The sequence below is a fragment of the Saccopteryx leptura genome, chromosome 2 (assembly GCF_036850995.1).
Source record: "Saccopteryx leptura isolate mSacLep1 chromosome 2, mSacLep1_pri_phased_curated, whole genome shotgun sequence".
Lineage (NCBI taxonomy): Eukaryota > Metazoa > Chordata > Mammalia > Chiroptera > Emballonuridae > Saccopteryx > Saccopteryx leptura.
In genome coordinates, this window is record NC_089504.1 from 83,108,245 (window position 1) to 83,180,333 (window position 72,089).

Consider the following 72,089-nt stretch of genomic DNA (forward strand, 5'->3'; position numbering starts at 1 on the left):
TCTGTGATGACCAGACTCTTAGTTTGATCCCTGTCACAGGCTGAGATTTGATTGGCCTTTGTTATTCAATATATTTTTAAAATTTTTCACTTACTGTTTTCACTTATAGTTACTTTACCCAGTCCTATAAAACCCCAAATTTTGGACCCGTTATTTTTTTCATTCTTGCTTGTAAACTGTTTTTTTGCCACCACATACTATTGGTGAACTGTTTTTCTTGTAAAGCTAGGAATTCATTGGGTATATTACCTGTATTTCAAGTCACCAAAAGTGACATTTTTACCAAATGCTCTACTTTTGTACTTTCAGGGAACAATTTTTATCAATAAAGAAGTTTAAGGTATTCTGCTATAAGAATCAATCTCCAAATCTGAGTGCTCCAAACAATAGTCATCTCTCTCTCTCTCTCTCACACACACACACACACACACACTCTCTCTCTCTCTCTCTCTCTCTCTTTCTCTCTCTCTCTCCATGTTCATTATGATCCAGTTGAGGAACTTTACTCATTTAGTGAAGGGTCATCATCTCAAATACTGTTGATCTCTATGCTAAGTAAAAGGGAAAATAAAAGCTATTCTTACACCATCAATTAAATTTTCAGCCCAGGAAGAATTTCCACTCATTGGTCAGAATGAAAAAGAAAAAAATCCCGTCACAGAGAGAATCTTACCATGTGCTCTAAAGAATGGAGAAAGAAATACTTGGGGAACATTTTAATGACATTCACACTCTTTTCTCTCATATCTTATATTCAATTTCTCAGGAAATACTATTAGATTTTGATTTTTAAAATATCCAGAATTTGACTATTTTTCACCATCTCTATCACTCCATCCTAGCCCTGCATCATTTTAATACTTCCCAACCTTCTCTTTGAAGCACTTTTGTATAATTTTCCTAGCTAAGGAAATTCCCTTTCATTTAATTGGATAAACATTGAGTGTTTCTTTAATGCAAGTTATTACATTAGCCACTGGGAGAAAAATTGAAGTTATCAAAAAGATAGAAGAAAGCAAGGTACAAAGATGAAGAAAAAAATGTCCCTTAACTTCTAAGATTTTATAATAATGAGTAAAAAGTGTAGGATTTGGAAGAAGAAACATAAAATCTAAAGGGACATTTAGAGTCATTTTTTTTCTGTGGGGAATGCAATGTCGACAATAAATTTCAAGGCCCCTAGCTGGTTTGGCTTAGCAGTAGAGCATCAGCCTGGCATGTAGAAGTCCCAGGTTCGATTCCCAGTCAGGGCACACAGGAGAAGCGACCATCTGCTTCTCCACACTTCTCCCTTCTCTCTTTCTCTCCCCCTCCTGCAGCCATGGCTCGAATGATTCGAGCAAAGTTGGCCCTGGTGCTGAAGATGGCTTTGTGGCTTCACCTTAGGCACTGAAATAACTCGGTTGCCAAACAACAGAACTGCAGCCACAGATGGGCAGAGCATTGTTCCAGTAGGGGGGTTGCCAGGTGGATCTTGGTCGGGGTGCATGCAGGAGTCTGTCTCTCTAATTGTTTCTCATAATAAAAAAATTGCAAAGTTTAAAGAAATATTTTTAATTATTTTGCCCAATTTTCATATTAAGTAGGTGAAAAACTCAAGGCTCAAAGCATAAAGTTGTTACAAAGTAGGAAGGTTTAGTTGTGGAGTATGGTGGGATGATGGTAGCCCTCCAGTGGGAAATGGGGCAAAGTAAGGTCAAGGAGTGACCTGGATTAGAAGAAATGAGACAGCTCATAGCTTCAGTATAGGAAATATCAGCAGAGAGGTAAGGAGTGAGAGCAAGCTGACTTCCGACTAGAGAGGATATTCCAGGAAGTCAAATGTGGTGGAAAGGGTCTGTCATTGACCAGTGCATTTATCTATTAGTTCTTATAGGCAAGTGGGTGCTGTTATGTCATAGTTGATCAGTCCATAGGAACACTGACTTTAAAAACTAGGCATGTTGCTATGTATTTTTGGTCTGTTTGGGGTATATCTAAGTCAAGATAAAAACTAGGCAGGAATTTAAAGCTAGAGCTAAATTCAGTATGATTCCACTGTTAGTAAGGCTTTTTGAGCCTAGTAATCTCAGTCATACTGGAAACCAAGTTTAGGATAGAAAGACCCCCAGTCTTCTCTGTTTCTGAGGATACCTAAGTAATGGATGCTTGAGTCATATTGGATTAAAGTATAATAGGGCCAAGAATGAAGCTGAAGCAAGGAATTGAAGTTTGAGAAGTCAGTGACTGACTCAATGATCTGTCTCAGATTATGTGAAGATTTAATGGGATCAAAGAAGAAAATAATTGATTTTTCTGCCTACAATTTATCTTGAGAATTTTCTACTATACAGTACTTTTAAAAGACTTTTTAAAAGAAATACAATCAAAGTAAAGGAGAAGGCAAATTAGCAATAATTAATTTACTTAACTCTTTCATGACAGTTTCAAATATCTTTTAAATATCAGGGAATTGAGACCCATGTGTTGCAATGTTTTGCTCCAAGGAGGTCACATCATACAGATGATTTGTTGAGGCATGACTGCAGCCTGACTTTCTTGTCTGCCAAGACAGTACCTCCACCTACTGTGCTACCTCTCCCAACTTTAATTAAACATACATATGTTCTTGTTGTGCTTTTGTTATTTCTATCTGAACTCATCATTCCCATATTTGGACCCTTTTTATTGCTCCCAAATGTCTTTAGAGTGGGATAGCTTTAAAAGATTGCATTATGGGCTTTAGACTCAAATATGTGTTTGATTTCAAGTCCAATTGGGCAAAGTATTTAGGATTTCTGATGCATTTTTCTCAAATAGAGATAATAACACTGGTAGGAACTGAGGAGCACCATAAAGAGGAAGGAGCCCCATTGCTTAAAGAGTAATGGTTCCAGGGCAACACTTCAATTTATTTTTTCTGATCTTCATTCATGGAGAAGCAGGAGTGAATAAATTTTCTCTCTTCTAATTGGAAAAAGAACACTTAATGTGCAAAGTCAGTTCTTTCTGCCTTTTTCTAAGTTTGATTTGGCATATTCTTTGCATGCAAAATTTGCATCTCCTTATGAGCTCAAAAGAAACTCCATAGTCTGTACTCCTGCAGGGAAGAGGTAGGGGGTAGGATGTCATGGAGGAAAGGGCAGTTCATCAGTTGCTGAGACCTGGTGGGTAGCATAAAACCAGAGGGAAGTAATAGAAAGACTGACCACATTGTCCTTGGTCCAAATCTGCACTATATTACCACCATGTACCCCCTTCTTCCATATCTGCTATTTTAATGGGTATTTGATTTCTATATCTCAAAAAATATATAGAATTTAAAGGACAACAGGCTGTCAAACCCAACCAACACAAGTGTTTGCTTTTAAGAAAATACAAATTTTCATGCAAAGTATCTGGTATAAAACTTAGTAAAGGACAGTTTCAATAAATAATATAATAAGTATGAAATAATATAATATAATCCTTTTTTATCACGTTTGCATGTAACTTCTTTATTAATATTAGTGCTGTTTAATGCTTGTTAGAAATTGTAAAGAAAAGCCCTGGCCAGTTGGCAGCCAAGGCACACAGGAGAAGTGCCCATCTGCTTCTTTCCCACCCTCCTCTCCTTTCTCTCTATCTCTCTCTTCCCCTCATGCAGCCAAGGCTCCATTGGAACAAAGTTGGCAAGGGTGCTGAGGATGGCTCCATGGCCTCCACCTCAGGCGCTAGAGTGGCTCCGATTGCAACAGAGCAACACCCCAGATGGGTGGAGCATCGCCCTCTAGTGGGCATGCTGGGTGAATCTCGGTAGAGGGCATGTAGAAGTCTGTCTCTCTGTCTCCCCACTTCTCACTTCAGAACAATGCAAAAAAAAAAAAAAAGCATAAAGAGTTACATCTATACCCTGATTAGTGTACCATTTAAGTGCTAATTTCTGTTTAGACATTGTCTCTAACATTTGCTTTAGACCAGTAGAGCTGGTCATAATTGCCTCAGAGTTAGTGTACTAGTTTGCACTAACTAGCTGGTGAGCAGGAGTAATATTAATTCAGTTATTCTAAAAGTAAACTCAACTATGATTCTTAAATATGGAATTGTGTTAAGTTCATGTTTTACAAATTAAAGAAACCAAGACATGATAACTTACAAAAGTAGAATTCTTTTTTCGCAGAGTCCTTTAACATCTCGTGGAAAACAAGGAGAAGTTAGAGAACCAGGCCTTAGGAAGGGAGATTTGGGAATAACAGCAGAAAAAAAAGGTAAACTGATTTTGTCATTGTGCAATTGGTCTCCTCTCCCAATTCGCTCTCCTTTCCCAGTCAGCCTAACACTGCAAATGCTCTTTTTTTGAGTTTTACTGTCATAATTGGAATTATTTATCCAGATGAGTCAATAAAGATTTTGTCACTAACAGCTTAACCTTGTGACTTAATATTTTAAGCAGACATTTGAAAACTTATTTCTCATAAATCCTTGAAAATAAAGAGATTATTTGAAAATAACCTAATAAGATAATTTTTGAGTAAATTGCTGTATTAATAGATTCTTCATGTTGCTCAATTTCTGTTGTATGAAGGTAGACAGTAAGAGCTATGTACTATAGCATATATACATATATATATATATAAATTTACCTTTGTTTCTACAAATATCAAAAAAGAAATTTTATTGTCTTATTTTTTGTAGCCCTCCTCAATCAAAAATTTTGACATTCTCAACTAGTATTGCTTTGTGTGTTTTTTTTTGTTTGTTTGGTTTTTTTTTTTTTTTTTACAGAGACAGAGAGAGAGAGTCAGAGAGAGGGATAGACAGGGACAGAAAGATAGGAATGGAGAGAGATGAGAAGCATAAATCATTAGTTTTTTGTTGCAACACCTTAGTTGTTCATTGATTGCTTCTTCATATGTGCCTTGACCGTGGACCTTCAGCAGACCGAGTAACTCCTTGCTCAAGCCAGCGATCTTGGATCTAAGCTGGTGAGCTTTGCTCAAACCACATGAGCCCGCGCTCAAGCTGGTGACATCGGGGTCTTGAACCTGGGTCCTTTGCATCCCAGTCTGATGCTCTATCCACTGCGCCATCACCTGGTCAGGCTATCATCATCATTGTTTAAAGTATTTCAAATGTGTTTTAACACACATGTCATTTAGACAAATATAAATCATTCAAAAATTTTCTGAAATTAATATGCTGCCAATTTATTCCTATGTTAATTTAATCAGTTATATTTATTACCATGTTCTTTTTTTAATCTATATAAATTCTGCTAAATTTTCCCTGACCTTCCGCGTGTGGGGTCTGCACCATAGCGCGTCCTGCGTCCCAAAGGGAATTCGGAGGCTCTCAGCTTCCTTTGGCCGGCCTGGGGCTTCGGGGCCGCCCCGCAGTTGCAGCTCTTGCGGGCCTCGGTGGCGGGACTTAAAACTAGAGCTCTTCCGCGCTTGGAGAGGCCTTTGGCAACGCACGCCCACTCTGACTTGACGGACAGGAGACTGAGCCCGTGCCCACACAGTGGCCACTGCCAATTCCCAATTCACCACTCCCCACAGACAGATGTCTCAGGGTGGCAGTTGCCTGTTTGTCTCCAGCCTGGGTTTGCCCAGCGGGTGGGCTTATTTTAGGGTGGCAGGGGAGGAGGGTGATGGAGAATAGCCCCACCCAAAGAAACCCGTGCGTGCTTTCAGGAGAGGAGCGGTCGCCTGGACCCCGTGGGAGGTCACCGAGGCTGTGGGGTGGATGAGGGCTGGGCGCGAGGATACAGAGCCATGGGAACTGTGACCCCGGCAAGGGAGGGCAGCTGCAGTAGCTGCCGGAAAGTGATGTGGGGCAGGTCAAGGACGGAGGGAAAACTAATCCACGGAGATAGGAGTCCGAATAGTGGCTACCTCTCTGGAGGTATATTTGAGTGGAAAAGGGTAGGAGGGAGCCTTGGGAGCTGCTGGAAATGTATAATTTGAGTTGGGTGGTCCTTACGCAGGGGTGTATATAAGTAACAGTCTTCAAACTGTACACTTAAGAGCAGTGCGTCTGGCTGTATATTACAGCTTAATTTTTTTTAAGCCAGCAGAAACCACTTTTGGTTGTTAGAGGTCACATTAGTGGTTCTTTTGGGAGGATTATGAACTGCAGGGGTCTTGAGGGAGCCTTCTGGGGGAGGGGGGTAGAAACATGCTGCGTCTTCTTGCGTGTGTCCGCACATAATAAAACTTAAGTCATACTCTAAAAAAAAAAAAAAGACCTGACCAGGCGGTGGCGCAGTGGATAGAGCGTCAGACTGGGATGCAGAGACCCTGTTTGGAGACCCCGAGGTCGCCAGCTTGAGTGCCGGCTCATCTGGGTTGAGGAAAAACCCACCAGCTTGAACCCAAGGTCGCTGGCTCCAGCAAGGGGTTACTCGATCTGCTGAAGGCCCATAGTCAAGGCACATATGAGAAAGCAATCAATGAACAACTAAGGTGTTGCAACGAACAATGAAAAACTAATGATTGATGTTTCTCATCTCTCTCCGTTCCTGTCTTTCTGTCCCTGTCTATCCCTCTCTCTGACTCACTCTCTGTCTCTGTAAATAAATAAATAAATAAATAAATAAATAAATAAATAAATTCTGCTAAATTTTAATATCAATCTTACCTCAGTAGCAAATTGGTAATAAAGAGCTCATGTATTTATAGGCTCAAATGTCATTGTATTTTTTCTATTCTTTAGTCTTCACTCCAGTCCCTTTTATCTCTTTGATTCTGTTATTTGAGCTGGCTATTGAATCTTGGGTGTTATTCACTATTCAGCTCTGAACATTAAAATTCAGTGTTTTGGTCATGAAAATGAACAATGTAGTTAGTCTGACATAAATTCAACTTTTAATATTTGTCAACAATGTCATATTAAGCAAGTTATCTAAATTTCAGTTGACATACTTATAAATATATGGTGTTAATACCCACCCAATCTCATTGTCATATAGATTTAAATGATATTACTTGTAAAGCACTTAGCATGGCATAAAGCAGGAGATAAGAGGTAGTCATTATTATTATTACAGTGGTCACATTTTATATACCTTCACCATAGCTTATTAAATTGGTATTTTTTAGGGTGATTTCCAAGGCTTTACTGGTCTTGTCTCAATTCTTATTGGTTAGAATTTCTTGCTATGTGTTCCCATGGAACTCTATACTTTTTATTTTATTTTAAAATGTTTATCATATGTCTTTACATTTATCATCTGTTTTATATTCTCAAATGAGTTTAAACTCCAAGAGGGAAAGCATCATGGTGGCTGTGATCTTCTCTACACTATCAACTATGTACAGCATAATGCCTGCAGCAGAGTGGGGAGTCAAAAAATATTGATTTAAATTACATTTCTGTCTCTTTCTCTACTCTGCACTTTGCACATCCCTGGCCTTACCTTATCTTGAGTAGTTTTAATAGCTATTCCTCCCTTCCAGCTACTGCTTTCTCTACTCTCTTTGTGTGCTGTAATTGCATTCCTTTGTTCTGAAATCTTTGGTTATTATTATAAATCCTTGAATAAGCAGGCCCACAGGAAATCCTGTAATTTGAGTGAGAAAGGACGGACTTTCTGCAGTGCCACTAGGAAGGGAGTCATCCCAAAGAAACAAACAAGTCAACACACAAAATATTTATCTTGAGTGCCCATTTTTCTGTCACTAAAATTTTTTCCAAGTAGCAAGGAAAGAGGAAAGACATTCAAGTCTACAGTGTGAGTCAGGAATGCTCTCTCAGCACTTTCACATATAACCCTTTACTGCCCACTGTATGAGTTACAGGAGCACATTATCATTTTAACTGCCTTTTAATGGTAATGATGATGTCCTGTAAATTAGAAAAAAAGAGTTTGGCTGTTAATTCCTAGGAGATTATAGGCCCAATAACTGCTGTTATTAGTTCCAGGATGATAGCTAATAATGTGGCATCACATGGGCTCCATTATATGTAATCTTTAGAGCTCTAAGAATCATTTAAATCCCTAAACCATCATGTTGAACTTGGACCAAGACAACTATGATGATAAGCACACTGGGTTCAGTCAACAGATATCTAAATTGGGAAGTAATTGCCTTTAGCAAAATATTCTTCTAAAAATAAGTCAGAAAGGGTGTCTAATGTTTAGGAAATGGTGGGATAATTAATACTACTCTTTTTTTTTTCTCTGTTAGTTCTTAGTAATTTTATATAAGTAGGATTCTGAAGGAGCTTCAGCATGCTATCTACTAAATAGTGACCTTAACATTAAATTTCAGAAACTTCACAATCACTCTTACATACAGTCCATACAGATTTCTGTTGTTCTGGTATCAAGCTTAGTTTATATAACGCATCAGTTGAACTCCAGTGATGTGCATCATGTCAACAAACCTTTTTTGATTATTCTAATTTGATACTTTTCCCTTCAATATGAGCTAAAAAACATTAGGTCATACGTGTATGAAATAAAAGCATTAATGCTTCAGAAGGGAAAACATCTGAAAATCAAACCAGATATTTTGTAGTAGCTTCTAGGGTATCTTGATCTATAAAACCGGCAGTGCAGTATACTGGAAACTATATGGTTTTGAAATTATTTAATTTCAAATTATTTAATTTCATCTACTTAGTAATATTCTAGATCTAAGGCCTTGGGCAAGTCAATCTCTCTGAGACTAATATGTATCTTGCCATATTGTTGATATGGCAACATAAGATAACTTATGCAAAGATCCTCAGAGCTTGGAAATTCAGAACAAGAAGGAAAGGTAAAGAGAAAAAGAACTGGTGTGTGAGTTAGGGCTGTGGGTAGGTAAGTTTTGCAGAGACAGTGGGAATTCTGATGCATAGTACAAACAGTATATGAAGAAATTAATCAGAGACAAAAAAGAAATTTCAAAGAAGCGTTGCTTTGAATCAACTCCACTTCATTGTACTAGTAAGATGAAAGTTAAACTTTTAAATTGGATTTTTTTTATTTCTAAACTCTGTTCCTTTGATTAAAACATGTCTTGAGACTGGACTGTTAAGATTGGTTTAAACTTACATGATCAGAAATGCTTCCGTTTTCACCTCCCCAAATAGATATTGGTTTCACAGGATTCTGAAGCAGAGGAAAATCCATGGTTTACAAGTTTAATTTTAAGGTCACTAATTAGATAACACTTTGAAGCTTCTTCAGAATCTTACTTATGAGTAAGTGGCTAAGAACTAACAGGGGAAAATTATGTTTAAGTTTTAAAAAAATTCCAGTTCAAGTTCTTACTTTTTCACTTTATCACTTTAAGTCTTAAAAATGTTATTTAAGGCCCTGGCTGGTTGGCTCTGCGGTAGAGCGTCAGCCTGGTGTGCGGGGGACCCGGGTTCGATTCCCGGCCAGGGCACATAGGAGAAGCGCCCATTTGCTTCTCCACCCCCTCCCCCTCCTTCCTCTCTGTCTCTCTCTTCCCCTCCCGCAGCCAGGGCTCCATTGGAGCAAAGATGGCCCGGGCGCTGGGGATGGCTCCTTGGCCTCTGCCCCAGGTGCTAGAGTGGCTCTGGTCATGGCAAAGCGACACCCCGGAGGGGCAGAGCATTGCCCCCTGGTGGGCAGAGCGTCACCCCTGGTGGGCGTGCCGGGTGGATCCCTGTCGGGCGCATGCGGGAGTCTGTCTGACTGTCTCTCCCCGTTTCCAGCTTCAGAAAAATAAAAAAAAAAAAAATGTTATTTAACCTCCTGATTTTATTATTATTCTATAAATTAGGGAAAATAATAGCTTACTCAGTTGTATAATGATTAATGAATTTATACATAAAACATGCAGCATAAAAATGTATTTTATATTATTTGTTAATATAGTGTTAAATTTAATCAGTTCAAAGGTTCTAGAAGAACAGACTAAGAGTATCGCTTTAAACTCTTTGTTGCCTTTGTACGTGGGAGTTGTTACCCTAGAGAATAATTTGACAGCAGCTCTTTCTTCCTTGAGTTTTGCCTCTTATTTTATATTACTATTTATTTTAAGTTTCTGTTCCCAGAATCCTTTTTACTTAGGGTCATATGTTATAAAGAATGTACCAGAAATGAAAGTAAGAACAAAGCTACACTTTGACAATTTTGTTTATATATAGGACAATATTTTTTCCTTTATTTATGCTAAAGGGCTTTACTTCATTTATTTTATATATACATATAATTGTGGGATACACTTTAAAAAGTAAGATGCACAAAGATACAGTATAGGCTATTTTCTTACTTGATCAGTTTATAGCAGCACAAGCTCGTTATTAACAGCACTGATAATATAAAGACATGTATTTAAAATGACCAATAATTTTAAGCTAGTTTGCCATATTAATTAAAAATAAAATAGGACTGAAGACTGCTAAAGACAGAAGTCTTCCAAGCAAAAATTTCAGTTAAGAATCTGCCAAACCAAAGGGGGTGAATAGATCCAGGCCGCGGCACAAACGGCCGAACCAGGCTGTGGAACGGAGATCCAAGCCGAGGAAAAACTGATCCTGTGGCAACCCGGGCAATACAAGCTAACACTCGCGCCAAACCCAAACAAAGAAAGACAAGCGGGGCAGCCATTTTACCCGATCTCCTGGTCGGTGCGCAGTTAGTGGGCGAGAGATTTCTTCCTAAGCCCCGGGAGTGGGTGCCCGTGTTACCCCACAGAGAGGCAGAGTCAGAGGCCTTTCTGTGGGCTGAAAGCAGAATCTCTGGGCAGCCCCAGTGCCCTGGGAAAGCCACGCACGGGAGGGAGTGAGAACTAATTCCAACGGTGGAAATTTTCCGTGCTGGTGGGGGTTTCACTCAGAGGGAAACGCGGCCGGCCTTATATCCTGGTCTGCGCGTGCAGATAGTGAATGAGAGATTCCTCCGAGTGCCTTGGCAGTGTGCGCCCGTGTTATCGCACAGAGGGGCAGAGTCAGGGGCCTTTGTGTGGGCCAAAGAGGAATCTCGGGCCGCCCCAGTGCCTTGCTAAAGCCGCGCATGGGGACGGAGCGAGACTCAATTCCAAAGCTGCAACTTTTCCATGCGGTTGGGGGTTTCACTCAGAGTGTGAGACTGCTGGCCGGATATCCTGGTCTGCGCATGCAGATAGTGAGTGAGAGTTTCCTCCAAGCGCCCCGGAAGTGGGCGCCCGCCTGTGTTACCGGACAGAGTGGCAGAGCCAGAGGTCTTTGAGTGGGCGTAAAGCCTGCCTGATTATGCTAGCAGCTCTGACTGACTGAGCCTTACCCAGAGCCCTGTGCTGAGTGGAAATAGAGTGGGGAGTTGCCAGCTCTTTGAGCCTCTTACTATCCAGGCAGAGGCAGCAGCAACCCCATAGCTGGATTATCAGGCTACTAATTGAGGAAGGAAAGAATAGGAGAAAGACTCCAGGAATACGGACTCTCTCACTGTCAGAGCCTATAAATGCTAATGAGCCTCGACTGCCAACGAGACTAAAGCACAATACATGACATTGCCATAGAGAATTATCAACTGCAAACCTCTACCTGAGCATGCCAAAGGGGCAGAACCCGGGGTACAGAGTCACCAACCAGGAAGAGGGAGAGAAAAGAAAAAGCAAGAAGATAACCTCTCAAAATCAAGAATAATCTGCAGACTTTATAACCTATCCCATTTTATTATATTTGTTCGTTTGTTTCTCTTATCTTCATTCTTGATACTTTTTTTCCTCCTCCAATTTGGCCGATTAACTCTCTGCCGGTCTTACTCTCTCCTCTCCTTGAACTACACTACCCATAAGTGTTACATCTCCCATTATCTTTTCTCTCCTCTTCCTTTCTCTCTATGAGGGTTGCACTCCAAAACCCTTAAGTCTCTCTCTCTCTCTCCTTTCTTTTTTCTTCTTTTAGTGGTTCCCTCTTTTTTTCTCTCTCTCTTTTTCTTTTCTCCCTCTATATTAGTTTCTTCCTTTCTCCTTTACATCTCCTCTCATTCAAACCTCAATAACAAACAAATTATCTTATCTGGGACTCAAACTTATGTTTGTGGCATTTTGGGGGGTTTTTACTTCACCTTTTTAACTCACTAGCAGTGCTCCCATCCCTGGCTCTCCATTTTATCTAGTTCTTGTTCCACTAAATACAATAGTAATTTTTTAATTTGTCCCCACATTTTCCTGTTTTCCTCTTATTCCTCTCATCATAATTCTTAGTCAACCAACACCTAAAAGCAAATCATTTTATTCTTGACCCAAATTTTTTCCTTATTTGCGGGTCCATATGCTCTTTTTTTTTCTTTTTTTTTTCTTTCTTTTTTTTGCCCCTTTATTACTTTTCCCCAATTCAGGCCCTCCATCACAGGCATTGTTTGTTATAATTCACAGTTTACCACAGATTTTCTCAAGAAAGAGGGGAGAGGAGAGGAGAGGAAAAAAGGAGGGGGGGGGGAATAATTTCCTTTATAAAAATTTTTATTTTATTTTATTTTTCTTTGTTTCATTATTAATTTTTTTAAAAAAAAACAACTCTTTTCGATTTTTTATTTTTTTATTATTTTTTTATTTTTTTTAACTTTTTATTCTTTATTAAATCTCATTAATACTATCAACAAAACCACCCTCAGATGCCATTAAGGAAGAGAAAATCGAATATCATGGATACAAAAGAAAGAGAGGTAACACAGCTAGATGAGGAAAAATCTATGGAGAAAAAATTTAATATATCGGAAACCTTGGAGCTAAATGACAGAGAATTCAAGATAGAAATCCTAAAAATCCTCCGAGATATACAAGAAAACATGGAAAGGCAATTTAGGGAGCTCAGAAAACAACTCAATGAACACAAAGAATATATGTCCAAGGAAATTGAAACTATAAAAACAAATCAAACAGAGATGAAAAACTCAATTCACGAGCTGAAAAATGAAGTAACAAGCCTAGCTAATAGAACATGTCAGATAGAAGAGAGGATTAGTGAAATAGAAGACAAGCAACTTGAGGCACAACAGAGAGAAGTAGAAAGAGACTCAAAAATTAAAAAAAAATGAGATAGCCCTACAAGAATTATCTGACTCCATCAAAAAGAATAACATAAGAAAAATAGGTATATCAGAGGGAGAAGAGAGAGAAAATGGAATGGAGAACATACTCAAACAAATAATAGAAAGCCTGTGGAAAGAACTAAGCCTCAAGTTCAAGAAGCAAACAGAACTCCGAGTTTTCTTAACCCCAACAAACCTACTCCAAGGCATATCATAATGAAATTGACACAAACCAACAGCAAAGAAAAAATTCTCAAGGCAGCCAGGGAAAAGAAGAATACAACATATAAAGGAAGGCCCATTAGATTATCATCAGATTTCTCAGCAGAAACTCTACAAGCTAGAAGAGAGTGGACCCCAATATTTAAAGTCCTGAAAGAGAGGAACTTTCAGCCACAAATACTATACCCATCAAAGCTATCCTTCAAATATGAAGGAGAAATAAAAACATTCACAGATACAGTAAAGATGAGGGAATTTATCATCAGAAAACCCCCACTCCAGGAATTACTAAAGGGGGTTCTCCAATCAGATACAAAGAACAAAAAGAACAGAGCCAGAAGTAAAAGCTCCAAGAAGAACACAATAAAACCAAGTGTAAACTGTGACAACAACAAAAGGAAAGAGGGGGAGTAGATGGAGATTAACAGTAGCAAAGGACGATGGAGTGCAAAAGTACTCACAAAATAGTTCACTACAATGAACAGGGTAGGGACCCTTTTCATTACTCAAAGGTAATCACCATTGAAAAAACCACCACAGAAGCACATGAGATAAAAAAGATAGCAACAGAGGAAAGATGTATGGAATACAACCAAATAAAAACAAAAGATAGAAAAACGAAAGAGAAGGATCAAACAAGACACAAAACTAACAGAAAGCAAGATATAAAATGGCAATAGGGAACTCACAAGTATCAATAATTACACTAAATGTAAACGGATTAAACTCACCAATAAAAAGGCACAGAGTAGCAGAATGGATTAAAAAAGAAAATCCAACTGTATGCTGCCTACAGGAAACTCATCTAAGTAACAAGGATAAAAACAAATTCAAAGTGAAAGGCTGGAAAACAATACTCCAAGCAAATAACATTAAAAAAAAGCAGGTGTAGCAATACTCATATCGGATAATGCTGACTACAAGACAGGAAAAGTACTCAGAGACAAAAATGGCCATTTCATAATGGCTAAGGGGACACTGAATCAAGAAGACATAACAATTCTTAATATATATGCACCAAACCAAGGAGCACCAAAATATATAAGACAGCTACTTATTGATCTTAAAACAAAAACTGACAAAAACACAATCATACTTGGAGACCGCAATACACCGCTGACGGCTCTAGATCGGTCATCCAAACAGAGAATCAACATAGACATAGTGGCCTTAAACAAAACACTAGAGCACCTGGATATGATAGACATCTACAGGACATTTCATCCCAAAGTGACTGAGTATACATTTTTCTCCAGTGTACATGGATCATTCTCAAGAATTGACCATATGTTGGGCCACAAAAACAACATCAGCAAATTCAGAAAAATTGAAGTTGTACCAAGCATATTTTCTGATCATAAAGCCTTGAAACTAGAATTCAACTGCAAAAAAGAGGAAGAAAATCCCACAAAAATGTGGAAACTAAACAACATACTTTTAAAAAATGAATGGGTCAAAGAAGAAATAAGTGCAGAGATTAAAAGATATATACAGACTAATGAAAATGACAATATGACATATCAGAATCTATGGGATGCAGCAAAAGCAGTGATAAGAGGGAAGTTCATATCACTTCAGGCATATATGAACAAACAAGAGAGAGCCTAAGTGAACCACTTAACTTCCCACCTTAAGGAACTAAAAAAAGAAGAACAAAGAAAACTCAAAACCAGCCGAAGAAAGGAGATAATAAAAATCAGAGCGGAAATAAATGAATTAGAGAACAGAAAAACTATAGAAAAAATTAATAGAACAAGGACCTGGTTCTTTGAAAGATCAACAAAATTGACAAACCCTTGGCAAGACTTACCAAGGAAAAAAGAGAAAGAACTCATATAAACAAAATCCAAAATGAAAGAGGAGAAATCACCACGGACACCGTAGATATACAAAGAATTATTGTAGAATACTTTGAAAAACTTTATGCCACTAAATTCAACAACCTTGAAGAAATGGATAAATTCCTAGAACAATACAACCTTCCTAGACTGAGTCAAGAAGAAGCAGAAAGCCTAAACAGATCTATCAGTAGAGAAGAAATAGAAAAAACCATTAAAAACCTCCCCAAAAATAAAAGTCCAGGCCCTGACAGCTATACCAGCAAATTTTATCAAACATTCAAAGAAGACTTGGTTCCTATTCTACTCAAAGTCTTCCAAAAAATTGAAGAAGAAGCAATACTTCCAAACACATTTTATGAGGCCAACATAACCCTCATACCAAAACCAGGCAAGGATGGCACAAAAAAAGAAAACTACAGACCAATATCTCTAATGAATACAGATGCTAAAATACTAAACAAAATACTAGCAAATCGAATACAACAACATATTAAAAAAATAATACATCATGATCAAGTGGGATTCATCCCAGAATCTCAAGGATGGTTCAACATACTTAAAACGGTTAACGTAATACACCATATCAATAAAACAAAGAACAAAAACCACATGATCTTATCAATAGACGCAGAAAAGGCTTTTGATAAAATACAACACAATTTTATGTTTAAGACTCTCAACAAAATGGGTATAGAAGGAAAATATCTCAACATGATAAAGGCCATATATGATAAACCATCAGCTAACATCATATTAAATGGCACTAAACTGAAGGCTTTCCCCCTTAAATCAGGAACAAGACAGGGTTGTCCACTCTCTCCACTCTTATTTAATGTGGTACTAGAGGTTCTAGCCAGAGCAATCAGACAAGACAAAGAAATAAAAGGCATCCATATTGGAAAAGAAGAAGTAAAGGTATCACTTTTTGCAGATGATATGATACTATACATCGAAAACCCCAAAGAATCCACAAAAAGACTACTAGAAACAATAAGCCAATACAGTAAGGTTGCAGGATACAAAAGTAACATACAGAAGTCAATAGGCTTTCTATATGCCAGCAATGAAACAACTGAGAAGGAACTCAAAAGAATAATCCCCTTCACGATTGCAACAAAAGAAATACAATACTTAGGAATAAACATAACAAAGAATGTAAAGGACTTATATAATGAAAACTATAAACCATTGTTAAGGGAAATCGAAAAAGATATAATGGGATGGAAGAATATACCTTGTTCTTGGCTAGGAAGAATAAATATAATCAAGATGGCTATATTACCCAAAGCAATATACAAATTTAATGCAATTCCCATCAAACTTCCAATGACGTTTTTTAAAGAAATAGAGCAAAAAATCATCAGATTTATATGGAACTATAAAAAACCCCGAATAGCCAAAGCAATCCTAAAGAAAAAGAATGAAGCTGGGGGCATTACAATACCTGACTTCAAACTATATTATAGGGTCACGACAATCAAAACAGCATGGTATTGGCAGAAAAATAGACACTCAGACCAATGGAACAGAATAGAAAGTCCAGAAATAAAACCACAAATATATAGTCAAATAATTTTTGATAAAGGGGCCAACAACACACAATGGAGAAAAAGCCTCTTCAATAAATGGTGCTGGGAAAACTGGAAAACCACATGCAAAAGAATGAAACTAGACTACAGTCTCTCCCCCTGTACAAAAATTAACTCAAAATGGATCAAAGATCTAAACATAAGACCTGAAACAATTAAGTACATAGAAGAAGACATAGGTACTCAACTCATGGACCTGGGTTTTAAAGAGCATTTTATGAATTTGACTCCACAGGCAAGAGAAGTGAAGGCAAAAATTAATGAATGGGACTACATCAGACTAAGAAGTTTTTGCTCAGCAAGAGAAACTGATAACAAAATAAACAGAAAGCCAACTAAATGGGAAATGATATATTCAAACAACAGCTCAGATAAGGGCCTAATATCCAAAATATACAAAGAACTCATAAAACTCAACAACAAACAAACAAACAATCCAATAAAAAAATGGGAAAAGGATATGAATAGACACTTCTCCCAGGAAGAAATACAAATGGCCAACAGATATATGAAAAGATGCTCATCTTCTTTAGCTATTAGAGAAATGCAAATCAAAACGGCAATGAGATACCACCTCACACCTGTTCGATTAACTATTATTAGCAAGACAGGTAATAGCAAATATTGGAGAGGCTGTGGAGAAAAAGGAACCCTCATACACTGTTGGTGGGAATGTAAAGTAGTACAACCATTATGGAGGAAAGTATGGTGGTTCCTCAAAAAACTGAAAATAGAACTACCTTATGAGCCAGCATTCCCTCTACTGGGTATGTATATCCCAAAAACTCAGAAACATTGATACGTAAAGACACAAGCAGCCCCAAGTTTATTGCAGCATTATTCACAGTGGCCAGGACATGGAAACAACCAAAAAGCCCATCAATAGATGACTGGATAAAAAAGATGTGGCACATATACACTATGGAATACTACTCAGCCATAAGAAATGATGACATCGGAACATTTACAGCAAAATGGTGGGATCTTGATAACATGATACGAAGCGAAATAAGTAAATCTGAAAAAACTGCATTATTCCATACGTAGGTGGGACATAAAAGTGAAACTAAGAGACATTGATAAGAGTGTGGTGGTTACGGAGGGGAGGGGGGAATGGGAGAGGGAAAGGGGGTGGGGAGGGGCACAAAGAAAACAAGATTGAAGGTGACAGAGGACAACCTGACTTTGGGTGGTGGGTATGCAACATAATTGAACGACAAGATAACCTGGACTTGTTATCTTTGAATATATGAATCCTGATTTATTGATGTCACCCCATTAAAAAAATAAAATTATTTAAAAAAAAAAAAGAATCTGCCAACCTCATAGCTTGACTTTGAACTGAGAACTGTGAACCCAGCTCTATCATTGTCCCCATTGGCCTTTTTTTGAGTAGATTTCTTATCTTTCTAAGCCTCAAGATCCTGTCTATCAACTGCATTTTATCATAAACTACTATAGATATCACTAATTAAGAGGGGGTTCATATTTACCATGTTTGTGGATAGTAGGAAGAGCAAAAAACAGAAGAGAGCCAGATTTATTAATCTGAAAGAGAAGAAAGTAATCAACTATGATTGATTATAGTCAGGGACCTAGAGATAAATTTTTTTTTAATTTAATTGAGAGAAGAGGAAATACAGAGATAGACTCCCATGAGCGTTCCACCGGTGATCCATCTGGCGACACCTGTCTGGGGCCATGCTTGCAACTGAGCTATTTTTAGCACCTGAGTGCCAGGAGCCAACATGTTCAAATGAATCTATCCATTGCTGCAGAAGAGGAAGAGAGAGAGAGTGAGAAGGGGAAAGTGAGGGGTGGAGAAGCAGATGGACATTTCTTCTGTGTGCACTCACTGGGAATCGAACTCGGCACTTCCACATACCAGGTTGATGCTCTACCACTGAGCCAACTGGCCAGGTCCCAGAGATGAATTTAAAGTATGGTAATTATATGGCATAGTCTTAAGAAAAATTCAGATGAATAAGGTTTTTAAAACAGTTTGAAGTATCTGAACACTTGACTTAATTGATTCATGGCTGCCTCTCTGGCCACAAATATGGTTTTGATTTTCAAGCAAGCATCCGATAAATTGTTTTTATAATGTTTTCTAACTTTCCAAGTACTATGATTATGAATAAAAAAAAGGAGCAAAACAAAGCATACATTAATTGACTTACCATATTTGGAAGGTCCATTTGATTATAACAATAAATGGATATGAACAAAATATATCAGTAAGAGTTAAATGGTTGCCAAAAAGTAAAATTAATAGAGGTCAAAGAGTTGCTAAGTTAGATTTGACTCTGACAGAAAAGCTGAACTAGTGATAGCCTCACAAAGTGAATGATTCCCAACTTTGCGTCCACCTGTTTATGTAATTTTCATCCCAAAACACCCTCACAGAAACATTCAGAATACTCCCAAGCCAAACTGACATATGGATGGGAAGTATGTCAAATAATCTTATATATTTATCATATATTATATATGCAATATGTAATTTAATATAATATATAACATAACATACAATATATCATATATCGATTTCATTTTTATCTCTAACTGCATCCATTATCTCCATCTGTTTATATCTATCTATACTTAACAAATTTCAAATAGATATGCATATCTAATTAAATATTTATTGTATATAATTGTGTATAAGAAATCATATATAGTATAATTTTCGTATTAATTTTTTATTCCTTTAAATGATAATTGGTGAGATCGCTAGCCAAGTATTCTAGTCTGTTCAGATTTTCTTTTTTGTATTTGTCTTCGAACTGTGCTATCTTCTAATCTTTTTATTTAAATATATTCTTGCTTTATATTAAAGTGATTTTTTTCATATTAAGATTAAAATACAGGTTATATTATAGTGAGTGCTGAACTTTGTTTACAGACTTTAGCCTGTGGTTTTTTTGTTTTTTTTTTTCAGGGAAGGTGTAATAAATATACTATGCTACCTTGTACTAAAGTTGATCAATAAATACTTTCTTTTGTTAATTATAGAGACATCATTATTTTGTGCATTTTGTTTCTGTTGCCTTTTTTTGATTTCCTCTTTTCTAAGTCTGGGCAATGCTGGAGCTTAAAGATAGTCATGTTTTCCAATATCTTCTTTTCTTTTCTTTCTTTTTTTTTTTTGTATTTTTCTGAAGCTGGAAACAGGGAGATACAGTCAGACAGACTCCCGCATGCGCCCGACCGGGATCCACCCGGCACGCCCACCAGGGGCGAGGCTCTGCCCACCAGGGGGCGATACTCTGCCCCTCCGGGGTGTTGCTCTGTTGTGACCAGAGCCACTCTAGCGCCTGGGGCAGAGGCCAAGGAGCCATCCCCAGTGCCCGGGAGGGGAAGAGAGAGACAGAGAGGAAGGAGGGGTGGGGGTGGAGAAGCAAATGGGCACTTCTCCTATGTGCCCTGGCCGAGAATCGAACCCGGGTCCCCCACATGCCAGGCTGACGCTCTACCGCTGAGCCAACCGGCCAGGGCTCAATATCTTCTTTTCTATATATCCAAAATACAATGATCAAAATCAGGAAGTTAGTGTTTATTTATTAATGCAACAGAATCTCCCATTCAAGTTTTACCTGTTGTCCCATTAATGTTCTTTATAGCAAAACAAAAATAAAGAAAAACCCTTGTGTTTAGTTGTGATATTTAGTTTCTTTAGATATGAACACATTCTGAGACTTTCCATAATTATCATGATTTTGTTGAGTTAGAAGATTAGAGGCCATTTCTGTGTAGAATATGGTAGATTTGAATTTTTTATGTATCTGCATGAATTAAATTGCGAACATGTGTCTTTTGAAGGAATAGTATAGAAATAATGCTATATTCTTGTCCTATTATGTAGAATACATTTTTTATTTGTTTCATTTTATGTTCATTTTGGATTAAGGAAAGACCTGAAAAGACTTTTTGCTGTATATTTATTTTTTTGCCCTTTGTAATTACTAGATACTTTAAGGTTACATAAAACTGTGGTCTTCATCAAAACTTCAATATATTTATGTATGCTTTTATATCACTTTGGATTTATAGAATATTATATCACCCAATTTCTTCTATTTGTAATTTTTATTTTTACTGACGCTCAAATTGTCCTAGATTTCAGTAGAAGCCTCTTCAATCTCAATTCTGTATCCTTTTGACTTGTCCTCAACATTCTTTGAATATTTCATTTCTTCTGGCACAAAAACAGTATCTCAGAGTCATTTTATATTTGCCCATACCTATCCAGGAATCAGGTATTTTTCCTAGCATCCATGATTCCTTATTGTGTGGAATTACTTAGAAAGAAACATATAGGAAGTAGGTCTGTTTCTTTTAGAAGGATATTTCTGTTAAGCTTTCAACAGTCAGAACTAGTTCTACAGACAGGACTAAAATCTACACTTTTAAATTTAATAGATCTAGGCATAAATATATTTATTTACCTCTGTATATGTCTAAATATTTTTACCTGTATTCTTTAAACCATATGTTAACTCCAATATCTGCAATTTAATTTCAAGAGCTAGGGTTTATTCTAGTTTTCTGTATTCTCTGACTGAGAATATTGGTTCCCATTATCCTCAGTATAATTAGTTCATGCATTCTTATTTGGGAATATCTTCAAATATTTATCCAAACTGTCATTACCTCTGCTTTTCTACTTCACATTGCATCTAGCTGCCCATTTTCCCTGCTTAGGCTCTGATATTCTGCACCAGATCTCAACTGAAACAATGCTCTTATAGTGTAAACCCTGAAAGGTTTTTTTTTTTTTTTCCTGTCAGTAATGCAAGTGACTGAAGGAATCCACATCAAGAGCCTTGTCCCAAATAAACACATTGCCAGGCACAATGACTTGATAAAGAGCCAGTCCTCCTATCCCAACAAAGCTCTTTTGCTTTAGAGCTTTTAGTTAATTTTGATAACTGACAGTTTGGGCTGATAGATTTTCTTATTTTCTCTTTTTGTTCTTTAAATTTTTACTCTTATGTTTAAATCCACCAACTAAAATGTGAGCTCCCCAAAAACTTAGGCTCCCACCTTTGCCCCGGGTAAAGTAAAACCCCAGCATTGTGCCTTTCATTTCTCTCTCTCTCTCTCTCTCTCTCTCTCTCTCTCTCTCTCTCTCGTGTGATCCAAAGTGTGCTGAGTAATTTTCAGCTCTCATGAGTAATAATCCTCAATTTTTTCAATGCTTCCTGATTGTTATTGCTGAAGAGTGTCTTGCAATCATAATAGCCAGAAGAAACATCCAGGCATGACATTGGTTATTGATAGACTGCTAAGTGCATAAAACAATGCTCTGCACCTCCTCTGCACCTCATTCAGGCTTTAATCAGCAGGCCGTTTTCACCACTGTCCTTTGAGTTAGATATTGTCCCCATTCTGCTTGACCTCTGACACTTCACCTTAAGATGCTCTCCTGCATGGATACCCTCTTTTCTTCTCTTGGTCCTGGGGCACTTTCTTGCACAGATTCAATAGCCATGCCTTTTGGGATCTAACACATCACACCAGTGTATTGTATCTTCCCTCCTACTGTACGAATGCCTACCTGGCTTTTGGAATACATTGTTTAGGAAGAGGAGGGAAGGGAGAGAAGAGAATGAAAGGGAAAGTGAAACAAGAAGAGAAAGAGATATAGTCATTCTTAATTAAATTTGTAAAAGAATAATGTGAAAATTGGTGATAGTCCTTGATTTCCAAATATTTGGAGTTTTGTTTTTAATTGTATTGTTTGTCATGGAGTTAATTGAGGGAATTGTCACCATGGGTAAAGTTAAGTCAGGCAATAGAAATTAAGGTCTGTTATCCAAATGTTTATTGACATAGGTAGGACTCTTACCCTATGCTAAAAGAAGTCAAATTTAATCATTTATTAGATACCTGGCTGGTTGGCACTGGCGGGTGGAAGTCCTGGTGGAAGTTCGATTTCCAGTCAGGGCACACAGAAGAAGTGACCATCTTCTTCTCCACATGTCCCCCTCCCCTTTATCTCTCTTCCCCTCCTGCAGCCATGGCTCAAATGATTTGAGCAAGTTGACCTGGGCACTGAGGATGCCTCCATGGCATCACTACAGGCAATAAAATAACTCAGTTGCCAAGAAACAAGTATTAGCCCTAGATGGGCAGAGCATCCCTGGGTAGGGGGCTTGCCTGGTAGATTTTGGTTGGGGTGCATGCAGGTGTCTGTCTCTCTGCCTCCCCACCTCTCACTTAAAAAAATTTATTAAGTAGCTTATTTTCAGAAAACAGTTTTTCCTAGTCACAATAAGTAGCATTACTTCACTCAATATTCTGGGAACAAAGCTAGATTTAATACCTCAATCTGTATACACAGATGGTGCTGGATAAGGTTCTGGTCTCCTTGGAACTGAGTTTATGAAGGCCCTGGCTAAGGTGGAATCTGTAGTGACCTTTTACCTACAGCCAATAGTTGAAACTAGGGCAATTTTTTACACAGCCCAAATTTTCCTGATAGTCCTAGGAAAAACAACACTAGTACTAAACGAGTTATTAAAGTCTGACCACAGGTATCCAGCAGGAGATTACACTTTGGTTTGCACACAGCCAGATTATCTTCCCCCAAAATTTGAATCTGAGATGCAGATACTCTACTCATTTTTTTAGGGCACTTGAACAAGCTGGGGCTGACACAATCAGTGTTGGTTCACAAAAAAATATAGATAAGAAAAAGCTGGTCTATAGAGAAAAAAAATAGAGCAGAGACATTTAGAAAAAAGAAACCAGGAAAAAGAATGAGCATGCAGCTCCAGAGAGTTGCTATTTTTATTTCAGCTCATTTTCAATTCCTAGTTCTCACTTTTTTTCCTGGGCTTCATTGAGATTTTCTTTTAATGTTCCAACAACACCTCCTTTTCCCCACTTCGGCTTAGCTGGTGTGACTATGTTTCTCCTTTATGCAACCAGGTGATTTCTGATCAAGAAAATTCTGTTAGGCATGAGCAAAACCTGAGCCATGCATGAAGGAAGACCACATTCACGGGGGTCAACAGTAACATTACTTGTAGCAATCCCTTTTTGTCTCTTTTATGCATAAAAAATTACTCCAAGAGAATTGGAAGAAGGCTAGAGGGCTGCTGATGCTGTGGGAGGAGTAATCACTTCTCTACCATGCTTGAAGCTCTATCTAATATTTTATCTGTTGTGCTAAAGATAAATGTTCTAATAATAAAGTCTATCTTTATTGGTAGTTTTTTAAATATTATTTAGTTTCTCTTTTATTTACTTTACATTAATTAAAATGCTTTAATGAAAACGTCCTATGAAATTCTCATGAAACAACAATTTAATAAAGTTAACAGTTTATAGAACTTTTGGTGTGGACAAGGCCCACCGGGGGTGAGGCCGATGAAGATGCAGAGACCCTACTCCGGAGACCAGGTTCAGTGACACAGATCTGCTTTAATCAGGAAGCAAGCTAGCTTACATACACAGGTTCAGCCTATAGGATGTTACAGCATGTCCTTCATAGTCAATGGCTGAAAAGATCAGGGAGCTGTGTGGTTGGCACTGAGTCACTTCCTTATAGCGGGCAAGCTCCCTTCCTGGGTGTGCCCAGGAGGGTTCCAGGAGCTGGAGTTTTCTCACAGCATTGCATCAGCCACAGCTGTAGGAATGCACTCTGCGCTTCACCCACAAATCCCCCTTCTCTTTTAATTAGGGCCAATTAGACTTAATGAATGACAGCTTGCTATTGTTGTCTCTACAGGCAGGATAATGCCAGGGTGGGGAAAAGCAGCCCAGACGTGTGGGTCCGCCCATGTCTGGGAGTCAGTGGTCACCATAGCACACACAAGCAATAACAGAGCACTAGGGCCTGGGGGCCCATCAGGGGCAATTCTCTGGGCCCACCCCGTCAAAGCCTCCACATCCCCCCAGGTGATGGGGTGTGCACGCCAGCCACAGGTCTTCTTCAGGAGTGCTGAGGACCTCCTCCCCTCAGGCATAGTTGGTGTGGAGAAGGTCAGGGCTGAGGCTTTGGATGAGTGAAGACTGAACCATATAGTGGGTGCCCAAGAAACTCTATCAAGCAGGTTGGGGGTTTCCTGGGGTCCAAATTGGCTGAAAAACATGAGAATAACCTTTCCCTTGCATTAGAAGAGGGTGTGATCCCTGCCACTGTGCCATGGCTGGGTCCTTCCAGTGTCATTTCAGAGAGAGGGGAGAGGGAGTGAGAGAGTGAGAGATACAGAAAAATGACAAGACAGACAGACAAATGAGGGGAGAAAAGAAAAAAAGACACATGGGAGCATATAGGCTGGCCCATGGGTCTGCAGCCAGAACATGTGTTGGAGTTAAAGCTGGGTTAGAAAATGGCATTTGAGAGGCTGGGGTGGAGTATTGAGCTCCATCAGGGAATGTGGAAGTAGCGACTTCTGCTTTTTCCGGTGGCAGAGCTGATGCACAATTAACATTCTGTTGGTTTCATTTCTGCTCACTCAGCTAGGAGTTTGTCAAACTCGGATGCTAAACTACTCTCCTCCTCAGTGGAGGGGAGTGAATAGGAAGGTAGGGGCTCCCCAGAGAGAGGGGAGCCTGTAATATTTTTGGTACTGCAGAGGGTCCTCAGGAGGAGCACTGGTGAGGCAGGCATGTATCACTAGCAGGACAGAAATGAGGCCAAGAGGGAAGGTTTGTCTTTCATGTACTTCGGCCAAATGGACATGTCAGAGAGCTCTGGCCCAAGTATCCGGGTCCCAAAGGGGCGCATCCTCAATCCAGGGATTGAAGCCAGAGAAAATCTCCCAGTGAGTACAGAGATCCTTTTCACAAACTTTAACTTGCCTACTCTGCAATAGGGCATAGAGGGCTTGAGCTTGCAGGGCTCAGGAGTAGGGGAGAAGGTTTCCCATTGCAGAGGGTCACTTACCCATCCCTTGGATGCTGGTTAGGTCCCTGTTCGAGGTGCCAGTTGTAGACAAGTCCCGCCAGGGTTGAGGATGATGGAGACTCAAAGACCTTACTCCAGGGACCAGGTTCAGTGACGCAGATCCAATTTATTCAGGAAGCAAGCTAGCTTATATTACCTATAGGATGTTATAGCATGTCCTTCATAGCCAATGGCTGAAAAGTTCAGGGAGCTGCGTGGTTGGCACTGAGTCACTTCCTTATAGCAGGCAAGCTCCCTTCCTGGGTGTGCCCAGGAGGGTTCCAGGAGCTGGAGTATTCTCACAGCATTGCATCAGCCACAGCTGTTAGAAATGTGCTCTGCGCTCCACTCACATTTTGGCTATACTTACTATGCATAGAAAAATATAAGAGGGTAAAAGCAAGGATGAAGTTGTGTATTTTTATATCTCTGTGTTTTCTATGCCTAACATCTAGAATTGCTACATCTTAAACTAGAACTGTCATTATTTATTGGGCAGTTTCTCAAATTCTATAAACATTTTCTCAGAAACAAGTGAAGCAATAATTCCTTGTCAGATGTAATGTTTTATCAGTTTCATTATATTTATAAATTAATTATATGAATTTCAATAATATTGGGTGTATACTTTTTGTTTGGTTACATACATTATTCCAGCTATTTAGCCAATAATGGTAAAGTACCAGACTGTGAATGAAATAAGACGAGAGTAATACTAACAGTGGTACAAAATCCATTATGCTGTGGTGCATAGAATTTTTCACTTTCACTTTAATAAATCATCATTTTGGCAACATTGGTGAATTTCTTGTTCAGGAAAAGACTAAACCAGTTTTTAAAAATCATTTCCCAATCTCATTTAATAGAAAGAGAAAAATAATTTTTTTCTGTGAAAGTGTATATATAACTTGGTCATATAAGTAGAAGGAAGAAATTCTTCCATAAAACAGTTTTAAAATAATAACCAAATAACAAACAAGCAAAAAAAATGTTTAATATAATTACATTTCAGAAAAAAATGTTAGATGTTTATTTATCCTCATTAATAAATATTTACTGAGTGCATGCTGTTTATAGAACAGTGTCCCACTCTCTAGGGTTATAAAGATGAAAGATATAATTTCACTGATTGTTAATTTTGTCTGGTTTCTGGAGGATACACAAAAATGAATAAGATAATGTTTTCAGAGAACATATTATAGTAGAAAAAACTTCATGTTTATACTGGAATGAGTAGTTACAACACACTTTAAAACAGAGTAATAGCACAGGATTCTCTGTGCTAATTGGCTAGCCACCACAATAGATCATGAATGCTCTTAGATTTCGAAGAGGGGAATGTTCACTTCACTACTATGTAGTTGGGGAAAAATTTACCATGGAAGAGAATCTCCAGCTAGGACTCAAAAAGATCTTACGCTCAGAGTTGAAGGAAGCAGTGTGTATGTTTTTAAGAATATTAGTCCCATAAGAATTTATGTTCTTTTTATCCATTACAAAACATAAATTGGATATATTGATATGATTGTATAGATTAGCCATATAAGGCAATCTTTAAAAGGATAAAAACGTCCTGAAGAACACTATCTTGGAGAAAAGGTATGAATAACAAAGATCACGGGTAGAAGAGGGCATGCTGCCTGGACCACTGTGCACATCTCAACTTAAGCATTATAATCTTTGACAAGCTTCTTTGATCCCAACATCTGATTTAGAAATTTCTGTTTTCAGACTCTGTCTTCACACTTCTGATAAGTGTGTGCTGCCATGTCCAATAAAACATCTACTTTTGAGCATCTGCTCAATGTCAGTATATGCTATGTGCTGGGAATACAAAGATGTGTAAGGCAGGCCAACCTTCATGAACATTTAAATTTACTAAATTGTAAGTACCTTGAGAACAAGACTAGGGATAATTTTACATTGTATTTCAGCATCTAGTACAGTGCCTGACACATAACAGGCACTTAAAATTTTGGTTGAATAAATATATGCATTAATAAATCAAATCTAAGAGTGCCAGAGCAACAGAATTTGAATTAAATTTCAATACTTACTGTTAGGTCACCAAAGAAGGGATGCACAAAGTGGGGCAGGGATAAAATATCAATCAGGATTTCTCAGGTGAAGTATCATAGGAACTTCCTTGGCCCCAAGTCACCTAAAGCTCAACCTGGCTAGTTAAGGCTATTTGTTATGGTCCTGGATTCGAACCTAACACTTACAAAGTATACAAGTTGGCAAGTAAGTTAAACTCTTTTTTTAATTTCAGTTCTAATAAGATATAGTTAACTGATAACATAGGCATGTTTACAGTGTGAGTGTGATCTGATACATGTAAATATTGTTAAATGATTGCAACAAGATTATTAGTTAATATATCTGTCAGCTCACCTAATCACAATTCAGGTAACTTTTTTGAACTTTGGTTTCTCTATCTGTAAAACTTTTATGAGATTGATATAGTAGGTTAGTCTTTGTATAAATATACTATATAATTCAATATTATAGATTAACATATTAAAATGATAATTACTACATTGATTTAATATATATAATACTTAGGGAAGTACCTGGAAGTAAGTACTCATCATAAATATTAAATAAAACTTAATCTTATTTTTGAAGCTCTATGATTTTTTGAATTTTCTTAATATATTCATGAAATATTTTGACATAATTGCTGTGAGATTTTTAAAAATCTCATTCTCCGATACCATAATTAGAATCTATTATATGCTTTACTTTATTTTTGAATCAGAAAGACAACTGAAATAATGAGATAAATCTCTGTGAGGTATACTATATGAAATACTCATGAAAAAATATTTTATTATTTTCAACATTTTGCTACACAGGTCAAGTCAAGCCTATTGTTATGAGTTCATATCTCTGAAAAAGACCTCATTCCCTAGAAAATAGACTCCTATACAGTGGAATCATGGTACTGCCAAAAATTGAAGAAATGTAAATATGTGGCAAATGGGGTAGTTTGATGTTCAGTCATGCCTAACCTGATGCTATGTTGGCACAATAAAGTATAATAAGACATCTGACATGTATATGTGCTGATGAGCTTTTGTTGTCTATAGACACATCTCAAGTAACTAAGAGTAGCTCATCAGCTATCAATACAGAAACATACATTATAACACACCCTAAAGTATAATAAGGCATCTGACATGTATATGTGCTGATGAGCTTTTGTTGGCTATAGACACATCTCAAGTAACTAAGAGTAACTCATCAGCTATCAATACAGAAACATACATTATAACACACCCTTCTTTTCTAGAAAGATTTGCAAGTTTCTATATATCCAGATTTTGAGTGGAAGACTCCAAGCCTATGATTTAGCAGTCTTAATTCTCACACTTTTTAATTTTTCACCTAGTCTCTTTTCCATATAGGTCCTTTAATAGCAACACATGTTATAGCTTAAATGAACTCATATAATAATACCAATGAATTTCATCTAGGCTTGGCATTATATACACTTCTCTTTTTCCCTCAGCCTTTACATCTTTCTTTCATTTAAAGTTTGAAAAAAATGTCATAAAAACAAGATAATGACATCTGAGTGAAGCATGGATGAAGTAAGAGTTGGCTAAAAGAATTTTTTTGTTTGTTTTATTTTGCTTTTATAAATTAAGATGTTTGAGGAGTTGCAGTGGGATTTGTAACCCTAGAAATTCCCAGGTGCTATTTGGGTTCAGCCACTCCTTTCTAGGTTCTATGATACTCATACTTGAAATGTAGATAATAGAATTATTCTTTCGTTATTAGGTAGAATAACATGAGCATATAGATAACCAATAGATTATTTTTTCTTATATTTTCAACTATTTAAGGGATTGCTGGTTAGACAGTTTATATTTTATGGAAAAAGAGACTTTGTGCTTTATAAATTCAAAGGAAGAAGGTGGAAATTGATGAGTTACCTCTGGAAATAGTTTCAGAGATAGTATGTGGATTATCAACTGTTAATATGTCCATCACTGACTTATCTGTGATATGGATTGTTCATATTTAGGTGGTGGGGATATGGAGATGGAAATGCTATGGAGCCCAGCACAGACTTTGCAGAGCAGTGGCAGTCCAGTGAAACCTTTGCTCCCTCTATTATTTTCTAATGAAAAGAGATAACTAAGAAGAGAGGGGACCTCATTTTGGAAGAAGAAGAGTTGGGACATAAGACTATTGCAGAGCAATACTGCTTCATCTTTTTATTACCCTCATCTTTCAAGAAAAAATATAGACCTGGCCTTATCTTTTAATGAAGTTTGAAGTCATATCTAAGATGAGGTGCCTGATATGCAATTCCCTGTCTGGAGCTCTCTATTAGGAGATATAAAACCATTTCAAAAATCAAAGAGCATGGAGGAAACATGCAGGAGAGATGGTGTAGAAGCAAAGCATATGAGAAGGAAAAAGAAATTCCTCATACTTTTCCCTCTCAATCACTACAGTTCCTCTGAGGGAGGGATCCCAGCAATCCTTGTATATCTCCCAATGGGACCATAGATAGCAAATGAATTTTCATTGAAGAACACTTCTGTGAGGATCAAATAGGCATTTTCATTGGAAAAGTGCAAACATGTGGCTACCAACTGGAGTGAAGATCAGATGACAGTAGCATTGGGTCTCTCTCATGGACCCCTGAAATTCTGAGAGCTGCATATGATTGGGTCTGATGTGTCTGGACATATTGGTTTCTACCCACCTATACTAATTCTGTAGACAAAACAGTGAGTTGAACTAGGTCACAAGCCAGCAAAGAAATTCATGGAGTAAATCTCCCCACCAAGAATGTGTTCTGAATATCACATTTTGCTTTCCTTTTCCTAATCAACACAAGCAAGTGCAAGAGAGGAGAAAGGGAGGTAATGAGAAGAAATAGATCTTTCTACTCTGACCCATTATCATTGCTGAGGTGATTCAGTATAGATGTTTGCAATTTCTTCCTGACAGGAGCTTAAAATGACTATAATAAATATTGAAATTATTGGGACTAACATTAGTAATTGCAAATTATAAGATAAATGTGTTGTTGGGGTGTGGATGATCTTTGAAAACAATATTTTGTATTAGAAAAAACAAAACTTTGTATGTTAATTCATGGCTGAGTTAGTACTTTGAATTTTATTTATTTATTTATTTTTTTACAGAGATAGAGAGAGAGTCAGAGAGAGGGATAGATAAAGACAGACAGGAACGGAGAGAGATGAGAAGCATCAATTATTAGTTTTTCATTGCGACACCTTAGTTGTTCCTTGATTGCTTTCTCATATGTGCCTTGACCATGGCACTACAGCAGACCAATTAACCCTTGCTCAAGCCAGCGACCTTGGGTCCAAGCTGGTGAGCTTTGCTCAAACCAGATGAGCCCGCCCTCAAGCTGGTGACCTCGGGAATTCGAACCTGGGTCCTTCGCATCCCAGTCCGATGCTCTATCCACTGTGTCACCACCTGGTCAGGCAATGTTTTGAATTTATATGTGACATTAAGTTTGTGTCTAAAACTCAAACAAATTTTTCTTTGTTTACATAGAACAAAGCAAACTACTTAGGCTGCAAGCCTAAATGGCTTTCATTCCCTGCCTCAATCCAAATCTAGATTTTACTATTTGCCAATCTCTAGGGAAGACAGGATACAGTGGATAAGAGAGAACCCATGTGAAATAGAGAGCTTGAATCCGCTGCTATTTACTGCTGTTTCATTTACTAGGAAACAGATCCGTTACTTAAGATCTGATTATTTTCTCCTCTTAAAAATGAATTAAAATGGAAATTAAATAAAGATGTGGTTCCCTTCCTTAAGAGCCTAAAAATAGAAATCATTTTGTATATGTTAATTGTGGTTATATCTGAATTATCAGATTATGGATAAATTTTTTTCTTCTAAATGACAAGATATTAACTATTTTAATATTTTCTAGCCATACTATCTTTATCACAACTTAGCAAACCTTTAGTTACAGCACAAACACAGTATAGAAAATAGGTAAATAAGTTGGCATGATTGTATTTGTATAAAACTTATTGACAACAGGCTAGATTTGTCCCACAGGCTATAATATTTTAATCCCTATTCTAAATAATTGTCCATATTTTTCCAAGTTTCTACAATAAACATACATCATTTCTATAAGCACACAAACAGCAAATTATAGAATAAAATAAGTATAAATTGTGTTATTCTGATTTATATTTATTTTCAAATTTCAGTACCATAGAGTGCTTCTTCCTATGCATTCCACGACAAACCATCAATGATTTGAATCACCCTTAGCAAAAGTCTTGGTAAATTTTTTGCCTTGGTAATTTGATGTGGCTCTTTAGATAAAGAGGAGACACCACCGTGAAAAGGATTACTTCTGATGAGTTTTATTTTTCTCTTTGCATTACTCAAAAGGAATATGTGAGCAGCATTTGAAAAAAAATATCCCAATTATATTGTGCTTAGAGCATCTGCATAGTTGGTCCTGGAGGCTTGGGCAAGGGAAGTCACAGCTGTGAAGCTTTGCTCCTGCTCCTAGCACAGATGCCAAAGCAGATGGAAGGGCAGGGATCATCTGCAGAAATGCTTCAGATCACCAATGCGAGTGGAGAGTGAAAGGCAGAGCGGACATTGCTGAAATGGCTAGATTGATAGACTATACACTCCCAGGAGCAGCAAAGGCAAGAAACTCTCCTGACTCTGTGCCTTAGACAGAAACATGATGGATGGTGTGCCTGCCGTCATCCTCAATCCCGTTACAGTTTGTGATCCCGTATTCCAACAGGCACTCATTTGGTGCCCTGCCTAGAAATTGTTCTGATGCTATTTGTGTCTCAAATGCTTAGAAAAACATTTCTATTAAGATCACATACCAAAATATCAAGCTATACTAAAAAGCAAGAAAAAAGGAGTAAATTTAATGTTGCTAATCTGAAAAGGAAGATATTAAATACGCTCTCTCTGGAGAAATAGGAACACTTTGAAAGTTGCTGTGCTAAATTTACTGCAGGACTATAAGTGTTAAAACATAAGCTGTGTAAATGGGCTGTGGGGTGGTAAAAGGTTGACAGGATGATTATACTTGAGGGGCCACTATTATGTATGTCCTTTGGACAGTAGTTTGGAAGAGCTTCAGAGACACTAATTAATTCTGCCCCACTGTGAAGGGGTGGCAACCAGTAGCCCAGTGGGGAGGCTGAGTTAGAGTGCTTTTTCTCAGGTCAGAGGACCAGGAAAAGACTTCAGGATATGTCTAAGTTGATCCTCTAGAGAAAAGCTTTTTAATCTTACTTAAGGTTACAAAGTCTTTGGCCTCATGCAAAACATTTCATCTTGTGCAATTTTCAGAGGTTCTTATCATTTGAATGAAGTAATAGAATGAATCAAACAGCTTTAAAAAGACCTTTTGAATCTCATTCTTTTTAAATGCTGATTATAATTGAGGAATATTAAATCTCAGGGCCTTCTAATCACTAATCTCTTTCTTGTACACAATTTAGATTCCTTTATTGTATTTATTACACTTCCACTCATAAGACTTGGATATTTTTCCTGAGATTCCTAAACAAGAATGCATTGATTCCTGAAAGAAAGAGTAAAAAAGCTAGTTTTCTGTGATGAATAGTGCCATCCACTATTCATCAAGCCAAACTGACTACACAGCACTTAAGAACAGGAAGCAGCATAGTTTTTCACTGGATGAGATTTTTGGTTAAAATTTTATTCTCTATATATTTTTCATTGTTTCAGGTACAATTTAGTTAACATGTGTGTACTTTTCTTGTAACACTATTGAAGATTGGTAATATTTATTGGGTATTTACTTATGTCTAGGTGGTTTGCTAAAACAATCTGATTTATTTTTCCTTGACCCTTAGAGTAAATAAGAGGATAAGGTAATAAAACTTATATAAGAGATTTTATATACTTGAGATAGAATATTATAGTATGTTGTGCAGTATTCTGGCAAAAACTTAGGTTGGATAAGTTGTGATACAATTATAATAATTCCCTTATTTGACATAGTGATAGGGTTTTATGAATTATCTGTGATCCCATCTTTTCATCTTACCTACTTATGACCTTGAGAAAGTGAAGTACTGGGTAGGGGCAGAGAAAGGAAAAAGGCAATGGGAGGAGAGAGTAAAAATAAAAACAGGGAGGGAAAAAAAGACTGAGTTTCAAATTAGTGACCTAAAAAGACTTTCAAAGAAATGAGCGATGTATATCTGGTAGCACATCATAATTTATAGGCAATGCTTGGCAGAACAATAGGACAAGGGATTTTATATCTTCAAAATGTGCTATAAATTAACTTTTACAAATGAATTGCCATTATACACCTTTGACTAATTAATATCTTGTCTTCAAACATTTGAAAAAGTTGAAAATATTTTATTTAGAATTGAACTATACTAACTGAAATTATGATTTTTTATATATTTTCCATAAGTAGATTAATGTTATAAAGTAGGTATACTCTGATGAATGAAATTTTATTGTGAAAACTGTTATGGTATTGATCTAGTCTCTCTATAAAATTGGCCTAGCTATTTAAGCATTTTATAACATAATCACTTTATTTATTACTTGGGGGAAAGGGGTAATAATATCTTCCTTTCTTGCATGGTGACATGGTTGGAATAAAAAAAACATGAAGCTTCAAGAAAATAATTTAGTTTTCAAAATATTATAGGAACGTGTAAAGTATAGTTTATTGCATCAATATCATAACCAAAATTTTAAAGACTAGAAAAGTGCTTATAACATTAAACAAATAAAATCAAACTACAACTATAATGATCATGATAATTGACTCCTAAGCATTCAACTGCTGTTCTTTTTTCCAAGAATTCAGCCTCCTCTTAAAATCTATCAAGGTTAATGACAGAGCATTTGATATAGATTAAGCCAATCATTGGCTTCCTTGTCAAGACTTTTCACAGAAGTTCTGTTACACAAACTAAGTTTCTCCTAGTATGATGTGGTGAAGAAATGTAAAGCTCAGAAATGCTTCAGTCATGTTGCCATCATAAAGGAAGTCAACCTGGGCAATGAAACAGACACACATAAGAAGAATGAAACCAAGAGAATCACACAGTCAGAAATATGATCAAACATGATTCAAGCTTATTTTTCCTTAGACCTTAAGAATTACATGAAATAATATTGCTTTGAAATAAGATCTATCTGAAAGTGAAAAGAGAAGAAAATGCAGCCTTTCTGAGGAGCAGTCATTTCAATCTGCAGCCTGAAATCCACAATGATTGAGAAGCTGTTGATTTAGTGTTTGGAGATATGGAAAAACTAAATTCTCTAACTGAAGTTAACGTTAACACTAGTTGTTGAAAGGAGATTGAAAATAAAGTGGAATGTAAGATTAGAGCTCTTATAAAATCTTTTTGAAGTAATTTTTAAAAATCTTCTTTGCTCAAGATAAGTAACAATTGCTGTCATTGTGAATATTAAGCTGCAATTCAATTTGGGGGTGAGAAGAAAATAAGCCTTGTATTTTTTTATTTAAAATTGCTTTTAGATGGACTTCTACTCTGATCATGCTGAAATAATGGGTACTAGTCTAGCCCTCCTGATGTTAAACATCTGTATAAAACTAGACAAACCATAAAATGCTTAAGTTTCAATCATTTTACAATAGGCAGTGGAGAACTATGATTCCTAAGAAAAGATAATCCTCATGATCCCCAAGATTTCACCCTGAGTGTTACCCTAAATCACATTGCAGGGAAGTAGAGACCACGTACATTATTATAGTGGTCTCACCAAACTGAGAAGTTAGAGATCTGAGTTTAGGGCTACTAAAGAAGCTCAATTTCATTTGGGCAACATCCTAGAGAGACCAGAATACAGAAAAACAGCTCCAGAAATTGTTATAGTAGTAGCATAACACTAAGTAGAGGAACACTAAGATTACATATACTATAAAAGTTGTGTAAACTGCAGCATTGAATTACTGGTGGAAATATTATCTGAACAGAAATTCCAGAAGTCCCATAATACTGGAAAATATAGGAGGTTTGACCAGACAGCACTGAGAGAGGTTAACATTCAGTTGAAACTTCTGAAAAACTATGCATTATGAATTGAACTACTCTAGCCTTTCATAGTTGAGACACACTAAAATCTCAACAAAGCTGCTAAAAAAATGAAAAAACAAATGTTGATTTAATGGTAGATTAATTTGTTCTCAAGAACAAAACTTAACACTTTTAAAAAGACAAAAATATCTATACTCTCAATCTATTATTCACAATGTCAATAGTACAATAAAATTACTAGATGTGTGTTATATGTGACTCAAAAGTGTTATTCATATCAATAAAATTAAATAAAATAAGATTATAGAAATGTTAATGTTAGCCTGACTGAGCAGTGGCTCAGTGGATAGAACAGGGGTCGGAACCTATGGATCTTTTGATGGTTGCATCTGGTTCTCAGACAAATCTTTAATTAAAAAATAATAATGTTAAAAATATAAAACATTCTCATGTATTACAATCCATTCATTTCCTACCGCTCATGTTCATGGTTGCAGGAGGCTGGAGCCAATCACAGCTGTCCTCTGGGACAACAACAAATTTTTATTGAATAATGCATAATATACATGGGTCATGAGGTCAGGAAGTAAACTTTCCTCCTTTTAATCAAGTAGTCAGCTAGCTAATTGCAGAAACCCTTTTGACGAAGAAGATGGCGAAAAGAAAAAAAAGATGAAGAGTATTGTACTTTTCAGCAGGAATGGACAGAGGAATTTGCCTTTGTGGAGAGAGCAGGTTCTTCAGTGTGTCTAAGATGCAATGATAAAATTGCATTGATGAAACGGTCAAATATAAAGCAGCATTTCGACACACACCATACTTCATTTGCATCGAAATATCCAGAGGGGGACAGCAGGAAAAAAGCATGTCAAGAGCTACTGTGCAGAGTGCAAGCTAGTCAGCAGCAACTCCGTGTTTCAACCCAACAAGGTGATTGGAATTTTGCGAGCTTTGCTGGTGCTTTAGCAATTGTGAGAAATGGAAAGCCATTCACAGATGGGGAGTATGCCAAAACATTTATGCTTGATGTTGCCAATGAACTTTTTGACGACTTTTCGGATAAAGACAGGATAGTCAAACAAATAAAAGACATACCTCTTTCAGCAAGAACAGTTCACGATCATACCATCATTATGGCAAATCAAATTGAAGCAACACAAGTGAAGGACATAAATGAAACACCATTCTTTTCTCTCGCTTTGGATGAGTCAACAGACATAAGCCATTTATCCCAGTTCAGCATGATTGCAAGGTATGCTGTTGGTGACACACTACATGAGGAAAGTCTTGCTGTTTTGCCTATGAAAGAGACAACAAGAGGGGAGAATTTATTCAAGTCTTTCACTGAGTTTGCTAAAGAAAAAAAATCTACCGATGGATAAACTTATTTCGGTGTGTACTGATGGTGCTCTGTGCATGGTGGGGAAAAACAGAGGATTTGTAGCACTTCTTCGTGAACTTGAAAAGATACCCATCCTAAGTTTTCACTGAATCCTACATCAGGAGGTGCTTTGTGCTCAGATGTGTGGCGAGCAGCTTGGTGAAGTGATGTCACTGGTCATTCTGGTGGTCAACTTTATTGTAGCCTGAGCTTTAAATGATTGCCAGTTGAAAACACTGCTGGATAAAGTTGGGAATAATTATCCTGGTCTGCTTCTGCACAGCAATGTGTGTTGGTTGTCAAGATGGAAGGTGCTCAGCCATTTCATGGCTTGTCTGAGTGAAATCTGAACTTTTCTTGAAATAAAAAATGTTGAGTATCCTGAGTTAGCTAACACTGAGTGGCTCCTGAAGTTCTACTATCTCATGGACATGACTGAACATCTGAACCAGCTCAATGTGAAAATGCAAGGTATTGGAAATACAGTCTTATCCCTTCAAGAAGTACTGTTTGCATTTGAAAACAAGCTGGAACTGTTCATCATGACATTGAAACAGGTCATTTACTACACTTTGAAAAACTGGGAGAGTTTAAAATGTATGCACAGCAAGTGAGTGCACTCATCTTTTTAAGTTCATCACCCATCCACAAGAGTGTGCAGTGGACAGAGTTGACCTAGTGTTACATCCCTAGTGTCTTCGTCAGAGATTTTGAGCTACAGCTGAAAATTTTGACCTGAAGGCCTCAGACATGTGAGTGAATAAGTTCAAGACACTGAATGAAGATTTGGAAAGACTTGCATGACAGCAAGCAGAGTTGGCGAGCAAACACAAGTGGGGAGAAATGAAAAAACTTCAACCCGCGGATCAGCTGATTGTCAAAACTTGGAACACGCTTCCCATCACATACCACACACTGCAGCATGTGAGTGTTGCTGTACTGACAATGTTTGGCTCTACATATGCATGTGAGTAGTCTTTCTCACATCTAAAGAACGTTAAGATCAACCTACAATCACATTTAATGGATGGAAATCTCAACGCCTGCATGAAGCTTAACCTCACCAAGTATCAACCAGACTACAAAGCCATGAGCAAAACCATGCAGCACCAGCAGTTGCATTAATGGTAAGAAGTACTTTATTCATCATTGGCTAGCAACAGCATAATAATTTTATTAAAAAGAATTCAGAAACTTATTGTACTTTAAAAGTGTTGGTCTTACATAAAATGCACACATTTACTTGTATTTAGTGTTAAACATATTGTATGGCTCTCACAGAATTACATTTTAAAATATGTGGCATTCACAGCTCTCTCAGCCAAAAAGGTTCTCAACTCCTTGAATACAACGTCAGATTGGGATGCGGAGGACCCAGGTTTGAAACCTCGAGGTTGCCAGACTGAGCACAGGCTTATCTGGCTTGAGCATGGGCTCATTAACTTGAGTATGGGTTACTGGCTTGAGCATGGGATTATAGGTGTGACCCCATGATCACTAGCTTGAGCCCAAAGGTCACTGGCTTGAAGCCCAAGGTTGCTGGCTTGAGCCCAAGGTCACTGACTTGAGCAAGGGGTCACTCGCTCTGCTGTAGCATCCTGGTCAAAGCACATATGAGAAAGCAATCATTGAACAACTAAGGTGCCACAACAAAGAACTGATGCTTCTCATCTCTCTCCCTTCCTTTCTGTTTGTCCCTATCTGTCCCTCTCTCTCTCTGACTCTCTCTGACTTTGTCAAAAAATTTTAAAAAATGTTAATGTTAGCCAAAATGTATTTTAAAACAGTTATCTTAAATGTTTTAAGGATATAAAGAAAAAATTGATATAATTAATACATAGATGGGTAATCTCAGAAAGAAAGAAAAACTGTAAAAAAGAATTAAATTAAAATTCTAGAATTAAAGAGTACAATATCTAAATTGAAGTATTAATGGATGAGTTTAATAACACATTGGATACTGCAGGAAAAAATCAATAAGCATGTAGCGAGAGGAATAGAAACTGATTCAGAACAGATAAACTCATACAAACAAAACCTTAGTGATTTGCAAAATGAATGAATGAATGAATAAATAAATCAGTTTAACATATACACAATTAAAATATAAAAAACAGAGGAGAACTTGGAGAAGGAAAGTTTTGAGAAAATACTGACTGAAAATTTTTCAAATTTTATGATAAATATTAATCCTTTAGAGGGAAACTCAAGGGATGTCATGTGAAATAAACATGAAGAAACCTATACCTAGACACACTGATGTCAAATTGTATAAACAAAACATTAAAATAAAATTTTGAAAACAAGTTTTGGAAAAAAGCATTGTATGCAGGTAAACACTGCTAAATAATTATGTTGATTTATCACAAAATCAATGCAAGGTACAAGACAACGGGAAAGCTTTTTTTTGTTTGTTTGTTTTTTGTTTTTTTAGTTATGTTTCCAATTGGATTTTTTTTTTAATTTTTAAATTTTATTTTGAAATTAACTTTAACAGAATAACACTGATCAATAAGAGTACATAGGTTTCAGGTAAACATTTCTATAAGGGCTATCTTTAAAATACTAAAATAAAAATAAAATTTGTCGGCCCTGGCCGGTTGGCTCAGCGGTAGAGCGTCGGCCTGGCGTGTGGGGGACCGGGGTTCGATTCCCGGCCAGGGCACATAGGAGAAGCGCCCATTTGCTTTTCTGCCCCCACCCCCTCCTTCCTCTCTGTCTCTCTCTTCCCCTCCCGCAGCCGAGGCTTCATTGGAGCAGAGATGGCCCGGGTGCTGGGGATGGCTCCTTGGCCTCTGCCCCAGGCGCTGGAGTGGCTCTGGTTGCCGCAGAACGAAGCCCCGGAGGGGCAGAGCATCGCCCCCTGGTGGGCAGAGCGTCGCGCCTGGTGGGCGTGCCGGGTGGATCCCGGTCGGGCGCATGTGGGAGTCTGTCTGACTGTCTCTCCCCGTTTCCAGCTTCAGAAAAATACAAAAATAAATAAATAAATTAAAAAATATAAATAAAATAAAATTTGTCAGCCTAGACAGTGGTTTTGAAGGAAGGCAAAGTGTCAGAAATGGTAACTCTGAAAGTAAATATTTCTAGTGTATTATTTTTTATTGCTTCTTAATTTTTAAAAGATAATTAGATATCTGAAATAAAAACAAAGTTGTGAAATTTATAGCACGTGTAGAAATACAATAATATTACCAAAAGTAGAAATGTAAGAGAAAAATATGATTTTAAATAATGTTTCTTCTGCCTTGAGTGTCTTGGGTCTGGTTCTTTTTCATTTTCATTATATTTAACAATTTTTGTATATTATTTCTTCAAATACTTTCTTCTGTAATCTCATGTACAGTACTATCCTTTTATGCCTTCAGCTATACATCTAGTAAACAGCTTGATAATTCCCCATGTTACTGGTGTTATGGCTTTTTTTCCCAGTATTTTAATTTTCCTGTGTTTAATTTAATTTAAATCAGTTCTTTGAATATGTTTTTTTTTTCAGGTTGCTGTTTTGTAAATCACACCTAGTATATTTTCTTTTTTGTCATATTTTTCATCTCTAGAAGCTCTATTTGTTCCCCTTTGATCTTCATTTTTTCTCATATTGCTCATATTTTTATCTACTTTCTTGAATATATTGACTTTATTTATAATACATGTTTAAATAACTATGTCAGTTAATTTTACCATATCTGACATTACTGGGAATATTTAAATTGATTTATTTCCTGAAATTCTGAGTCATACTTTTTCACATGCCTAGTGATTTTTATTGCATACTAAATAATATATACTATACATTATTAGGTGTTGAATGTTGAGGTATTCCATTAAATGTTCAGCATGTTTTAATGTATAGTTAATTATACAGAGTTAGTTTGATGCTCTTGAGCCTTGGTTTTAAGATTATTGGAACAAGTCCATAAGAACCATTATTCTAAGGTTAATTTGAGTTAATTTTAATGCCTTTATACTCTGAGGACTTCATGCAATGTCCCCTGTATTAGAAAGTCTTTCTACTTTGGCTGATGTGAACACAAAGTATTATCAGGCCTGTGTAACCTTGAGGAATCATTCTGTATATTCCTTCTTGTTGGTTGTTTCTCTGGTTCAATGTAGCTTCCTAACATGGTGGCACAGATCAGTGCTTCGCCAATGATTCATGGTTTCTCCTTTGCCTCAATCCGAGCTCCTTTTATCTTTACTTCTATATTGCTTTCAAGAGAATAATGCAAGAAAAGTAATAAAATATACAATTTAGAAATGAAAAAATAGAACTCTCCCCATTAAAAATGGTCTGATCATCTATGTAGAAACCCCTATTGATGCTGCCAAAAAACCTACTAAACCAATAAATAAGTTTAGCGTGTTTGTAAGGTACAACTTTCACAAACTATTACATATAAGGACAATACTCTCAGAAAAATATGTCACTGAGAGCTGGGCTGGAACCCACAAAGGAATTTTCAACTGCAGCCCAAACTGAGATACTCTAAGCTATAGTTCGATAACTTAAAAATATAGCTTTCAAAATATAGCAAGAGGTGGCTATACTGTAAAGAACTATTTTACATTCTTTTATTTTTTAGTGTACAATATATGCCACTGTAATTTTTGTATTATTAAAACTTTTTGAAATAAACAATAAAATATAGTCACACAGATGAGATTCACTGAAAAAAGGAACACCGAAATCAAATAGTATTTCAATTGAAGAATCCTTTGACACTGAGAATAGAAATCACATTTTTCAAGCATGAAAATGAAATTCAGGAACTTGAAAATTGCATTTCTATAGCAAACCTTTCCAAACAAACAAAGAAACAAAAAATAATAGAAGTAAATCCACTAGACAGAAGAATGTGAAAAAATAAAAAGACCTGAGAAATGTGTCACTTCCAACATCAGTCAATTGCATTTTTAAAGTTTAAAACTGATGCCCAGCTGACAGAGATTCTATTATTACATATGATACAACACCATTGATATTTTCTGGTTATTAAAAATAAATTCTTTGGGGGATGAACCTGTATAAACGTTTTAGGATGGTAGGTTTTTCAAATAAATTAGCACAGTATTCTTACTTTAAAATAGAACACTAATAATAACCTACATGATGTGAATGTTTTTGCATTTATGTGGATCAAGTTTGCAGTGACCCCTGGGAGCAAAGCTCATATGCCTTAGAAATAGCAGTTAGATACTACTGTGAGCACAGAAATTCACTACTGAACATTTATATTACATTGTCAATAGAGAAAGTACAGTGTTAAGAAATTAGATCTATAAGCCTATGAATTTGGGATTTATAGGTGCAAATTGAAAAAAAAAAAAGGCTACGGACTGCTACTGGGAGCTTTGTATTAGAAAATCACTGAAATTGCCTTATCCCATAAAGCACTAATACATTTCAGAATTTTTTTAGAAACCTTCCTCTGAGATAAACCAAGAATGTACTTTAAATAAAAGAAGCAAGACATAAATAAGAAGGTTAAAGGCAAAAGTTTGGGTCTCAAAATTAGCCTATAAAGTGGGGATCATGGCCATGCAGTTTAATATGTTATAATATTATTCATTATAAATTAATGTCCATGATCACATTAGCCTTATAAAACCATGTAATATTTATCAGAATATAAAGCTCCTTGACTTACTATTTATGACAAAATGGAGGATGATAAAGTAAATTTTGTAGAAGACAAGGCATATATAGTTATTTTAAAAACTTAAATCAAGAGGTCGGCGCTGGCCGGTAGGCTCAGTGGTAGAGTGTCAGCTTGGCCTATGGATATCCGGGGTTCAATTCTTGGTCAGGGCACACAAGTAAAGTGATTGTCTGCTTCTCAACCTTTCCCCTTCTCCTTTCTCTTTATCCTCTCTTCCCTTTCCACAGCCAAGGCTCCATTGGAGCACAATTGTCCTGGGAACTGAGGGTGGCTCCAAGGCCTCTGCCTCAGGTGCTAGAAAGCCTCTAGTTGCACTGGAGCAACGTGCTAGATGGGCAGAACATCGCCCCCTAGTGGGCATGCCTGGTGGATCTCGGTTGGGTGCATACCGGAGTCTGTCTCTCTGCCTCCTTGCTTCTCACTTCAGAAAAATAAAAAAATGAAAAAAATAAATCAAGAGGCCTATTTTATCAAACACTTGAATTTTGAAAACATAAAGCTTAAAGATAAATTATTAGTATAGTGAAAATTAATTGTTTTCTGAACTACTTGATAGTAAGTTGACAACTAGATACTCTGAACGCTACTGACTATTTTCTACAAACAAGGACATCTTCTACATAACCACAATATTGAAATAAAAATGTGATAATCAAAACTGATGCATTACTACTAACTAATCCCCAGACCACATTCAAATTTTGCCAGTTGTCCAAAAAGTGGTCTTTAGGACAATATAACTCAGTTTAGACTCTTGTGCTGCATCAATTTGTCATTTCATTTTTTGAGTCCTTCATTCTAAAAGAGTTTCTCAGTCTTCTTGATTTCATAACCTTGACACTTTTGAGCTTGACTGGTGTTTCCTCATGATTAGATACAAAATATGCCACTTTTGTAGGACTATCACAGAAGTTGACTCATTCTCATGCATTTTACCAGGTAGTGCAAAGCATTAATAAATATCTGGTAAGAAACAATTTTGAGGCCGAAATATTTTTCTTCAGACTTACAATTAATTAATTTATTTAATTACATTTACATAATTTATGGTTTTCCATCTTATTAAATAGGTTAATATCTGTGCTTATTGTTATTTTCAATTGCTTCTCATTATTCCTGATAATTTTATATTTCATAAAGTCACCATAAATACTGAATTGCAAATACTAAAGCATTAGTAGAGAAAATACAGGTTTAAGTTCCTGTAAGCCTCTGGTTATATTTTTCTTTTAAAATTTAAAGCAATCAGTAGTCAAAATTCTTTCATAATCTATGGCTGATTTTAATTTTAACTAAAATATTTAAATTAAATTTATTGGGATGTCATTGGTTAATAAAAAATTATAGGTGTCAAGTGTATATTTCTATGATACATGTTCTGTATAGTGCACTGTGAGCCTAACATACAAAATCAAACCATCTTCTGTTACCATATATTTTGTCCCCTCTCAGCTTCACTACTCCCCCACCCCCTTACCTCTGGTAACTACCATACTGTTGCTTATGACTATGAGTTTTAGTTATTATGGATGAGTAGTATTCATGATATATATGTACTACATCTTTTTCATCCAATCATCTATCGAAGGAAACTTTGATGGTTTACATATCTTGGCCACTGTGAATAGTGCTGTAATGAACATTGGAGTACATATATCTTTGTGAATAAATGTTTTCAAGTTTTTCAAGTAGAAGAGGGACTGCTAGGTCATATGGTAACTACATTCTTAATATTTTGAGAAAGTGCCATATTGTTTTTTTTTTTTAGTGGCTGTTGCAGTGTATGTCTTGTTACAATATTTTAATCAACTGATCAATAAAATAATCTTGTTTCTGTTTAAAGACAACTTATTTAATATATTTTGTTGATTTATTAACATTAAACTCATGCCCAACAGTACTATAACTCATGCCTAATCAAAACTTATACAATACACTATTTTCTTCTTATTTCGAAGCCTGTTTTAGCACCAAGTACACTAGACAGCACTTTAGCACTATACTTGAGGACCATTTTAAATAGTATATTTATCAAAAAAATGAACAAAATGTTAAAAAATTTGGCACTAAATAGATGGAAAATTATACCTTTTTACCGTCTAAAAGTTGAAACAAGGCAGAGTGGCATCATACTTGACCTGAGCTGGGAATATATGTGTTGGACAACTCAAATTTTGTTCTATTCTTTGTATTCTTGGAAATGACTGTGAGAGTTCATAAGTATTGATTTTGGGGTTACAAATAAATTTTAGTGAGTAGGCAGATTCACAAATATGGATTTGGAAATAACAAAAATTAACTATTTTTGGATACCTAAAAATTAACATTTAAGAGTGGGAGCATATTGAGTCTTTTTGATGTGCTTTTGTCATTCTTTGAGCACTTCTTTGATTTCTGGCAGAGCAAGTTATTACAGGTGCATCTTATTCTATACAGTCTTGAAATTTACTGTTTATCTAAGGATAATGATTTCTTTCAGTAGAAAATGGTGTTAGGAAACCAAGATTGCCTGACCAGGCAGTAGCGCAATGGATAGAGCATTGGACTGGGATGTGGAGGACCCAGGTTCGAGACCCTGAGATCTCCAGCTTGAGTGCGGGCTCATCTGGTTTGAGCAAAGTTCACCAGCTTGGACCCAAGGTTGCTGGCTCGAGCAAGGGGTTACTCAGTGAGCTGGAGGCCCGTGGTCAAGGCACATATGAGAAAGCAATCAATGAACAACTAAGGTGTCACAATGAAAAACTGATGATTGATGCTTCTCATCTCTTTTCGTTCCTGTCTGTCCCTATCTATCCCTCTCTCTGACTCTTTCTCTGTCTCTCTAAAAACAAAACAAAACAAAAAAACACCAAGATCTAGGAGCTAGTTGTGCTCATTGCCAATGCTTATTACTATTTCCATGTCTTCTTCTAGGACAGTTCTAAAGATTAGGTAGGTAATGTTTAAGTATAGTATAGGTAATACTGTTGAACCCAAGAAAATCAAGTCTAAGAATATTAAAGTTATATATGGTGATGACAGGAGTTAGAGTGGAAAATATGAGAGCCAGATGTCATGTCCTTAATAAATATAAGCAATTATGAAGAAAATTGACAGCAGATGGCATTTGACAGTAATAAGTTAATAAACCCTGATTTCATGAACCCCCTAAAAGAAGGGTACATTAGTTAAACTTTGGTTTTTATAAGACTCAGGAAACTAAAATTATAAGGTTTTGATTATTGTTACTTCAAAAATAAACAAATTTGAATTATTTTACATTTAAGTAAAATTTTACTTTAGAAATTTTACACATTTTACTTTAGAAATAAGCTTTCTAGGGAAAATAGGATAATCTATTGTGTCATCAGACTTCAAAGATCTTATTGTTCCTCCACTCCCAAGTCCACTTCAGGGCCTAAGATACTGATTCAGCTTCACTTCCTAGTAGTCAAGAAAGAGGAAAATGAAAGGCATACTTCTTCCATTAAGAAAACCTCCTGTAAGTATCGCATCCCCCTCTATTTACATTCCGAAAGGAAGAATTAATTTACATTGAAATTTAGTCTCTACTGCAGGTAGCCACATGTCAAAATAAAACATCAAGGTATCTATTTCTGTAGAGGGAAATCAAGTACTAAGATCATTGGCAGCATCTATCACAGAAAGATTTTCATGCAAGATGGAGGAAAATTAATAGCTTAAAAGGGAATGAGGACCCAGGAGCATATGGAACAACTTCTGGTTCCAAGTAAGGCAGAATGAATATTACTCATCCATCAGGAATTATCTTTTCTTTTGTTTTTTATTTGTATATATGTTTTGCTAGTTTTGTTTTACAGTTTGTTTGTGTCTATGATTTGTGGTCTTCATTAACATTTTGCTTGACTCTGTTTGTCTGCATCTTTACATCTCTTGAATTGAAAATTAGCTTGTAGACACACATCTTACTGGTTGCTATTTTTTTTTAGGAAAGCAGTATTAGAGTGTAGTAAAGAAACCAGATCCTGAAGAGAAACTGATCTGTTTTCAAATTCTAATTTTGACACTTGGAAGCTATATTACTTGGGCAAGTTACTTTGCTTCTCTAAAAAGTAGCTTTCTTATCTGTGATAATGCATATAAGGTTGTTAATATGCTGCTTGGAATATAATTTCATAAATCAATATTAGCTATTATTTCTGGTATCCAACACCAAAGTACACACAATAAATACCTTTTAATATTTATTCAATTTTATGAAAATTTTCTGTTATTTTTTTTGCAGGAAACAGAGCCTGCAAAAGGAAAAACTCTGTTATTTTTTTACTAGAAATGTTATTTAAAAATTAACTTCACAGCTCAGGAACCCAGATTCACTATCAGCAGATTTTACATCTTCTTTATTGCTAAGCTGCTGACCTCCAAGTGCTTGATTACTAGTAGATTCTTTTTCTTTTTCAGTTAAGTTATTTCACACTGTGTGAAGCAGTGGGCAGGAATGTAATGCATAATTTCAAAGAATTTATGATGAGAAAAGGAAACATCATGTTCACATCATGGACCAGTGGTCAGACAGTTATTTACACACATGTCCCAATGCACACAGTCATCTTCTCATCCGGTAGATATCCCACTCCAAGTTATATAGTAAACATAATCAGCGTGCATGAAATTCTCATGGATAACTACATTCGTCAGCAGTTGATGTGAGGTGGAACATGGTTGCATTTTACTTTACAATTTTCTTTGGGAAAGTTTGAATTGCCAAACAATCTCAAGCAAATGAAAATGGTTCAGGTCTCCCATTCATAGCAGAATGGGTCAAATTACACACAGGGTAGGTCAGATCACAAAATGCTTGTCTTTACCCATTTCCTTTTCTCATTCACACTTTCTATATTTGGGACTATTTGTTGCTGTCTATTTGCCTATTTGACTGCTCCAGAAAAACCAGTAAAATCTGAGGGGATTTATAAGGAAATGTGTAATTGTCAAGTGCAAAAACAAGAGCAAACACTACAAGCAGGCAAACAGTAGCATAAATTCTAAAAGTATACAGAAACAAGATAAAAATGCTAGATCCCCAAAATATTAACTGTAAATAAATGATAATCATATCTCCAGGGTAACTGGTATCAAGAAAAGACTTGAAGTGTTTGCTCATAAAATAGCAATTGAATAAATTAAATTCCAGAATCTAGATCACATATGCCTGAAACTATTTTTTCTCTCAAAATAAACTACCTCACTTTGTTATGTTTTTAGTTTTAAATGCAAGTTTATTGAGAACATATTATGCATTGGAAAATTGCAAATCTACTACTGAGATTAAATTGCAGTAAATCTCAGTTATTGTTTCTCACATAAGTTATATCCTATGGTTGTTGAGAAGATTAAAAGGGATAATTTATGTAATCCACAGTGCTTGGAGACTGGCATACGGTAGGTCCACAGAAAATGTTATTAGCTTCTCTAGGATTTACCCATGCAACTATTATTACAATTACTACATGTACTTCTTTTAGTTAAGATGGAAAGATATTTTTTTAAGAAGTGAAAGAAACAATTTTGCACCTGAAGCATATGTAATTTTATGTCACCCTGACAAATTAAATTAAAAAAAGTGATGAAGGTTAACATCACCAGTGATACATATTAACATTAACCTTTTTGGTATGATGCACTAAAAAGAACATATCAACTCTAGTCTGTGGTATCCTTCCTAATAATGTATATTCTCAGTTTAATCATGAGAAAGCATCAGATAAAAACCACAAAGTAATTGAACAAGTAGTCTTTAAAAGTGTCATGGTTGCCTGACCTGGCAGTGGCTCAGTGGATAGACACAGAGGACCCTGGTTCAAAACCCCAAGGCTGCCAAATTGAGAATGGGCTCACCTGGTTTGAGCACAGCTCACCAGCTTTAGCCCATATTCTGGCTTGAGCAAGGAGTCACTCAGTCTGCTGTAGCCCCCTGGTCAAGGCACATATGAAAAAGCAATCAATGAACAACTAAGGTGCTGCAAAGAAGAATTGATGCTTCTCATCTTTCCCTTTTGGTCTGTCTGTCACTATCTGTCTCTCTCGCTATCTCTGTCACACACACACACACACACACACACACACACACACACACACACACACACACACAAGTGTCATGGCTGTGAAAAACAAGGCAAAACTTAGATTATCACAGATTGGAAGAGACTAAGAGGACATGATGACAATATATAAGGTGGAATCCTAGGCCATGAAAAGGGTATTAGTGGGAAAACTGGCAAAATTTGATGATGGTCCATGCAGTAATTAATAATATTATCCTGATGTGACTTTCTTGATTTCAGTAACTTACTTTGGTATAAAAGATGGTAACACTACAAGAAGCTGGATGAAAGGTAAATAAAATATTTTTGTATTATTTGTACAACTTTTATGCAAGTCTAAAATTATTTCAAAATAAAAAGATTGAAAATAAAAAAAATAAATAAGTCCTGGCTGGTTTGGCTCAGTGGTAGAGTGTCAGGCCGGCATGTGAAAGTCCTGGGTTTGATTCCCAGTTAGGGCACACAGAAAAAGCATTCATCTGCTTCTCCACCTTTCCCCCTCTCCTTTCTCTCTATCTCTCTCTTCCCCTCCACAGACAATGCTCAATGGGAGCAAAGTTGGTCTGGACGCTGAGGATGGCTCCATGGCCTCTGCCTCAGGTGCTAAAATAGCTCCAGTTGCAGCAGGGCAATGCCCCAGATGGCCAAGCATTGCCCCCTGCTGGGCATGCCAGGTGGATCCCAGTTAGGTGCATGCAGGAGTCTATCTGTCTATGGCCCTCCACTTCTCAGGAAAAATATTAAATAAATAAATAAATAGATAGATAAATAAAATTTAAAAAATGAAACTCATATTCTGGAAGGTGAAGACAATGAGACAAGGATGTTACAGACCCTGAAACAGATGGGCTAGAAATGATGCCAAAGAGACACTTGTAGTTATTACATAGTTGTGTTAGTTTCTTCTGTTTGTGAAGGACCTGTGAAAGGTTAGAGAAAAGAAGGCCACAAGGCATTCAACTTTCAGGTGAAAAAGTGTAACAGAGAATGATAAAAATGAAACCAACAGAGTAGGTAGTGTGAAGCCAAACTTTGGTCACCTGTCAATTATATTTGACAGTAGATCATTCCTCTTTTCCTGCTCATACATAAACAGAATCTGGAGATAATTTTGTTGTACCATGCTACCCTTGAACAATTTTTCATAGAGGCACCACAATTAAACCTGTGATAGGGGCAACCTTTCTTTGGTGATGTAAAGAGCTTTCCCTTTGTTGGTTTTTTCTTAGTATGACTGATTTCCTCAAGAAAAAGAAATTTGTTTTAAAAGGGTATTTAAAATACAACCTTTTAAAGGTTTTATGAGCAGGTAGTTGGCTACTCATTTTCTCCTCTAAAACCACTAAATAAGAAAGTCATAATTTATGACAATATGGATGAACCTTGAGAATATTATACTAAGTAAAATAAGTAAATCAGAAAAAGCTAAGAACTATATGATATCACACATAGGTGGGATATGAAACTGAAACTCAGGAACATTGATAAAAGTGAAGTGAATCCATAGGGAAGGCGTTGTGGGAGAGGAGAGGAAAAAAAAGAAAAGGCCATAAAATTTTTATCTCAAGAAATTTCTCAGGTTCTTTTTCTAATTACTAAATTTATTATTGTTGAATAGCACTATTTTTACTTTGAAGCTATTCATTTTATTTCCCTACTCAGCCCCCCCCCCCTTTTTTTTTACCCAATCAGGAATGTTACTAAGCTTAAGGCAAAGCTAAGATTAGATTTTATATTGACATGTAGTGGTACTGACATACTAAAAAGTTTATAGACTTAGTGACCAGAAGATCATCAAGTTTCTAATCAAAACCTCCAACTGAGAACAAGTTTTTTGTTATAACATAGCATTGTAAAGCTAATTTCCAAAAAGTTGTCATTACAAAAAATCATGGAATTGATTTTAGTCTAAATTTTACAATCTAAAATTGCTAATATCATTTGGTGTTTTCAACTTTTTTTTTCTAAGAGATTTATGTTGGATTGCTGGCTCTAAATGAATGCATTGACCTAATAATTTATAGCTAGTGGAAAGAATGATTATATAAAAGACTTAATTTTTACTAAGCATAAGTTAATGGAGAATAAAAATTGCAAAGAGAGGCACCAGATTGTTCATAGGAACTTCAGGTAGAACAAATGAGATTTTATTAGGTTTATAGATAGAATTTGTATGTGTGTATCAAGGGATAACAGGGGTGTTGATTTGAGTAGCTTATTAAATAGGCATGTTTAGCTCAGCAACATTTCTCATCACTTGGCTTTTCATTCTGCTAGGAAATGGGTACCATTTGCACTTATGAACTGTGTATAATTATGGTCATTCAGGTTTCAGTATGTAATGAATCTTCTATCACAGTCTGCTTACCTGATCTTTTTTTACTTTTTGTTCCTGTAAGTGAAGAGAGGCAGAAGAGAACTCTACTTCGACCCTGGCTTAGAATAGAACACACATGTTGTTGAGCAAATAAGTTTGTAAAATTTGTGTTATTTGATTTTGCTCACTTTTATTGTTAAAAATGGCTGCTGCCCAGATATGTGATCTGTGAAACTGCTAATTACCTTCCTGCTTGGGAAGGGGCTTTGTTATGCTAATGTGTGCTGGAGGAGGGGTTGTATGCCAAAAAGTTTTAAAAAGAGAAGAAGAAGGAGAAAGGAAGAGACCATGTTTTTGCAGAGTGAAAGCAGCCAAGATGGCAGGGTGCTGAAGGAGAAGCCAGTTTTTTTGCAGCTTGTGTAGAGAGTAGAAGGGAGAAGGTATACAGATGGGGAAGAGAGATGAGGACTCTTGTGAGCTCTGCTGAGACGAGTGGGGGGCCTTTGATTCTACGGAAAACCAGAAAAGATTCTCCTGGTTGTGGTACCGGAGAACATGGAGTGGGTTTTGGTGCCCCGTGTGTTTTTTTTTTGTTTTTTTTTTTTTTTTCATTTTTCTGAAGCTGGAAACAGGGAGAGACAGTCAGACAGACTCCCGCATGCGCCCGACCGGGATCCACCCAGCACGCCCACCATGGGGCGATGCTCTGCCCACCAGGGGGCGATGCTCTGCCCCTCCGGGGCGTCGCCATGTTGCGACCAGAGCTACTCTAGCACCTGAGGCAGCGGCCACAGAGCCATCCCCAGCGCCCGGGCCATCTTTGCTCCAATGGAGCCTTGGCTGCGGGAGGGGAAGAGAGAGACAGAGAGGAAAGCGCGGCGGAGGGGTGGAGAAGCAAATGGGCGCTTCTCCTGTGTGCCCTGGCCGGGAATCGAACCCGGGTCCTCCGCACGCTAGGCCGACGCTCTACCGCTGAGCCAACCGGCCAGGGCCCGTGTGTTTGTTTTTACTTGCCGGCCGGTTGCGACACTAGATTAAAGGCATGGCCCACCAGTTTTTGACTCCGCTGTTTCTTTACCATCTATATGACTCTAATGGGAACCCGAACCTGCACGTGCCTGGCTGTGATGGACGCGGCTACTGACATGTCTATACAAATATTTAGTAGGTGCATTTATAAAAATTCTTACTTTCATTTTTCCTAATATTATGTTTTTGGTGATTAAGAGAGTAAACTGCATGCTATCCAGGATAAATGGACAAAGATCATTTTACTTCTTCCAAATTATTTCTGTACTGATTGTTGAAAAATGCAAAACCAGAAACAAATCTGTATTTAACTTTACACAGCTGGGACTCCTTCACAAAATGGAAAATAGGTTATGTATGTCTGATTATGCTGCATTTTCCTTTTAGGTTTCTTTCTCTACTTTTACCCCCAGTAACTTTGACTATAGTCTCATATCTGTATTTACTTCCAGTTACCCCAATATTGGTAGTTAATATTGAATGGAACCCTAGATCTCAATGTGTTCAATCCTTTATTCTTTACAGCTGATATCACTGAGTTTCTAAAATGTTAAGGAAACTAACCCAGCCTAGTGATCCAATTATAACATTTTATCTTGTCTTGACTAGTAATCTAATACTTTTCATAGTCTTCAGTATGTTCTTTCTCTTTCTTAAGGCTGTTCTAATCTATGCCATTATAGTAAAGATTTTAGGAATTAATGATATTTTGCCTATTAGAGTCATTTAAATGAAAAAAAAACCCTTTTACATAGACAGCTTAATTCAAAGGAATAAATCTCTCTTAGTGGATTTGCAGAAACCATGATAGCATAAGAGGTAAAACTTTTGTGTATGGGATTTTTTTGTAAGGGTGATTTCCTGATCCAAATCCTGATATTTCTTCCTAAGTGATTGTAACTTGCCATATGTTATATTCCCTGATGCTCCTTCTTTTTTATTACTCACATGGGGAGGTGGAGCCACTTACTCTGATAGATAAATTTGGAGAGAATAAAATAGGCATGCTAAGATTAGTTCCATTCTTTTTATCTTGGGAAATAGCTGCCTAAAGGGGAAAAGATTTTACTTAACAAATGTATATATATATGTCTCGATCCCATATTATATGTAACTGGAAAAGGAAATCTGCCTAATTCCTACATTATTATCATATAGTGGTTCTCACACTAAACTTTGTCCATGAAATTAAATGTTTATATAATACAATTTATGTCTTCGTTTCAACCACTGCTGTTTGTCACTTTGATAAGTGAAGAATCATACCTCATCATGGCATCTAGGTCTCTTTTTTGTTACTCACAAATATAAATATTAATTAAAATGTACTATCTGGGCCCTGGCCAGTTGATTCAGTGGTAGAGTGTTGGCCCAGCATGTGCAAGTCCTGGTTCAATTCCTGGGCAAGGCACACAGGAGAAGTGACCATATGCTTCTCCCTTCTCACTTCAGAAGAATACAGAAAAAAAATGTATTACCTGTGTTTTTTCTTATGTAAATTGCTTTGTTATACCCTTTTCCAATTTTCCTCTTTAGGCTATCTTTTGAAATATTTGAAAGAGTGTTTGATGATAATAGGAACACAATCTTTATTTATTTATTTTTTTATTTTTCTGAAGTGAGAAGTGGGGAGGTAAAGAGACAGACTCCTTCATGCACCATTTTACTGTATTTTGAAAATTGTCAATATAGAAACTTTTTTTCACAGATATAATGAAGTTTTCAGGAAGAAAGATCTGTTCTTTATAAAAATGTTATTGGTAATTTATAAAATATTTATTCAAAGTTTTCTTAGAAGAGTACTTTTCTGGCTAAGACTTATTCAACTACTAGTGAATCAACCTCCCACATATTTTCCCTATTTGTTACAATTATTATATTCCATCCACCAAAGCCTAAAGGAAAAAGTTTGAAGGAGCTGTAACCTGACTGAAATACAAACACTCATAGACTTCTGGCCTCTCTTAATGATACAGAGGGACTCTGATTGTGGCTTCAGAATCCTTGGCATTTTATAATAAATTTTTTTTTATTTAAAAAGATTTCAGCAATTTGGAGACATACATATTATAGGAAATTTTACTTTTTAGGCACTGTAGCAATTTTTAGAGAAAGAAAAAAATGTTTAACTGAATGAAAGCCTTAGTAACAATGTTGTGGTAGGAGCCAAAATGTTTTCAGTTGACATGCAGAGAAAAAGAAATTTGTTGAAAAACACTTGGAACTCTGTTTGCAAGAGTGAATGGCTAGTGGAAATTTTGTTCTGTCTCTGGACTAATGAATGAAAGCATTCTGGTAGGTCACTGTGGCTGTATGTATGGGTTTTGTATCAGCATTTAATGCCAGAGCTGTCCTCTTCATTGAGGAATAACAAGTTCTTATGGACACCATTACAGCATATTTTATAAGAAAACTACCTTCCTCCTGGGATATATATTGTATACCCTATACTCTGCATTTTGGCTCACTACAACAATTTCTTTCAGAAACTTCTCAAGTTCAGTGAAGCTGACCATAGAAATTTCTTTGAGGTAATTCCTTTATTTTTCTTAAAAATTTTGTTTGTTTGTTTAAGCACAGTTGATATTTAATCTTATATCAATTATATTTGATTCAGGTGTACAACATAGTGATTTGATATCCCCATACCTTACAAGATCATTGCACTAATTCCAGCAATAATCCATCACCATGTAAACTTATCATAATATTATTGACTACATTCTCCTTCCCCTTTTCACCAATACTTCAACCTCTCTCTTCTGGTAGCCATCCCTTTGGTCTCTGATTTTATGAGTCTGTTTTTGTTTTGTTTGTTTAGTTTTGTTCTTAGATTCTACATAAATAAAACTATCCTGTATTTGTCTTTCTCTGACTTATTTCCCTTAGAACAATACCATCTAGATTCACTCATGTTGTTGCAAATGGCAAAATTCTATTTCTAGTTGCTGCATAATATTCCATTGAATATACAGGATGGGGCAAAAATAGGTTTACAGTTTTTCAAGCAGAAAATAATAGAGAAATTAATAAATAATAATACAAGAATAAACTTTCATGTACTGAAAGTTATAATCCTATTTTTACCAAAACCTGCGTATATACTACAACTTCTTTATCCAATTACGCTGGGAAACAAAATTTTTGTTGCATCCACAAAAACACTTGTTCTTACCTAATTCAAGTGTGGTGATCTCAAATCTGACATTAGTTTTTCTCTGTAAGCTACAATTTATTTGCAATTCAAGACTTAAATTTCATCTTATTGTAAAATTCTCAACATTTAGTTTAACATTATGAAGTAAAATGTCTTCTTGGGCATCATTTTTGTGAAAATATAATAATTTATATAATGCAGTAAATACACTAATACACTAAAAGATATGATTGCATCAGAATTTTTTACAATTTTGAAATAGAACATATTAAAACACTTATTTTAATCATAAAATTTAAAACTTATTTAAATTCTATTCAGGCAAAAATTTGCAGTTGTAGCTCTTGCATTTGTGTACTTGTTGAGGACAATCTCGTTTGATGCTCCAGCAGTAGTCTGCTCATCACTAACAGCTCCAAGATTTTTGGGAAACTTATCAAGGTTACTGTTCAGGAAGTGAATCTTAATGCTCATGTTACATCCAGTGTTGCATAAAGCCAACAGCATCCTTTGAATCAGAAGTTCATAGATTTCTGCTTTTTTGTTTCCAAGGAAGTTCTTTGTAACTGCCACAAAAGACTGCTATGCTGCTTTCTCCTCCTTATTCATCTTTCTGGCAAATTCTTCATCACGTATGAGGGTTCAAATTTGAGTTTTATCAAATACACCTGCTTTTATCTTCTTGAAATACAAAGCAGGAAAAGCAGAATTAATATGTTGAAAGCATTCACTTTCTCTATTCAAAGCCTGAACAAACTGCTTCATTAAGCCAAGTTTGATGTGAAGTGGAGGAAAAATAATCCTGCCTCAATTAACTACAGGTTCATTCAAAATAATTTGCATCCTTACTTCCAGAGATTTACGTTTCAGCCACTCCTTCTGTGTCCAGTGTTTCTCCCGAGCTTGGCTGTCTCACAAACACAGAAAGCAAGGATACTTTGTGAAACCTCTCTTTTGTCCTAGCAGGAAATTTACCATTTTCGGGTCCACACAAATGATCCAGTTATGCTCCTCATACTTCAGTAAGTCGAGGACAAGTGTTATGTCATTATAATCTTCTCACAGATGAGTTGAATGAGTGTGTAACCAATTGGAACTGCTGCATAAACATTACCGTTGTATAGGAGAACACATTTCAGATTCTGTTTAGAGCTGTCAAGAAATAGCCACCATTCGGTTGGACTATAAGTGGTAACACGTAGCTGGCTGAGAAGACTACTGATAGACTATAAGTGGTAAAACGTAGCTGGCTGAGAAGACTACTGATATCATGATGGTAAACAAAGTGTTTGTCTTCAGAAAAAAAGTCCACAAAAATTTGTTCACACTTCCTGAAATGGGATACATTTGCTGACCAGTGAAGTACATTCTTTTCTTGAAGCTTGGAGGCTAATAACTCAGCTGCTTTCTTTGATAGGCCCAAATCTCTTACTAAATTCAATTCGGGTTGGCTAAACTGCTGAGAGGTTAATGACTGCTTGGCATCAGAAGACCCTTCAGATTCTACAATCATTTTCTCATGCATCTTATTAAAATACACTTGATCACCATGTCCACTTTCTTTGTCCTTAGAAGAAATAAAACTATTGAAAACTGGAACAGGGAGTGTCTCAGAATGTGGGATAGGTCGTATTGCTGAAGAAATATTAGGATATGCTATCATATGCTGTATTTTTTTGCCAATGCCCTTTGTATGGATCAGACAGAAATAACAGTCACTGCTGTGGTCCTTAGGTTCACGCCGAACCATGGGAATACCAAAAAGCATTTCTTTGTGTTTTCCTTTTGTTTAGTCATAAAGCATTTCCTCACAATTATGACACATAATATGAGGAGCCCAATTATTGTCTTGATCGCCAAGGGAAACTTAAAAATAGGCAATATATGTATGTGTCACAGATGATGCAATATTGTGCCTTTGACGTTGAAGTGTGTAACAGCCACATATATAACAGAAGGTGTCAAGACAATTCTTACATTTACACCTACTCGAAGAAGCCATGATTTAATCTTAAAACAAATATGAGGGTGTTTTTTATCAGATAATTTTTTACATTTAAAAACAACTACAATTTTTAATATGTAATATATTTTAATATTATGTAAAATTTTTTACAATTATGTAAAAGTGATGTTTGTAAAACATTAATTGCCTTGTGGTTATGTTCAATCTAAGAGTTGTTGCCCTTTAACTCCAATTTAAAAACCAATGCATGCCATTAACTGTAACAAAAAAAATTAATATTGCATAAAAACTAGAGCATGAACCAAAAAACAGATTTCCAATTTACAATCAGTGATGCAGAAATATATAGCAACAGTTCTAAAACTTCATGCAACAGAAAATGGAAAGAAATTGTTCTCTAATGTATCTATCACTTGTTACCTAGGTTGCTTCCATATCTTGACTATTGTAAATTATAGTGCAATAAAAAAGGGATGAATAAATATTTTCTAATTAGTTTTCTCATTTTCTTTGGATACATAAGGGGTTTTCCTCTCTGATATTTACTCCTCTGCTTCTTTCCTCTCTTTCTGGTAATCTCCTTTCTTTATTCTTTCTGTCTGCAGGAACACATGCTGTAGAGCCATTCAGCCAGATCTAAGCACAGATTTTATCTTTGTCATATATAAAAAATGTGGTCAGAAAAAATACTATGTAATTTCTAAAACCTCTCTGTGCTCTCAAATGGAAAATGGATATAGTAAAGTACTTACCACATGGTTAGATTTGAGATAGTGTATGTTGAAGATCTAACACATGAACTAATATGTAGAAGTACCTGACACACTTTCTTCACCATTTTTTTGTTCTTTCTCAATAATCTCAGTTTCCTGTAGTATCTGAGACAGCTATCAATAGTTTTCAGCTTAGTGACTTAATATTTCTAAGAACTATATATTTCATACAAATACAGGAACCTTAGCAACATGTATAACAATAATTCTGGTTAGATTGGTCCCCTACATATTTACAACCACCAACAGAAGTACTTTTATTGATGTAAGTGCTATCCTAAACTTCCAAATAAGCAGCCAAATTTTGGTCCTATCACTAAATTCAAGAACTATGATAAATAACAGATCCTGAATAACAATGCCCATCTTCACTGGCACTTTGAAATGGAGCTGGGTCTCATTTTAGAAAATAGTCTGAAGGTATCAGATTGTTCCTACAGCATTTAGCGTTAAAGAGAAGATACTGGCCGTGTCTTTAATTTAGATGAATGGACTTTGAAATCTCTCTAAGCTTTTTTCTTGGATAAAATGTTCAGAATTCTAACTGCATGGAATCCAAGTCCATCTCTTTCAAATAGCATACCCTTAGAACTTATGGATACAAGTCACCATTTTGCACTGATCAACCCAGAAAAAAAAACCCAGTTAAAGTCAGGGTTTCCTTATTTCTGTCATTTCTGTTAAGTTGTTAATTCTCTAATGGATGCATAAACATAAAGCATACAGAATTTTTTAAATGCATATACCTGAGTCTCAGCTTCAAAATATGTAGCTCTGGAATTTAACTTAGGACTGCATTTTTACAATGCATTTTAAGCAATCCTAATATAAGTAGTCCTTGGGCATTACAAAAAACCTTTTTTCCCTACACCCTGTCTTATAAATAAGCAATATGACTGCTTCTTAGGGACTGCTAAACAGTAAAGTCTAGTGAAATAGTTGCAATTTCTTATGTCAGGGGAAAGATATCTAATTAAGAAATGTAAATTCTTCTTCATGCTCAGAAAGTAAGAAGCAATAAAAATATAAATTTGTCTATGTTTCATGAAAACTTCTGAGAACCTATAAAAGGGTGAGCAATCTTTTCGAGCAGCTGGACTGTCAACACCCTCTCTGGCTTTTATGGAGAAGATGAGACATTTTTGGCACTTTCTTGAAAATAGTGTATTAAAGAGAGTTTCTGTATGGGATGCACAGTTCTTTCTTTTCATGCTTCAAATCCATAAATAATTATTTAGAATGAGGAGGAGTGTTATAATAAATAATAAGGAGTGCCATTCTTTCTTGGAATGATTATCTGACTTCTTTTTTTTTTTCAGAGAGAGAGCGAGAGTCAGAGAGAGAGAGAGATAGGGACAGACAGTCCAGAATGCAGAGAGTTGAGAAGCATCAATTATCAGTTTTTTGTTGTGGCACTTAGTTGTTCATTGATTGCTTTCTCATATGTGCCTTGACTGTGGGGCTACAGCAGACCAAGTAACCCCTTGCTCAAGCCAGCGACCTTGGGTCCTAGCTGGTGAGCTTTGCTCAAACCAGATGAGCCCACGCTCAAGCTGGTGACCTCAAGGTCTCAAACCTGGGTCTTCTGCATCACAGTCTGATGCTCTATCCACTGTGGTACTGCCTGGTCAGGCTATCTGACTTCTAATTGTACCCTCTTCCTTATAGTACGTTTCTGCACAAAAGTTGTTGTTTGGGGGTGAGGAAAAGATTGCTCAGCAACATTGGAAGAAACAGTTAGTACTTAAAAAAAGAGATAACAGCCATAACTACTACTTATGCTCCAAAACAGTTGTATGAACCTGAAACAAACCATAGGACAGAGCTGAGAACCATGATACACTGCTGAAAATGACAGAAAGGAAAAAGAAAGATGAAAATGTTATGTGAGAGTTTGGTGTGAGAGATTCCATTGCATTGATATGCCTATGGAAGCAGAATTGAATGAGGAGAGCTGTTTTTATTTGGAGGATACCTTTCATTTGGTTTTCTGAGAGGATTCTATGTGATCCTGGTTGAATTCTACCCATCACTTCAAATGCTATCTTCCCATTTTGCTGTTACATGTAATAAACTTGTTTAGGTAAACTTTTCTAGTAGATTCTTATTTATGTTTTCTACTTAATGTCTCAGGTTTTACAAATTTAATCTCTACCTCAAAAATTTTAAATCCACATCAGTTGTACCCTATAAAAGTAAATACATATTTCTCAAGACAGATCTTTAAAAGGCATCTTTTATACCTCTTTTCTCTGTTTTTCATTATATTTCTGATTGTTGATTTAAACAGTGCTGTTTTGACTCAAGATGATGTTAAAGTAATGGGCAGTGTGAGAGATACTCCTGACCTTTCTGCTTGAAATTTCAACAAGTTGAACAGCTATAATGCAGGAAAGCAAACCCAGCTGGGATCACATGCTTGGCTAAATGAGCCACACATCGAATTAATTAAAGATGGGAAGAATTGAGAAGGGGGTAGAATATAAAATGAATTCACAGTCAGCTCCAGAGAAGAGAGAGGCCTGGAATGTTTGGATTGTCATCTGTTGGAGTTCTGGATAGGAGGGAAGGCTGAATCACTGTTGGTTTTTTTGTTTTTTGTGTTTTGGGGTTTTTTTTGATTGTTTGTTTTTCCTGGGACTCCAGAGAGGAAGAAGGCTGGGACTATCTGGGTTTTGTCTTCAGGTGCTCTGAAGAGGGGCAAGCCCAGTCTCTGTTATTTTTTTTCCTGCTGAGGGAAGAAGCTGTGAAATTGAAAGGCAGAGGGGGAGATATTAAACCAAAGTAATGGCAGAACAAGGGGTCACATCTAGTGTTCCCACAATCTTCCCATAGCCTGCATTTGCCACAGAGAGAGAGAAAACCAAAGTATGGCTCTCCAGCCTTTCAGATTCTGCCTCCCTCACTTTGTGAGTATTTAAAGTGGCAGAGACAGACCCCAAGGCTAACTCTTCAGAATCACTCTCTCCTGAAGAACAAAGGTGCTCCCTTTCTGGTCCTCTGTTCTATTCAGGTATGGAGACAAGTGCCCAGAGGCCTGAGATTGCCACTGCTAAAGCCTTAAGACTGCAAATCCTTCACAACATGCCCCACCCACCAACATGAAGCAGCCATGCATATCATTGACACAACAACATCTCAACTGAGTTCAGCCCAAGAATTTCACAGAACTAAAACTTGTAATGCAGTGCCACCTACTGTGAGAAAAGAGGACACTCTCTCAAAACTGAAATCTTTTTTCCTCTTCTTTTTATTTTTTCTTTTTATTTTTTTTTGAATTTTATATTAATCATTTAAATTTTTTATTTTCATTTTTGTGAGCTTTTTGTTTTTGATTTTCTTTGATATCAGCTTTTTGTTTTTGTGGTTTTTCTTTTTTACTTGGCATTATTTTCATTTTTAAATTTTCACAATATTTTTTACTTTTACTTTTTATTTTTTTAGTTGTGTTTTGTTAAAGTTCTTAATAATACCACTCTTAAATGACATTAATGAAAAAAATTGAATACAAAAGCTATATAAGAAACATGAAAGAAAATGAAAAATTTCCAGAAAGCAAGCTTAATCACATGGAAATCTTGGAATTAAACAAAAGAGGATTCAACATTCAAGCTCAAAAAATACTGAATGAGATGGGAGAAAACACAGATAGGTAATTTAAGGAGCTCCAAAACTAAATCAATGAACAAAATAAATACTTCAGCAAGGAGTCTGAAACTTTAAAAACAGAGGTGAAGAACAATACATAAATTGAAAACTATGGTTGTAAGTTTAGCTTATAAATAGGGTAAATATAGGAGAGAATCAATGACATCAAAGACAAGAAAAGACATGCTACAGAGAGAAGAAAGAAACTCACAAGTTTAAAAAATGAAGATAGCTCGACAAGACTTGTCTGACTCCATCAGAAAGAACAATGAAGAATGAGTATATCAGAATAAGAAGATGGAGAAAAGAGAATGGAGAGCATATTCAAACAAATAATTGATGAGAACTCCCTAAGTCTATGGAAAGAGTTAGATACTAGAACCCAAGAAACAATTAGATGGCTAAGTTGCCTCAGCCCAAACAAATATTCTCCAAGGCACATTGTAATAAAATTATCAAAAATTGATGTCAAAGAAGGAATCCTCAAGGTAGTGAGAGAGAAGAAGAAGAATAACATATAAAGGGAAGTCCACTAGGTCATCCTTGGACATATCAGTAGAAACTCTAAAAACTAGAAGAGAGTGGATCCAAACATTCAAAGCACTGAAAGAGAGGAATTATCAGCCAAGAATACTATTTCCATCAAAGCTAACTTTCAAATATGAAGGAGAAATATAAAGTTTTACAGACATACAGAAACAGAAAATATTTATCACCAGAGAGAACCCCCACTGTATGAAATCCTCAAGGAAGTATTTCCACCAGATACAAAAAAAAATCAAAATTACAAGTAAAATCTCCAACAAGATTACAATAAAAACAGGAATAATCTGTTACAATAATTACATAAAAGGGAGAGGGTAAAGATTTGAAGTAGTGAAGGAGGAAGCACTCATAAAACAGAGGGCTCTTATACAAATAAAAAATTTTCTCTTAATAACCTAATGGTAACCACCCATAAAAACCCTACCATTGAAACACAAAGCTTAAAAAAAGAAAAAACAGTCGGAAAAAGTATGGAATACAACCAGACAAAAACAACTAACAGAAACACAAAAGAAAAGAACCAAATTAGACACAGAGTTACCAGAAAACAAAACATAAAATGACTATAAGAAATCTTCAAGCATTAGTCATTACCCTAAATGTAAATGGACTGAACTCACCAATAAAGAACACAAAGTAGAAGATTGTATCAAAAAACAAAATCCAACCACATACTGTCTTCAAAAGATGCATCTAAGCTGTTGGGAAAAAAGTCGACTCAAAGTGAAAGATTGGATAATGATTCTTCAAGCAATAATACCAAAGAAAAGCAGGTGTACACATACTGATACTGACAATGCTGACTCAAGACAGTGAAAGTAACAAGAGACAGAGATGGACATTTTATAATGATAAAAAGGGCATTGTATCAGAAGACATAACACTTCTTAATATATATGCATTGAATCAGGGAGCACCAAAATATGTAAGACATCTATTAACTGATCTAAAAATAAAAAAAGACAAAAAATTAATCATACTTGAAAAACTCAACATACCATTGACAGTTTAGATGAATCATCCAAATGGAAAATCAATAAAAAAATATCAGCCTTAAATGACACACTACAACAAATGGACATAATAAATATTTACAGGATATTTTATTCCAGAAAATCAGATTATACATTCAGTGTGCATGGTACATTCTCAAGGAAAGACCATATGTTGGGCCACAAAACTAATATCAACAAATTCAGAAAGATTGAATTTATACCAAGCATATTCTCTGACCATAAAGCTTTAAAATTAAAATTCAACTGTAAAAATGAAGTAAAGAAACCTACTAAAATGTGGAAATTAAACAACATACTTCTAAAAATGACTTAGTCAAGGAAGAAATAAAAGCAGAAATCAAAAGATATATAGTGACAAACGAAAATGACAACATGTTATATCAAAATTCTGGGACGCAGCAAAAGCAGTAATAAGAGGAAAGTTTATATCACTACAGGCTTATATCAAGAAACAAGACAGATACCAAGTAAACAACCTACCATCACATCTTAAAGAACTACAAAAATGAAGAATAAAGGCAACCTAAAGTCAGCAGAAGAAAAGAAATAGTAAAAATTAGAGTAGAACTAAAGGAAAGAGAACAAAAGAACTATGGAAAAAAGTAATATAACAAAGAGATTGTTTTTTGAAAATAGCAATTAAATGGACAAACCTCTGACTAGACTCATTAAGAAAAACAGAAAAAAGACTCATATAAACAAAATCTAAAATGAAAGGAGAAATTACCACAGACATCACAGATATACAAAAGATCATACTAAAATACTATGAAAGATTATATGCCACCAAATTGAATAATCTAAAAGAAATGTATAAGTTTCTAGAATATGCAATATTCCTAAACTGATTCCTAAAGAAGTGAAAAATCTATATAGACCCATAAGCAGGGAGGAAATACAAACAACTATCCCCAAAAAGAAAAATCCAGGACCTGATGGCTACAATAGTAAATTTTACCATTTAAGACTTCTCAAAGTCTTCCAAAAAAATAGAATAAGAAGCAATACTCCTTATAACATTTTATGAGGCCCACATAACCCTGATACGAAACCTGGCAAGGACAACACAAAAAAGGAAAATTACAGATAAATATCTCTAATGAATACAGATGCAAAAAATTCTAAACAAAATACTGGCAAATTAAATACAATACATTTAAAAACCAATAATACATCACAATCATGTGGGACTCATTCCAGGAGAACAATGATGGTATAATATACATAAATTGATCAACATAATATACCACATCAGCTAAACAAAGGACAAAAATTATATGATCCTATCAATAGGTGCAGAAAAGGCATTTGATAAGATACAACATTCATTTATGTTTAAAACACTCAATAAAATAGGTAGAGGAGGAAAACACCGCAACATAATAAAGACCATTTATGACAAACCATTAGCTAATATCATATTAAATGGTAAAAAAACATGAAGTCTTTATTCAAAAATAAATTATATACAATGGAATACTACTCATCCATAAGAAATGATGACATAATGTCATTTATGACAACATGGATGGACATTGAGAACATTATACTGAGTGAAATAAGTAAATCAGTAAAAGCTAAGAACTATATGATTTCACACATAAGTGGGATATAAAACTGAGACCCATGAACATAGATAAAAGTGGAGTGGTTACCAGGGAGAGGGGGATGTGGGGAAGGGTGGCATGGGGGAAGTGAGTAAAGAAGAACAAATATATGGTGACAAAAAATGATTTGACTTTGAGTGATGGATACATAACATAATCAACAGTTCAAATGCTATAGAAATGTTTACCTAAAACCTATGCACTCTTATTGATCAATGTTACCCTATTAAATTTAATTTTCTAAATAAAATAACAAAAAAAATTACCCCCCCCAAAAAAACACAATGCTATTTTGGGAAAATTAATGTGCTCTAAGAATAACATTAATTTTTTCTTTTGAACCAAGCTTGTTAAAAAATACATTACTGCCTGACTAGGCGGTGGCACAGTGGATGGAGCATCGGACTGGGATGCAGAGCACCCAGATTCGAGACCCCGAGGTCACCAACTTGAGCGCTGGCTCATATGATTTGAGCAAAGCTCACCAGCTTGGACCCAAGGTCACTGGCTCAAGCAAGGGGTTAATTGGTCTGCTGTAGCCCCATAGTCAAGGCACATATGAGAAAGCAATCAATGAACAACTAAGGTGTCATATTGAAAAACTAATAATTGATGCTTCTCATCTCTCTTTGTTCCTGTCTGTCTGTCCCTATCTATCCCTCTCTCTGACTCTCTCTCTGTCTCTGAAAAAACAAACAAACAAACAAAAATTACTAAGGGCTTAGTATAACCTGAACCAGCAAGTCTGAGCTTTTCCTTCTTGTATGAAGAGACTTCTGGGCTCCTATATTCAGGATTGATTTATTAGACAAAGAAAAAACAATCAAAAGTAAAGATTCCTGGAAAAATTGTAAATTTATCATTGAATATATCATAGAATAGCATTTTCAATGGTTTTCAATCATTAAATAGACTTGGTTAGTACAAAGACAATGCAATTCTATTATGCTCTTAGCCATTTAAAGATATTCATAGGTTTAAAATGTAATGTTTTCTTTTCATTTATAGTGAATTTGTCGTTGGCAGAAAATGCATGAGAGTCTAACTGTAAAGAATTAAGTCTTCTGTTTTCTACATAATGGATCTAGCAGAAGTGGTTAGCTACTTAGGATTTACTAGAGCTATGCTGCCAGTCTACATTAGACATGATTTGGTAGTGCCACCAGAAGTGAGTATATATTAAACTTCACAAAGCATATTTAACCATATTGTGTCAGGATCTTATTTAATGAAGGAGAGCTAAGAATTTGGCTAAAAATTCTTACAACAATGCAAAGATTGAATACCTCAGCAATTCTTATTAACCATAATATTTCACTTCTTTTGTGCTTTAGGTTAAGGCTCATCCTCTTGCTTAGTGATTCTATTTATCTCTTTTATATTGATCTAGTTTTACATATTGCTGATTTCTTTAAGAAACCATAGGCATGTTCTCACTGCTGTACTTTTTCCTGGGGGAAGAATCTTACAATAAGTAAATCCTACCCTATCTAAGACCACAAGTGGGGTTATCGTTTGCCTAACATGACATTCTTAGTTTATGAGAAGGCAGGGACTTAAAATCAGGTCTCAGGAAAAAAAAGTAAGATAAAGTTCAGCTGTAATATGTGACATACATTGGATTGTTGAATTCATATTAGACATTTGAAGATTCTATTGGTTTGTTCTGGAAAGGAGGTAGGAAATATTTAAGAATTCTGAGTCAAAAAACTTGGGTACAAATTCTGTTTTACCATTTAATAACTAACAGATTTAGGGAAAGGAACTAAACCTCTCAAAGCCTCATTATCACCATTTATAAAATGAGAATAATAATATTAAAGTTTATAAAGATTTGCCAGGGCATTTAAAAAGAGGTTGGCAGAATGCTTGCACAATGATAGACTTAGTGAAGGCTTATCTGCAAAACCTCTCCACCATATTATGAATTTTTCCTATTGGCAACATCACTTTCTTTGTCATTTTATATTTCTCTGTCAATCCTAATGATATTCACAGGACAATTTTTATTATAAGACATCAAAATTCTCAGCTGACAATTATGTTGGCCAATACTATTAAAAAGGGGAAAGAAATGACATTATATATTTGGAAAGTATGATTTAAAATGAGATAATTTAAAAATCTATTTGTTTATCTTTAGGGGACAAGTGATGATTATTTTTCTTTCCAAGTAATTATTTTTTAAAATATTTAATTGCTATTTTGAGAAAGGTATTCCTCCAAATGGGCATTAGGGAAAGAAGACAGATTTTAATTAAATCATTTAGCACATTCTGAATAACTCCACCAGGAAGCATGATAAAGGTATGCTTAATTGGCTTAGAGAGATGTTAGCAATGTAAGAAGTTCAAACTCAAAGTGAACTGTAGAAATAATTCTACATCTATATTCTAATTAACAATAAGGGGAATTATGGAAAAATTTAAAAGGCAAGGCAGAAAATTAAAAATGGGTTGACTTTCATCCAATTTTCCTTCAAAAAATTTTTCAGAATGTGCCTGTGTACATGTTTGTTTTGTTTTTTAGGTAAGTTAACATAGGAAAGGAGCTGCTTTATTCCTAAAAGTGTCTGATAATGTTTCTTAATACTTTGTATAGTGTGTCTGATACTGTTTTTCCTTTTCTTTTCTTTGTCATTTTTTTTCTATCTAATCTCCTAATTAACACTTTTCTAAATGTCAGAGCCAACATATGGTCCCATAAAAACAGGGTGACAATCCTATTGTTTACATCTATTTTGCATATATTTGTCATAATCAGGCAATATAATAAGTCAGAAGATCAGGTGGCGTGGTCAGAAAATGGGGCAACCGTATGAACAATTGCAGGAAAAGCAGTCAGACTGACACATAGCAAAATGGTTGTGTGATGTCAACCAAGTCCTGAGTTCTGAAAACCAGAAGGCTTCATGAGATTAAGTAAATAGCAATTGATTGAGAGAGGTAGGCAAAAACCAGTTCAGCTCCATTTAACTGGGATATAGAGAAGCCTATTATATACCAGGAATTATGATAGATTGTACCTTTGAGTAATCTTTGGAAGACAAGGGTAAAACATGCCTATACTTGTTCTTCTAAGAGATATTAGAGGCTACCATAGGATACATGTATATAAACTAATTATACCAAAACAATAAAAAGTCTTATGATAGAGATATAAGGGAGGCACATAAGAACTGTCATATTATTATTTGATTTTTACTTGCATAAATATTGTTATTTGGGAATAACAAAAAGTTTATTACATTATTCTTTTATTTTATTTGAGCGAGAGAGTTCTCAGTGTGGGTCTTTCTGGAAAAAACTTTTGAAGTCTGAATATTGTCATTTTGACTTCTATTTTCCATATAGTTTAGCTTTGATTTTATAGCTTTCTTATTTTTGCTTTTTCCCATTAATCTGGAATTTATTAGTATGCATATGATTATTCAAATAAAGTCCAACCATCAAATATGAGCACAGCCAGAATGTCATTTACTGCACAATGAACATCTTTATACCTTTTTCTAGGTTACTAAAGAGTATAATGTTAATTGTGGAAAAACATTGCATTCCAATAGTTTTATATGCTGAAGCCTAATTGAGACTGTTAATAAGAATGTTATATGCTGGGATATGTTAGCCAGCGTGATATTTTAACCAATTTCTCTGGAGTCCTTTATGCAAATATCTGTGTATTTCTCATCATAAATAAATTTGATACTCAGCCAAAAACAAAAACAAATTAATATATCGTGGAATCTTACCTGCCTAGTCTATATATCTGAAAACATTAATATTTGTTATAATTAAAATAAAAATGCACTAAAATTTCAAATAGGGAATTCTTTTTTTTTTTTTTTTCCCGGAAGCTGGAAACGGGGAGAGACAGTCAGACAGACTCCCGCATGCGCCCGACCAGGATCCACCCGGCACGCCCACCAGGGGCCAGGCTCTGCCCACCAGGGGGCGATTCCCTGCCCCTCCGGGGCGTCGCCCTGCCGCGACCAGAGCCACTCTAGCGCCCGGGGCAGAGGCCAAGGAGCCATCCCCAGCGCCTGGGCCATCCCAGCTCCAATGGAGCCTTGGCTGCGGGAGGGGAAGAGAGAGACAGAGAGGAAAGAGGGGGGGTGGAGAAGCAAATGGGTGCTTCTCTTATGTGCCCTGGCCGGGAATCGAACCCCGGTCCCCCGCACGCCAGGCGGACGCTCCACCGCTGAGCCAACCAGCCAGGGCCCAAATAGGGAATTCTTGAATATTATATATTGTAGATATACAGCTTCAGAATGTTTGGTTGAGACAAAACACTTTTTAATTGGATTTATTGATGTGGCATTGGTTAACAAAATTATATAGGTTTCAAGTGTACAGTTCTATAATACATCATCTGTATATTATATATTGTGTGCTCAACATCCAAATAGTGGACAAGTCCTAATAGATGTCATCTCTTTCCATTACTATTTATTCCCCCTTTACTATTTTTTACCTCACCCACGTCCTTTCTTTCTGGTAATTAGCATACTGTTGTCTGTGTCTGTGAGTTGTTCTTTTGTAATCTCTTCATCTTTTCACCCAGTTCTCAAATCCCACCCAACTAGCAAATGTTCTCTGTATCAATGAGTCTATTTCTATTCTGCTTGTTTGTTTATTTTGTTTTTTAGATTCAATTGTTGATGCATACTTATTTATTACCATGTTATTAATATTTTTTATCTTTTTTTTTTCTTGTTCTTAAAGAAGACCCTTTAACATTTCAGGTAATAGTAGTTTGGTGGTGAGGAACTCCTTTGGCTTTTTCTTTACTAGAAAGCTCTTTGTATGTTCTTCAATTCTAAATTATACCTTTTCTGGGTACAGTAATTTTGGTGGTAGGTCCTTACTTTTCATAACTTTGAATATTTTTTTAAATAAATTTTTATTAATGTTAATGGGATGACATTAATAAATCAGGGTACATATATTCAAAGAAAACATGTCTAGGTTATCTTGTCATTAAATTATGTTGCATACCCCTCGCCCAGAGTCAGATTGTCCTCCGTCACCCTCTATCTAGTTTTCTCTGTGCCCCTCCCCCTCCCCCTAACTCTCTCCCTCCTTCCCTCCTGCGTACTCCCTCCCCCCACCCCTGGTAACCACCACACTTTTGTCCATGTCTCTTAGTCTCGTTTTTATGTTCCACCAATGTATGAAATCATGTAGTTCTTGCTTTTTTCTGATTTATTTATTTCACTCCGTATAATGTTATCAAGATCCCACCATTTTGCTGTAAATGATCTGATGTCATCATTTCTTATGGCTGAGTAGTATTCCATAGTGTATAAGACCTGAAACAATAAAGTACATAGAAGAAGACATAGGTACTAAACTCATGGACCTGGGTTTTAAACTTGACATTTTATGAACTTGACTCCAATGGTAAGAGAAGTGAAGGCAAAGATAAATGAATGGGACTACATCAGAATAAAAAGTTTTTGCTCAGCAAGAGAAACTGATATCAAAATAAACAGACAGCCAACTAAATGGGAAATGTTATTTTCAAACAACAGCTCAGATAAGGGCCTAATATCCAAAATTTACAAAGAACTCATAAAACTCAACAACAAACAAACAAACAATCCAATAAAAAAATGGGAAGAGGACATGAACAGACACTTCTCCCAGGAAGAAATACAAATGGCCAACAGATATATGAAAAGATGCTCAGCTTCATTGGTTATTAGAGAAATGCAAATCAAAACTACAATGAGATACCACCTCACCCCTGTTAGATTAGCTATTATCAACAAGACGGGTAATAGCAAATGTTGGAGAGGCTGCGGAGAAAAGGGAACTCTCATCCACTGTTGGTGGGACTGTAAAGTAGTACAACCACTATGGAGGAAAGTATGGTGGTTCCTCAAAAAACTGCAAATAGAACTACCTTATGACCCAGCAATCCCTCTACTGGGTATATACCCCAAAACCTCAGAAACATTGATACGTAAAGACACATGTAGCCCCATGTTCATTGCAGCACTGTTCACAGTGGCCAAGACATGGAAACAACCAAAAAGCCCTTCAACAGAAGAATGAATATTTCTTGCTACTCCTTTCTGGCCTGAAAAGTTTCTGTTGGGAAATCAACTGACAGTCTAATGGGAGCTCCCTTATAGATAACTAACTGTTATTCTCTTGCTGCTTTTAAGATTCTCTCTGTCTTTAAACTTTTGCATTTTAATTATGATGTGTCTTGGTGCGGGCCTTTTTGGGTTCACCTTTTTTCGGACTCTCTGTACTTCCTGGACTTGTATGTCTCTATTTCCCTCACCAAATTAGAAAAGTTTTGTGTTATTATTTTTTTCAAATAGGTTTTCAATTTCTTGGTTTTTTTCTTCTCTTTCTGGAAATCCCATGATTTGAATGTTGGTAAGCTTAAAGTTGTCCCAGAGGCTCCTTACACTATCTTTATTTTGGTGTTTTTTTTTCTTTTTGTTCTAATTTGGTGTTTTTTGCTTCCTTAAATTCTAAGTCTCTGATTTGCTCCTCTGTTTCATCTACTGCACTGTTAATTCCCTGTAAATTATTCTTCATTTCTATTTGCGTAGGCTTCATTTATGACTGGCTCTTTTTTATGATTTCTATCTCCATTTTTATTTCTAATCTCTGTTGAAATTCTCACTAAATTTATTGAATTACTTATAACCAGTGTTTTGAATTCTGCATCTAGTAGATTCGTTGGCTGAATTTTGTATAGTTCTTTTTCTGGAATTTTGTTCTGTTTTACCTTTGGGACACATTTTTTTTTGTCTCCTTATTTTGACTGCCTCTCTATGTTTATTTCTATGTATTAGATAGAGCTGCTACATCTCCCAGACTTAATAGATTGGTATTATATAGTAGGTTCCTTGTAGGGTCCAGTGACACAACTTCTTGGTTTAAATGAGCTGAGCACCCCACATGTGTTCTCTGCCCCCATGTAAGCTATATATAGCCTCATATTGTTGTTGAGCCTTGATAGATGTTGACATGTTAATGGGAAGAATTTACCCCCAGGACAATCAGCTAAAAAAACTGGCTGTCACCACCACTGGGGGGGTGGGGCGGGCAGCTGTGCAAAGGTCTAGCCCAAAGAGTGGGACTTACTTTGATGGGACTCTTATGACTGCAAAGTCTTCCCCTTGAATGTGTCACTTGTGGAGGTGTTTGGGTGGTGTTTTGATATTGTCTGAAGCTGTCCACCGGGTATGCTGGCTCTGGGACCTCCCAGGAAGTGCGAGAAAGATTAGCCATTGCCTGTGTTCTTCCAGAGGCACTGCAGCATGAGCTACAAAACAATTTGCAGATGGCTGCTATTTGTGCTGGGATTGGAGATGCCCAGGAGAGGCTATGCTGCAAACCAAGGCTGACTTCTGCTAGTACTGACT